This window comes from Carassius auratus, chromosome 22 (assembly GCF_003368295.1).
Source record: "Carassius auratus strain Wakin chromosome 22, ASM336829v1, whole genome shotgun sequence".
NCBI lineage: Eukaryota > Metazoa > Chordata > Actinopteri > Cypriniformes > Cyprinidae > Carassius > Carassius auratus.
Window position 1 is genome coordinate 21,126,882 of NC_039264.1, and position 72,089 is coordinate 21,198,970.

Here is a 72,089-nt window from a genome sequence, read left to right on the forward strand (position 1 = left end):
ATCACAATAATGATTTGAATATGAAGATTCTAAGTATACATATTTGGTCTACAGCGCTTATGTTTACATAAACAAATGATCTTGCAGAGCCGCGGGTCTTCCGCGCGATCGTCTAATCTTATACATAAACATCTCAACAAATGATCTTAATCAGCGTTAACAACACCATCCAAGATAAGCAAACACTTACTTTTGGTCATTAACGCACACGACTTTGACAGGAATCAGGAGAAAACGACACAAACCATCTCTTTCTGACCATGCAAAACGAAGCTTAAAGGTTCTATTTTAACAGTCATCCGATAACACAGTGATTTGATTGGCTGTCCTGTCGCGTGATCAGTGCATGATAACTACGGTGGCCTGGATGCTTGTTAACCTGGATACCCAAGAGTGTCCAGCAGAAATGTGGCTGAAGGGAGATACTGACTTAGGTGAACTCATGAAAGAAGCTCATGAAATACTCATGAAAGAAGCTCATGAAATACATTAATATGCCTTTTTCAGAATATATTTCACCAAATTTAAGAAGTCCCTGACATCAAAACGTAAGTCACACTCATCCTAAAATTAAAAATATAGATTCTGTTATTTTAAGATTATATTATTAGTAGTAGAATTTGTATATTACATATGTTATTATTGTTGTTATATATATTATTCTGTCTTTTATCTGCATTTTACCTCTGCTATCTTGTTTCCTTCTAATGAACCTGGAACTGCAGAGTAAATATTGTTGTCTCTGTGTCAGATGGCTTATTTTGTTCCTGGACTCTTCAGTGATGACGATCAGAGTCTGAGTGAACCTGCTGTCAGACAGTAAGTACCCTGAGTACTCTGGGGTTTCAGTCAGGGCCTTCAGTAAACAACTGAATCAAACAAAATCCTTAATGGTTAATAGTTACTAGTTAATATATTATTAATCACTTATAAATCATTGAAATGTCAACATTGTACTATTATCTCAATAAACATTATAAATAATTTACAAAGCTTTTTACACCCCCTAATCTAAAGTGTAAACTACTCATCAGTTGTACTCATCGGCTTTCATTTGCTTTTGGATGTTTGCGTCGCAAGTGATACAGCATTGTACTTGCACAACTATTGTACTTCATTTTAATACCCAAACCCTGACCTCTGACACGCTTGGCAAAAGTTCTACCACTGAAACATTTGAGCTGACAAACAGATATATTGTAGCTTGATATTCACTATAGGAAGAAAGTGCAGCATAAAAAATAGCATATTTTAGCATTAAAATCCCTTTAACATTTATGGTGATCTGAGAGGCCGGGGGAGTCCAGTTAATGGGGCGTAATTCATTAGCTTTAATGAGAATTGTATATTTTATAGGCCTACATTAAAGTGTATTTCGTTTTTTATATTTTACATTTATTTCTTGAATGCTACTATTACATCAACTGTAGCTGAAAAGAATAAACCACTGTATATTTAATTTGTATATTATGTTGTTTATATTCTTTGTTTTTATATTTTTAATAACAGATTGGTTACCTGAGTGCATATGTATAAAGTACAGTCACACTGTATGATTGTGAATTTTAATTGCTGTTTTTAACAGAGATTTTTGTCTTTTCTGTTCTTTTACAGATCACTATTGCACACCAAGTAAGCAAAACAACATTTTTGATTTCATTTTATTTTATTTCTGCAAACAACTTGCACCACTTGCAATTGGTTTTCCAGCCCAAAACCTCATCAAAAACTGAATGCAACGGTTTTTGTCTATGATTATTTTGTCAAAACATCTTTTGTCTATGGTAACTCTAATCTACATTAACTATTTAATTAGTATCCAGTTATTTATATTAAATTTGTGGAGTTAACAACTACTTCTGAACCAATGAAATAATAAACATAAAAATTTTTGAGTCATTTGGCCTCATACATTTTCCTTATGAAAGAGGTCACTGCAAGCTAATCTTTTTTGCCTCCCTTTAATTCGAATACATCCATGAACAGGCAGTTTTGAAAAGTGCTTTGAATATAGGGGAAATATGATCTAGCCTACAACACGAGGACTTATTGCCTTATCCGATCATTGAAAAATCATAGGCCTAGGCTACTGAATTTGTTCAAATATATGTTCTGTTTAACTTAAATGCTATATTTGTTTTGCTTTGTGATTTTATTTTCTGTTTTAGATGCTCTTACTCAGCAGATGGGGACAGCTACCATCACCCAATTTTCACCCAAAAGTGGCTGCGCTATTCGCCAGACCGGGCAGGAGGGACTGGACGACAACTTATGCAGGCATCAGATGACAATGAAGTGTAAATAAAGAGTAGAGAGGCTAATAAACATATATTTGATTTTAAATAGTGTGGTGTGTTCTGTGTTTTATACAAGATTTTAAATGTTCCATTAATTTTTTACATCCTGGCTGTAGATAAAGCAGGCTATTTAATTTATGGCATTACATTTAAAATTAACATTTTAAAACGATTGAAATTCCATTGAAATCACGTTGATCCTTCGTTCAGTTGAAATTTCAACATTGTTTCAATATTCCTGATAATTGAAATAGCATTGAAATTCCGTTGATCTATGGACAGAATTTCAACATTGTTTCAATATTAAATCAGGGTGCAAAATGATGTTGAATCAACATCAGAGTTCGATGTTGATTCAATGACTTAATGTTGACAACGGGATGTTGATTCAGCATAGTTTCAATGACTGTTTGCTATCTGGGCTGTTCATAGCTGTATATGGATTGCCATTTTGAAATGAATTTAGTAGCAGAGCTACTGCGAGCGATTTTTAGTGCTGCAAATCCATTTATCCTTTGCTGAAATTTCCGCGTTTTCATTGAGAGAGAGCGTGTCATGGATGCTTAGCAACGACAGACGCCCCAGGAGCACTTCTGCCTGAGCGCTTTGGAAAGAAGTAGAAAGCGGCGCGACTAGCGTTTTCCACGCGTTTTTAGGCGCGAACTATTGAAGACAAAAGCGATGACCCTCGGTACCTCTCAGGCTGACATGTTGATGTGATGTGATATCTGATTTAAGTGGGCGTGGTGTGTGTAAGGTAGAGGGCATGACTGATGATAGTGTCCTGATCCAGTCACGACGCTATTCTCAGCCTGCGCTCCAGCTGAGTAATCAACTTTATTTAAAAAAATAATTTATATATTTTATATTCAAACTGAAAACATGATGTAATTAACACTCAAGTCATTCAAGTCATCGTGTCTCAAGTCAAGTCAAGTCCCGAGTCTTTAACTTCCAAGTCCGAGTCAAGTCTCAAGTCCTAAAAATAGCGACTCGAGTCGACTCGAGTCCAAGTCACCAAGTCACAAGTCCCCATGTCTGTTATCAACAACCCCTTCCCAATTTTTCTGAAGGAATGTTTCATCTCCCAAGTACACTCCCAAATACGTAAAACCACCTGTTCCCCAATTCAGGCCATCAGGCAATTTTGGTTTCCCTTTTGACCAGTTTCCAATTAAAATCGCCTCACTCTTATTCCAATTAATTTTTGCTGATGATAAAGCTTTAAAATCCTCTAAAACTTCCATTAACACATGTATATCATTTTGGCCATCAATTAAAACCACCACATCATCAGCATAAGCAGATAAAATTATATTGTTTTTACAAACAGGTAAATTCAAACCACAAACTTTTTCTCTTAGTTGTTGCAACAAGGGTTCTATAGCAAGTGAATATAACATTCCAGACAATGAGCAACCTTGTCTTATACCCCTACAAACCTTGAAGGGAGTGCATAAGCCACCGTTTATTTTTAGTACACTTTCAACATCACCATAAAGTACTTTCACTTTATCAATAAAATCCTGACAAATTCCAAAAGCTTCTAAGGTTCTCCACAAATAAGGATGTTCAATCCTATCAAAAACCTTTTCTTGATCCAGTGAAACAAGTCCAATATTAAAACCGAGCTACTTGGAGACATCAAAAATATCCCGCATAAGGGTAATATTATCAAAAATAGACCTACCCGGAACACAATAAGTCTGATCTGAATGCACCACCTGATCTATTACCTTCCTTAACCTATTAGCTAAAACCTTAGAAAGCAATTTATAATCGGAGCATAAAAGCGAAACAGGACGCCAGTTTTTGATTTCTAAAAGATCCCCTTTTTTAGGGAGGAGTGTAATGACAGCTCTACTGCTACTCACAGGCAACCTGCCTGAGGCCAAACTATCATTAAGCACAAACAATAGATCCTCCCCTATTTCGGTCCAAAAAAATTTATAAAATTCAACTGGAAGTCCATCAATTCCTGGCACTTTTCCAGAATCCATACTATTCAGGGCACTAAACAATTCCCCCATGTTTAAAGCACCTGAGAGATCTGCATTGCCCCCCTCTGACACTTGACTCAGACCTACAAAAAATGGACTCTCAGAATCCCACCCTGCTCCCAACTCATTCTTATACAAATTTTCATAAAAATTACAAGCTCTTTCACGTATTCCTGCATGACTAGTTAAAATATTTCCTGTCTCAGAGCGTAAAGCATGCAAAAAACGTTTTTGCCCGTTTTTTTTTTCAAGACTAAAAAAATATTTAGATGGTGCATCCATCTGTTCAAGACTTAAAAAACGAGAACGAATCAGAGCTCCTTGTGTTTTCAACCCCAGCAGGTCTGCTAAATGTGTTTTTCTATTCGAAATCATCTCTGTATAATTTTGATTACTCGATGCATCAGCTAAGTTCTGCAATTTAATTATCTCTGTCTCCAAGGCTTTCATAGAATTATCTAACTCTTTGGTGACATTGCAAGTGTACTGTTGACAAAACTGTCTTATTTGTACTTTTCCAAAATCCCACCACTGCTTTAAATCTTGAAACGAACCTTTTTCCTTTTTAAAATCTTCCCAAAATACCTTAAAGACCTCCTTAAATTCTTTATTATACAAAAGATTTGTATTAAAATGCCAATAGGCACTCCGAGACTTAATCTGATTTAGAAAGAAGGAGCACACAACCATATGGTGGTCAGAAAAACTTACTGGACAAATAACACAGTTTTTAAAAATACCCAAATGATGTTTAAAACTATAAAAACGATCTAATCTTGCAAGAGACAGAAAACTATCACGAGCATGAGCCCATGTATACTGTCTCTGACCATCATGAAAATGCCTCCAAATATCACACAGATCATTCATGTTTATAAACTTAACAAGACATTCACGAGAAGCCATGTGAGGCTCAATATGATTCCTGTCAATATGACTCTCTGTGCAGTTAAAGTCACCACCTAAAAACAGATACTCTTCAGTATTACAGTTTTGTAACGTGGAACCTAGTGTACCTAGGAACAACAATCTTTGCATTGGTGATGTAGGAGCATAAACACAGATACAAATTAAAACGTATTTTTCAAAAATTGCTCTTATTTTTAAGAGTCTTCCTTTCACAATCTCATCAACTTGATATGAAACTGGACAAAAACTTTTTGAAAATAAAATTCCTACACCACCACTAAGTGTGGTGTTGTGACTCAGAACAGAAAACCCATCCCATTCCTGCATCCAGTCTGCCGCATTTTTAATATCACTGTGTGTCTCTTGAATAAAAGCAACATCAATTTTTTTTTGCTTAATAACTTCAAACAATTCAGTTCTTTTTTTGCTATTTCTTGCACCATTCACATTTAAGGATGCAATACACACTTCAGTCATGCTCAAAAATAAAAAGCAAAAAGACAGACAGCTTTGAATCATATTCATAGCATTAAACTTTTTCACTGCCATCATTCAAATCCACGTTGAGTTTCCTCACTATTTTCTTTAACCGATACACTTCTTTATTTGAAAAACGCCCTTCAGCCATAAAACATTTAGTTTTTTCCACAAACTGTCCTACATCTGGGAAATACTCATTAACTAAAACTCCTCTCTTATTTTTCGTTGACTTAAGGAACATTTTTATGTCATCTACATCATAATCGCGGCTGGAAAACTCACTTTGTGACAGAATAACACTCGAGTCAGATGACTCACTATCACTCTCTGAGTCGACATGATCAGAGGCACCTTCAACGTCCAATTTCTTCAAATGCCGAAAATCACAAAACTTGTCTGACTTCTTCCTTTTCAATGGCACCTTAAACACTGTTTGTTCCATACCAGTTTCATTAGGCCCACCATCAACCTCCCGAACATCCCCCATATCAGTTTCAACAACTCTTTTATCGCTTGACTCACCTTGGTCTCCCTCGTTTTCAACTTCTTTTGAACTTTGGATTTCCTCCTGCACTGAAACCACTGTGTTCTCCGCAGTCCCAGCACCACGAGCGCCAACACGGTCGCTCACCTGTGCCACCGCTGCTTCCACCGCGGCTGCTTCATCGGCTGGCGGCTCACCGCCGTTAGCTGCGCCTTCCACGCTAGCTGTTCCTTGTTTGTTGGGACAGGCTCGGGCCAGATGGCCGGCCATGCCGCAGCCGTAACATTTAATCCTGTCGGTGGTTATAAACACCACATAGTCAAAATCATCCACTCGGAAATTCAGCGCAAGGTCTAGGTCAGCGTCATTGTTCACAATCATGTAAACTGAGCGTCTGAACGACACAACATGTTTCAGTAGAGGAGAAATGCCACCAATTGGAATTTTTTTAAACGAAGAGACCACTTTTCCATGGCGAGACAAAACTTGTGTTAATACCTCATCACTAATAAATGGCGGTACGTTCGAGAGAGTGACTCTTTTTGACGATAATGAAAGTGGTAAAACAGGGGTAAGAACGCCATCAATTACAATTCCTCTCTGAACTAACTCATTAGCTTTTTCTACTGTACTTAAAAAGATAACGATAGCACTATTCATCCTTGAGGCAGACAATACGTTCTTTCCCACAACTTCACCCACAGCTAAACAACAGCTCTCCACGCTCACAGCAGACGCCACCTTTACACCGTGACGACGCGTGAGTGAGCTCAAAACCCGCACACCTGCATCCGCCATGCTCCCCCACGCCCCAAACCACCCCCTACAAAAAACAAACAAAAAAGAAAAATCTCAAAAAATAGACACACACACAAACAAAAAATAAAAATAAAGAAAAAGGAAAAAAAAAAGAAGAAGAGGAAAAAGCAACTCAAACACGAGAGCCACCAAGCACGCTCCCTCGCCACGCTCATTCACTCCCAGAATGCAATGCAGAGAGAGAGAGAGAGAGAGAGAGAGAGATGACCAAGCAAGGAAGTGGTATATTGCAAATATATACTGAAATATTTGCAGTAAGTGGACATTTCTAACTTTACATCAAAAGGAAAGAAAGTGCAACACTTTGTAATACCAATTTTTCTTTTACACACGACAGCGAAGAAACCCTCTCAGATGACAGTCCTCTGGAGGAAGTACTTGTAAGTGCACAAATAACTTTAATTTATAGGTGTGTACATTATTTCTGACTGCAATATGAGTTACAGGAGGAAACACCTACAGATAGGCCTACAGCACAAAGTGATACAAGAGGTGGGCAGTCTACTTTTTCTGTTGCATGAGGCTTGTGTTGATTTTATTTTTTTATGGCACAAGAGGCTATCCGTACCCTATATAAATGGAATCTTCAACAGAAAAATTTGTATTTTGATCTTGAAAAAACAAATATTAAGGGAGCAGTTGAACTTGACAACTTAAAGAAGAAAAAATGGCACTAGAGATGGAGTTGCTTCAAAAGGAGCTTCAGGGTAAGTGCTAAAACACAATTTTTCACAAAGAGCAGTATTGCTGCCCTTGGATAACAATATATCTTATTGCAGGCAAAAGATGTGTCACGGTTCATAGATACATGGTGTCATCTTGTTGTCTGTGTGTAGGTTGCGGGGTGTATCACCTGATTGTTCTGTGTAATTACTGATCAGCGGCAGCTGCGGCTTATTACATCTTGCCTATATTAACGCCTTGTCTTTCGTTTCATGTTTGTCAGATCGTTGTTTGGAGTCCTGGTGTTGTTGTGTCCCTCATGTAGTTGTTCCTGCTCTGGATTTCTCGTCGCTGTTTCCTGTTGCCTGTTAGTTCCTGTGGATATTCGTTCTGGATTACCTCGTTCATCACTTCAGCCATGGTCACTTCACGGACTCCAATCACCATGAACACCAGCGCCCATCAAGGTCCCTGTGTTGCCATCTCTCCTGCTGCTTTTTTGTCTTGTCTATTCCTGAACATCTGACTCTATCTGTGGAAAGCTCTTATTAAAGAGATATTAACTTGCATTTGTATCCAGTCTTCTTTTCCGTGACAGAATGATCTGACCATCATCATGGATGCAGCGAGTTCAGCGGCTTTCACCGAGTTCATCAGCCACAGCATAACTCATATGGATCAGCAGCAGGAGAGCATCTCTTCCACCGGACGCGCCGTCCAGGCGCTGGTAACACAGGTGTCCGAGCTCTCCCAACAGATGCAACAACTTCGCGCTCCCACTGCGCCAGCCCAGCCGACCGTTTCCCCACCGCCTTCAGAACAACAGGACATCTCGGAGCCTGTATTATCAGAAATATGGTGTGAATTAAGCTATATTTTACAACTTAAAAAAAAAAAAACAAACAGACAGAGATAGTAAGATAAAGATTTTAGAGAAAAAATAAAATAAAAACAGCTACACAGAGCTATCAAGTAAGTCCCGGGCTGCTTCTCTCCCTCCACATCGTCCCTACGATTGTGCTATAGACCTAGTGCCGGGTAAGTCTCCGCCTAAGGGCAAATTATACTCTTTGTCTGTTCCCGAGAGGGAGGCCATGGAGAAATACATTTCTGATTCTCTGGCAGCCAAGATCATTCGCCCTTCCTCTTCTCCAGCGGGGGCGGGGTTCTTTTTTGTGGGGAAGAAGGATGGTTCCTTGCGACCTTGTATTGATTACCGGGGGCTGAACAACATCACGGTTAAGAATACCTATCCTTTGCCGTTGATGTCTTCGGCTTTTGAGAGGTTGCAAGGAGCATCCGTCTTCACTAAATTGGACTTGCGTAATGCTTATCATTTGGTCCGCATCAGGGAGGGAGATGAGTGGAAGACCGCTTTTAACACCCCCAGAGGGCACTTTGAATACTTAGTTATGCCCTTCGGGCTTTCCAACTCGCCTGTGGTCTTCCAGGCACTCGTTAATGATGTGTTGAGAGACATGGTTGATCAGTTCATATATGTCTACCTGGATGACATATTGATATTTTCTTAGTCTTTCCAGGAACATGTTCAACACGTCAGACGAGTGCTTCAGCGGCTGTTAGAGAATGGTCTTTTTGTCAAGGCGGAGAAATGCGAATTTCATGCACAATCTGTTTCCTTCCTAGGGTACATCGTCTCGTCTGAGGGAATTCGCATGGATCCTGACAAGGTTAAGGCTGTGGTGGATTGGCCAAGTCCAGATTCCCGTAAGGCCCTACAGCGGTTTCTGGGGTTTGCCAATTTCTACCGCCGTTTTATTCGCAACTTCAGCCAACTAGCCACACCTCTGACTGCCTTGACCTCTCCCAGAACGGCCTTCAGGTGGTCAGATGCAGCCGAAGCTGCATTTGCTAAACTGAAGAGTCACTTCATTTCGGCTCCCATTCTGATTGCCCCTGATTCCTCACGTCAGTTCGTGGTGGAGGTCGATGCGTCAGAGGTGGGGGTAGGAGCAGTTCTTTCCCAGCGGTCTCCCTCAGATAACGTTTTACTCTCACCGGTTGTCTCCCGCAGAAAGTAATTATAATATTGGTAACAGAGAGTTGTTGGCAGTCAAATTATCATTAGAGGAGTGGCGTCACTGGTTAGAGGGTTCGGGGGTGCCCTTTATTGTTTGTACTGATCACAAGAACTTAGAGTATATACGATCAGCTAAAAGGCTCAATTCCAGGTAGGCTCGGTGGGCACTTTTTTTCGGTCGTTTTGATTTTACTCTATCGTACCGCCCGGGCTCCAAAAACATCAAGCCCGATGCCCTTTCTCGTATTTTTTTTAGATACATGGTGTCATCTTGTCTGTGTGTAGGTTGCGGGGTGTATCACCTGATTGTTCTGTGTGATTACTGATCAGCGGCAGCTGCGGCTTATTACATCTTGCCTATATTAACGCCTTGTCTTTCGTCTCATGTTTGTCAGATCGTTGTTTGGAGTCCTGGTGTTGTTGTGTCCCTCGTGTAGTTGTTCCTGCTCTGGATTTCTCGTCGCTGTTTCCTGTTGCCTGTTAGTTCCTGTGGATATTCGTTCTGGATTACCTCGTTCATCACTTCAGCCATGGTCACTTCACGGACTCCACTCACCACGAACACCAGCGCCCATCAAGGTCCCTGTGTTGCCATCTCTCCTGCTGCTTTTTTGTCTTGTCTATTCCTGAACATCTGACTCTATCTGTGGAAAGCTCTTATTAAAAAGATATTAACTTGCATTTGCATCCAGTCTTCTTTTCCGTGACAAGATGACCATCACTAGCTTTTCTTGAGAAACCATAATTGAAAAACTCCATGAACTAAGCTGTTGTCTTGTCTTCTATTATTAATTTAATGAAGGTTTGTGTGTAAAATAAAATCAAAAATGGTTTTCCACAATTCTGTCCCGTGCAGCTCATCATCAGGCTGCACCTCCACCACAGGGGTCCTCTCCTTTCTGATGGTGGCAATATTGTGGAGGATGGCACATGCAACAGTAATGTCACAGGCCCTGTCAGGTGCAACCCTCAGACCCTTAAGACACAAAAATCTTCCCTTTAGTGTCCCTTGTCCTGGCTAGAGCTGCATTGTAACGGGATTGGGTCAGGGAATGGCGTCATGAAGTACTGCCTGCAGGCATAACCCCTGTCACCAAGCAGGATCACATCGTAAGCACCTGGAAAAATGCAGTTTTGTTAGGCTCAGAATAAAATCATGTAATACAGTGAGTTTACATTTTTTTCCTTACCACGTTCAAATAATGTGCATAGAATCCTAGAGTCATGCACAGAACCAGGCCATGTGTGTTCCACATTTGTGATGTGGAACATGGAGTCACACACATCATGCTGCAACCATTTACTTTGCGAATGGCACGACATACAGCACTTTTACCCAAGTTTTCTGCATCTCCAATAGTGTAAAGGAAAGTGCCACTCGCAAAGAATTGCAAAACTATACAAACTGTTTGTGCACTTGTTAAAGCCAGACTCGAACACTGAGTCGAACACTTAAAGTTTGGCTTCAACAAGTTGATAATGTAGATTAAACTCTACCCAGATCTCCTCCGCTTACAAAGCTGGGATCTAATCCTGTTAACATGAAATAAACCTGCTCGTGAGCAGGTTTAAGATTGTGCACCTGTTGCTATGACACCAAGTAACCAAACAATCCAAGATCATGCTAAATCATCAACAATCAAATCCAGCTAAGTGAGTTAGCGACGTACGAAGAACGGGCCCCAGGATACAGACCCTAGATGATCCCTAATCCCTAATTAATCCCTAGATGATAATCCCTAGATGATTGAATATTTTGATATTCAATCAAAATGTATATTCAATTGCCTCCTCTCATGTGATCCTTGGGTAAACTCAAGGCACTCTTAAGGGGGTCTGTTAAAACACAGTGGGCTCAGGGGAGGAGAGAGATGTGGTCTCCCACTGTAACTTTACCTGCTTATAGTTGGATACTTTTACTTTAGAAGAACAAGTGATTTATATACTTTTACTGCCAATTTTGCAATATTGATGTTCTATCAGTTTTTAATCTTTAGCTACATTTAGCTACACTGTCTCTTTTGCCATGTCTCTGATATTTTAGCTGTGCGTATGTGTGTGTAGATAGATATTTTTAGGGAGGTTTTGATGATACATTGATCCATGAAATTGATGTATGATGTAACAGTTTGTGTATTTAATGAGATTTGTTTGGATATGATCTCATTACCTGTTTGGTAGACATGACACAGTACTATGTGGCAGAGTTTAAAATGTAACTTCCTGGTAAGAAAGAACATTAATGCAAAGCTAAAGGGGAGAGTGTCTCTGAGTGTCTTTGAAGAGTTGTTTGAACCTTTGGAGATGGCGAGATTGTCTGCACCAGGACCCTTAGTTTTGATCTTATGCTTGGTCTTATGTAAGTACAAAAATTTAACCTAAAAAAAGATTAACAGATTTGTTTTGTATTATTATTATTATTATTATTATTATTATTATTATTCTTTATGTATGCATTTGCTTTTTAAAGGGGAATTTGTGACTGTGAAATATTGCAAACAAGTGTTTTAATAGGCCTTTTTTATAAAATGTTTTATTAAAAAATGTAAAAAGGTTTTGTGGTGGGACTCTTGTAATTAAAAACTACTGAAGATTACAAATTTAGAGATTTTTATAAATTAATTTTATTTGGTAACTTTTTCAACATTTGCTGGTCGTAGTGTTAACATTATTTTGGTGTAAGTTTATCCGCCATTTAATATGGTAATACTAATGCAATAGTTAATAAATTTGATATTGACTTAAATTCTTCCACCTTTTACCATCCAAGACATCAGCTTCATCAAATTAGCTTTAGTTTGAAAGGGCACAACTTGCTAGAAGAAAGCTTCTTGGGTAATTTGTAAAAGTTTGTATTTTATTGTATTTGTAGTTTCCTTTACTGCGCTACTTAAAATGAACTTGTTTATAACCACAAGCCCCTCACCCACACTAACTTCTAAGCCAGACACAAACCCAGAAAAAAAAGGGTTTTGACAAGCTCTTTTGCAGCAGTCTAAAGCACTGTAAAGATGTTCGAGATGATGAAAATTACAAATCTTTACAAAATGTTAATTCAAAATGTGTGAAAATTCTTAGATATTTGTTAATAATGTTTGCAGTATTTATTTACCTATGAATATAAACATTTTACAATAACATTCTACACAGTAAAAACAGAAGTGTTAATTTAACTCCTAGAGAGTTGAATTTGACTCTGTTTCAGATAACATTTGGTCCCACTCGAAATAAGTGTAAAATTTACTCTTTGGTCAGTGTCAAGTTTTTAGAGTTAATTCTACTCAATATTGTGTAAAAAATAACAATGAAATGTTTAAAAGTATTTAACACTGTAGTTTAATCACACTGTTAAGAGTAATATAATTACACAGTATAGAGTTAATTTATCTACAATTTTACTTTAAAAAAAATGACACTGTAATCTTTACTTTTCATTTCTCTGCAGTGTTTTAAAAAATATATATAAAACATAATATGCAGTGTTACTGAATTAAAGATCAACTACTATCCAATTGAAAACAAGCACAATAACACTAGATCACAGAACTCCCAATTTATTGTAAAAAAAATAAAGCATTTCAATGTCATTGAATTTACATTGCAAACACATTGCCTTGTCTCTGACAGAAACATGTATGACATAAAAATGTTTACCAGAGGAAGCAATATGGCACGACATGGAGAGTTGTGTAATTTCCCTCCATATGACATTTGTATGTCATATGGAGGGAATGGAGAACTGTATGACGTACCAAAGACGTAATGGGCTTCAAAGAGTTTATCAAAAGCTCCAACTGAGCCTGTTGCCTTGCAGGAAAGTACATGCTTGCAAGTAGGAGTGAATTGTGCTCTGTGTGGATTCTTGGGCGAGAGGGTAAGGCTGACTGCTTTTGGTGATGTTGTCTAGATGCTGCTGCACACTGGTTCCAACCTACAACAAAACACATTCAACAGAACTGTTTTGGTGACTAACTTCTGACAATAGATCACCTCTAACTGTACACAAGATTGAGGTGATGGAAGATGTATTTTAAACAACCGTTAAAGAATTAGTTCACTTTGAAAAAATTGCTGATAATTTACTCACCCTCACGTCATCCAAGATGTTCATGTCTTTCTTTCTTCAGTCAAAAATAAATTAAGGTTTTTGAGGAGAACATTCCAGGATTTTTCTCCTTTAATTAACATCCATGGTGACCAACAGTTTGAGGGTTCAAATGAAGGGTCAAATGTCTGTCTCAATGTAGCTTAAAAGACTCAAAATCCCCGCAGAGAAATAAGGGTCTTATATAGAGAAACGATCGGCTGTTTTCAAAATAAAAATAATATACTTTTTAACCACAATTCGACCTTTCCGACGTTATGACGGCATATGTGGCACATCTTGAGATTCTACAACACGTGCAGTTGTGGTATTTTTATTTTGAAAACGACCAATCATTTTGCTAGATAAGAACCTTATTTCTCTGCTGGGATCACATCGAGACTTTGAAGTTACACAGAGACAGACTTTGAACCCTCATTTGAACCATCAAACTGTTGGTCACCATTGAAGTCCATTACATGGAGAAAAATCCTAGAATGTTTCCCTCAAAAACCTTAAATTATTGTCGACTGAAGAAAGAAATACATGTACATCTTGGATGACATGGGGGTTAGTAAATAATCACCAAAATATATATATATAAGTGAACTAACCCTTTAAGCATACCTTTTGAAATCTGATGAGCTGATCTAAAGCTTGATACGCAGAAAGCTTTCCCAGCCTCTTTCTACCTTGTGCCGATGGTGGTAGCAGACGTAGAAGCAGCAAGAAGGCAGACATGTCACTGTCCCAGCCTACAAATATGTAAATAAAAACCTGGTTAACCCTTCTCCAAAAATTTTTGGCCTCACCAAACAGAAATCTGAAATCTTGTTCTATCTGCAATGTAACACACAGAAGTGATGTTCTCATTCCGGCCTTTAAACTAAACAAACTAATTTGTGAATTGTCTGAATGAGTACGAAGTCCTCTATTGCCCAGCATGATTCTCAGAGTTCCAGGTGACTCCTTCACTATTTCTTCAAAAACCTCTGTGTCTGACCGGTCATAGACCTTAATGTTTGGCTGCGTGCTTTCTGGTATGTTGAATTTAAGACACGCTGTTTAAATTTGTAAAAAAAAAAATTTTATACAAAAAACATGCATTCCCTTCTCACAAGAATCAAAGTTCATTTAAGTTTGCCTCATGTATTCACTAAATGATTAAATTCAAGTATCTGAAGCCGATTTTATGTAACTGAAAATATAAAGCACAACAGAAATTATTATTGACCTAACTAGATATCATAACATAATAGTTTAACGGTATATTATTGTGTCATTGCGTGATGCATAGGCTATAGCTTTAACCTAATGTACCTTCTTTCAAGAAAGCATCGAATGTCAGCTCAGACAGCTTGACGTATTTCTGCTCTTCCCCAAATTGAACACGCAACATTATTTTGCCCGTTAACAAATAAAATACATCAACTAAGAATTACATATCCATTTCTCTCATGCACTATGCATTGTTTAGATGTTACACTTAAATAACAAAGGGTGGCTGAATAAGACAAAGTTGTGCTGGTTGAATATAACTGCTATTTTCTGCATCAAATTAGGCTAGTTAAAGTTAAGAGGCACGGTATCCAATTAGCTACCAAATAACTGTGCCAAAGTTAGCTAGCTCATTAGCTATTTTAGATTAACCTTGCCTGGGAAGCATGAAAATATGTTAGCTAAGAATAGCTATTAACCGGATTACTATAACTTGTAATATGACCTCAACTAATATCAGCACACATTTACAATTATGTAAAGTTAAAAAATACAGTTTTGGTGTGGACAACACAGGATGTTACTCACCTAGCAATATCAGTGGCCTAGCATTGCTCCTTCGCAATCTTCCTTCACCGAAATGCAGCACGTTTGACAAGCACAACAGAGTGGCAGGTTTTCATCACTGCTGTAGAGTTGAAATTGTCACTGCGTTTCTACAGATTTTTACACTCACTTTTAACTCCACTTATAGAGCAACTTTACTCTCAAAAATGTTGAAAATACTCTATCTGGGTTAAAATAACTTTACTCTAGAATATTAACACCCCATTTTTTACTGTGTATTAATGTTAGCTAATGCATTAAATGAAAACTAACAATGAGCATTACATTTCTTGGTACTATTCTTCATACAACTTGGTTCATCTTAATAAAAGATTATCACTTCATGTTAGTTCAGGTCCATTAAAAAATATTAACAGTAATCATCATCAGCAATCTTTAAATAATATTAACATCGTCTTTGATAGTGATGAGGGAAATTTATACCTTGGGGCCAGATTAATAATCCACGTTCACACACCTTTAACATAACATAACATAATCAATTTACTTTTTATTGAGGAAAATTAAAGTGTGCTATATTTAATGTAATATTGCAATTCTTGTCTTTCTGTGCCCAAATTTAAGACCTCTTATAATTAAGACTTTTAATATTAGTAGTAGTTTACATAGCCTTAAATTCTAACTATGTAACTCTTATTTTTTTAAGGACTCAGGAAACCCTTAGAACATAGTTCAGTGCAAACAGTTGTGTCATGCATTTGTCAAAAAGCTTTTGTTGACAATGCATTGTACCTTTGAAATTTGAGGCAAGTACAACTTTGGCGTCCCTGATGTTTGTTGGTAGTAATGTGATGGCAACTTAAATAACAGATTCCCAAACATATAAGTATCCCCTTGAACTTGAGCAAACAAACACACACACATACAAAATAAAATAAAAAATAAAAAACAAATCTGTTTACCATCTTGCCTGCAAAATGCAGTTCCCTTTCAGTCGGTCACTCTCGATGCCACATCGGTGACCGACGAATATGGGATATTGCTTTGATAGACCAATCTACTTGTGAATCTACTAGTGTAAACTAAACGAGCCAATGCACATTGGCATGCAATTATTGCATTCAGCTGCCGCTGATCACTGCGTGAGTATAAGAGGGCAGCAGGTGCAATGCATACCAGCTTTTCGCTTCAAAGCCGAGCGACAGTGTCGTTCTGCTAACCTTGAACTGTGTCTATGGTGAACTGCGAGTTCAGCATGCTCTGGGAAGCTTCCTGTGTTGGCAAGACAGTGCTACAGCGGCGGTCGTTCCAGTGTCGAGTGGGTTGCACACTTCAGGCTGCACTATCCCCTGTCGTGTAGCAAGCGGCCATCTCCCCTGTGCGCCTCAGCACTGAAAGAGCATTTCCTAAAAGAGCAAATTCTCTCTAAAAGAGCTTCACGGGTGCGTCTTTTTAAAGACGATGGATCGTCCTTTTAAGGATGCCGTTTCACCCGTGCGTTTCTGGGTGCGGTCGTTACCTGGCACCGGGTAATGGTCACGATCGCTGCCTCACGTGTCTGGGCGTCAAGCACGCTGAGGTGGCTTTCGTGGATGCGTCATGTTCCCATTGCGGGAAGATGACCATCTCGGAGCTGCGAACCAGGCTCCGCTACCTTCAGGGGGGCGGAGTCCCGCTGCCTCTGCCGCAATCTGGGGCTCGTTCTGGCGGACAGACGAGGTCCACTTCCGGTAGTGGCTTGGGCAGTTTGACCCCACTCATCCTCCTCCTTTGCCAGATGGCAGCAGCGGGCGGTTCGAGAGCGTCAGCAAAGGCCCTACTCACGCACCCTATGCCAACCCGTGGAACCAGATGAGCCCTGCACCCCACACCACACTCCGGCCTGCTCACAAGCTGTGTTCCACCTCGCTGCCCCACTGTGGGTATGGCTGTGGTTCCGCTGGTCCCACTTGTACGGTTTTTAAGCGCCTGGTCAGCGCTACCCAGCCCGTCTCGCTAGCTTCTGCGGACCATCAGCCTCGGCTATGCAATTCAGTATACCCTGCGTCCCCCCAAGTTTCGCGGTATCCACTTCACTGCAGTGAAAGCGTCCGATGCCCCCGTCTTGTGGGAAGAGATCGCAGTCCTACTGGCGAAGGACGCGATAGAGCCGGTCCCTCCAGTCGATATGAGGACGGGGTTTTACAGCCCCTACTTCATTGTACCCAAGAAAGGCGGTGGATTACGGCCAATCTTGGATCTGCAAGTTTTGAATCGGGCTCTCCATCGGCTACCATTCAATATGTTGACACAGAAATGCATTTTCGGGTGCGTCCGTCCCCAAGATTGGTTTGCAGCGATCGACCTGAAGGACGCGTACTTTCATGTGTCCATCCTTCCGCGCCACAAACCTTTTCTGTGGTTTGCGTTCGAAGGACGGGCATATCAGTACAAGGTCCTGCCCTTCGGGCTGTCCCTGTCTCGCCGTGTCTTTACGAAGATCAAGGAGGCAGCTCTTGTTCCCCTCAGAGAGCAAGGTGTTCGCATACTCAACTACTTAGACGATTGGCTGATACTAGCACAGTCTCGGGATCAGTTGTGCGAGCAAAGGGATGTGGTGCTCCGGCACCTGAGCCTGCTTGGCCTTCGGGTCAACTGGGAGAAGAGCAAACTTCCGCCGAGGCAGAGGATCTCTTTTCTTGGTATGGAATTGGATTCAGTCGAACAGACAGCACGCCTCACAGAGGAACGTGCGCGGTCGGTGCTAGCCTGCTTGAATACGATCAAAGGCAGGGATTTACACGGATGCCTCCACCACCAGCTGGGGGGCCATGTACAATGGGCATGCAGTCTCAGGGGTTTGGACAGGCCCGCAGCTGCAGTGGCACATCAATTGCCTAGAGTTGCTAGCATTACACCTTGCCTTGAACCATCTCAAAGGTCTCCTATGAGGCAAGCATGTGCTGGTCTGAACGGACAACACTGCGACCGTTGCGTACATCAACCGACAAGGTGGTCTGCGCTCCCGTCGCATGTCGCAACTCGCTCGCCACCTCCTCCTTTGGAGTCAGAAGGTTCTGAGGTCAAGCTTCAGGACCTCAGACCAGCTCTTTGTCTGTTATGGATGCTGGCAGAAGGGGAGTGCCGTCTCTAAGCAGAGGATGGCCCACTGGATTGTGGATGCCATAACCTTGGCTTATCAGGCTCAGGGTGTGCCCTGCCCATTCAGGTTACGAGCTCACTCAACTAGAAGTGTTGCATCCTCCTGGGCACTGGCTCGTGGCGCCTCGCTGACAGATATTTGTAGAGCTGCGGGTTGGGCGACCCCTAACACGTTCGCTAGGTTCTATAGCCTTCGTGTAGAGCCGGTATCCTCCTGTGTTCTCACCTCAAACGGGTAGTGGCACTGAGAGGCCCCGGTTAGGGCCGGCTTGCTTAAACTACTCCAGAGTGTCTGTACTGGAGACCCTGTTGAGATCCTCCATCACCCTAAGCTGCTGGACGCGGCGGAATGTCCGGCGCCAGACCTTCATGATGAATCCGTGAGAACCATGGAAGGGTGGGTTCCATATTGAGACCTAAGTGGTACTCGTATGTGTATAGTCCACGGGATAGCCTTAGAGCCCGTGTTTCCCCGGCAGACTTCTTCCTTCCCAAGAGGGTTTTAATCACCTCAAATTTCTCTGTATACTCCTAAACGGATGCTATATGTGTATTTGCCTCCGAGACCTCCTTCGGGAAGGATGGGGCTTCCGCAGCATCCCGGCTCCAAGCGGACCGGGTACGTTTTCCCAGTGTTATCCAATCTCACCCAGTGAGGTAGTGCTTTGACAACGGTGAGTGGAGCTACTTGTTCTGAGCCCCGGCCTACACCTAATAGGGGCGCAGGCGGCTCGCACAGGGCACTGGAAGGGGCAGCACCCAAGGCGCTTTGATAGGGATCCCATATTCGTCGGTCACTGACGTGGCATCGAGAGCAGTTTTTCCTCAACGAAAAACTGGTATGCATTGCACCTGCTCCCCTCTTATACTCACGCAGTGATCAGCGGCAGCTTGATGCAATAATTGCATGCCAATGTGCATTGGTTCGTTTAGTTTACACTCAAAGTAGATTGGTCTATCGAAGCGATATCCCATATTTGTTGGTCACCGACGTGGCGTCTCCGTTCCCTCCTTCAGGGAACGAGGGTTACCATACGTAACCGAGACGTTTTTATGGTCAGTTTCACCCGTGCGTTTCTGGGTGCGTTGCCGCTCTGTGTCTGCGCTCAATGCGGCTGCCTCTTCTACCCCTCCCTCTCAAACATGACACCGGCTTTGAGTGTGACCGGAGGGACCGGAGGGAACTTATGGTTAGGGTTACATACCTGTTGAATAACTAGTTTTTTTTCTTCTTCTATGAAGTCTGCTGAAGACATGAATCATAAATAGTAATGCTAACAGATGATTTGTGTTTGGTGAGGTAATGTGGGTAAAGTACGTTAGCTGTACTTTGTAGGGGTTGAATGACTTCTGATTTTTTAATGTCGAATTTTAGGTGATGAAAGTCGATTCAAAGTTGACTAGTTGCTGATAATGTCATTAATGAACAAATAAGTCTGGAGCTGTGAAAAACACCTTGTGCACAGCTTTGCCATATGACACAGCACTGCGTACATGGCTATTTCTCCTATAACAGCTAATTTTTATCAGTTCTTTTGCCTTTGGGTTGTTTTATTTCTCACAGATTTCTGCTCATTCTGAATCAGATACAGATAAAGTAGCACAGTAAAGATTACATTTACATGAATGCATTAGTGAGAGCAATTACGTGTGTGAATTATTGAGAAGGGTCTGGCTGCAGACTTGCACTTGCACTCTCAGACTTGCACTCTCAGACACTTGTGCTTCCGCTAGCGACGTCACTTGCAGTCTTTATTTGTTTTATTTTGTTCTATTTATTGATAACTTTTTGTTTAAATCTTTCAACATTTTACAACAGTAGCCAGGTGGTGAAGACAAGAAAAAAGAAACTAAATTACAATGTCACTAGCAATCGCTACTTGCATTTTCAGACTTGTACTCTCAGACACTTGTGCTTCCGCTAGCAATGTAACTTGCAGTCTTTATTTTATTTTATTTATTTTTTTCTATTTATTTATAACTTTTTGTTTGAATCTATCAACATTTTACAACAGGAGGCGGGTGGTGAAGAAAAGAAAAAAGAAAAATAATTACAATGTCACTTGCAATGGCTACTTGCACTCTCCACTACCTGTGACGTCACTTGCAATCAACACTAATCGTGCATGTTGCCAATGGAGACAAGACGCTGTGGTGGTGATTAAAGGAACACTCCACCGTTTTTTGAAATAGGGCTTATTCACATTATTTCCTACATTTAGATAGGTGGGCAAATGCATTTTTGTGTCAGTGCATGCATTGTTTTAGTTTGACTGGGTCAACGTTAGCTTAGCTTAGCACAATGAATGGAATCCTTTGTTGCCAGCTAGCATGGCCTGAGTAAAAGTGATCAAAAAAATAATTACTTCTTGTGGCCTGCGTATTCACAATGAGTACAAATAGCGATCCAGATTAACACTAGGCGATTTCCTAGGCAGATATTGGCTTGGGACTATATTATGGGGAAGCACAGGCGAAGCACTGCTGCTTAGGCGAAGCACTGCTACTTCGGCGCAGAGATATCACGCAACACATGAAATCCCACGACTTCCGTCAACATACCGGCGTGAATAGTAGCTGCCTGGCTATTTTCCTTACAGTACACGAATGGCGATGAACATGGCTGATTTTGAGAGAGACGAAGAGGGTGACTTCTCAGACAGTCAAGAACCAGAACCATACCTATTTGAACCAGAGTTTACAGAAGACAAGCTGCGTGCTTTGGAAATAGAACGACAGGAGGAGGAGGTGGCGATCGCTCAACAGCCTGAGGACGTGAGGATGAGAGCCAACATGAACTGGTGGTGTGAATGTGGGGGAATATGCCAATCTATGCCGACGGAAATAGAGTGTCTGTGCTGTAGAGAGTGGGACATGTTTTTGCCATTGATGACCAGGCTCAACACGTCAGATCAAGATGAGCGTGCCCGAAGTTGTGTCACATCTACAGAGGATTACACGCCGCTGATCCATTCTGCAGTACTCGATTTTTTTTCCGGTGTGACAAAGTGAACTGGAAAAAACGCCCCACGCCTGTGCTTCCCCATAATATAGTCCCAAGTCAATATCTGCCTAGGAAATCGCCTAGTGTTAATCTGGATCGCTATTTGTACTCGTTGTGAATACGCAGGCCACAAGAAGTAATTAGGTGGGTTTTTAAAAAAATTTTGATCACTTTTACTCAGGCCATGCTAGCTGGCAACAAAGGATTCCATTCATTGTGCTAAGCTAAGCTAACGCCGACCCAGTCAAACTAAAACAATGCATGCACTGACACAAAAATGCATTTGCCCACCTATCTAAATGTAGGAAATAATGTGAATAAGCCCTATTTCAAAAAACGGTGGAGTGTTCCTTTAAACGGTTAAAACTAAATTAGTACTATAACGTACAGGGTCCTGCAAGAAAAAGACAAGCCTGGACCATGGCCACAGAACAGCAGAATATGAACACAATGCACAAAGTTTTTTCGTTAAGCGTTTTCCTCCTGTAGAAAAAAACAAACACTTAATATGGCATAATGTATTAGGATACGTTAAGTTCAAATAAAAGACCCAATTCGATATAGTTATTATTTAATATACTACAAGTCTAGCAGATGGCTATGAACACAATGCAAACGCTTAATGTGGCCTAATAACAGACTAAGATGATAAAGACAATTCAGTAAGTCTAGCCTATATGTTTTGTTGTTGACTCAAGGTATATACAGACCAGCAAATATGAACGTGCATTATGAAATGCATTAAGTGATTTTAAAAGGATCAGCTCTGTACAGGCAAGCAGACGAGTACAGAACACTGTGAGTTAAATTGTACATTAAACTTTTTCCTCCTATTGAGAATGAGGAGTTGTCGTCATAGCACATAGCCCCTCCCTTGAAATCACAGTCTCCGCCATGTTAGCAGGATACCGGCGGCGAAACAGGATTGTTTACATGTGTTGTTAACTCGGTAGTAGAGGAGGTTCTCGCAATTCTGCACTGTTTTACCATGCATGGAAGTTCCTGCTGCGTTAAAAACTACTCCAGTACCTCTAACGACACATATGGAAAACATAGGAACAATGGAATACAGTTTTTTTTATGTTACACCAAGCGCAAAACAGCAGGATTTGGAGAATCTCTCAAGCATCCAAAATATCGACCCATACGAGCTCCCTGCAGCAGCACAGAGACCTGGAGCATTTACCTCATGCACGCATATGGACATTGGGAATTATATTGTTTTTGGTTTAAGTTACTACACAATGCAGGAGTTTAAAAGCCACAAGTTACGAGGCTTTCTGCTGTGGCTGGGTCCATCTACAGCAGGTGATGAAAACAGTGTTGTACTGGCCAAAGTAAGTTTATTCACATGCGTTTTAGCGTATTGTAATTACATTGCATTTAGAATGCACTTCTTGACCAAAATGACAAAGTAATTAACTGCGATTGTTTCGTAAACACTAGATTGTAACAAGATGTTCAATGTATACGAATGTTTCCAACATGTTTTGATGTAGGCTAAAGCTGTGTATGTTTAGTTATGATTTGATACTATACTATAGTACCATACTATACCAGGTTTTTGTGTTGGGGGCTGCAAAGTGGACAAACCAGTTCTGGGTTGGCTAGGGTAGTTAAATGTGTGATTGCAAGATGTAAATGTCCTGGTTAGATTAAAGCCATTAACAGTGTGAATGCAAGGTGACTTACATCGTAAACAATATAAACACCAATGTCCATATGTGTGCACAGAGGTAAATTTTTCAGGTCTCTGCTGCAGGGAGCTCGTATGGGTCGATATTTTGGATGCCTGAGAGCTTCTCCAAACACCACTCTTTTGCGCTTGGTGTGAGCTTGTTCCTGTAAGGTCCCCTTTCTTTCGCCTTATGTTTTTGCATTGCTTTATTTTCTTGTGTCAATTGCAAGTGTCACAGGTAGCAGAGAGTGCAAGTAGCGATTGCAAGTGCCATTGTAATTTAGTTTATTTTTTCTTGTCTTCGCCACCTGGCTACTGTTATAAAATGTTGGGAAATTCAAACAAAAAGTAAAAAAAAAAAATCAATAAAATAAAGACTGCAAGTGACGTCACTAGCAGAAGCGCAAGTGTTATGAGAGTGCAAGTCTGAGAATGCAAGTCTGCAGCCAGACCCTCTTGCGGAATTATTTCTACATGGCAGTGTCACTCTAGTAGTAGTGACACTGTGGGATTTAGTTATTAACAAATATATGCTTGAACTTTTCAATTTCTAAGCTATTTTTATTGAGAAATAAAGAAAAGCGTTGATAGTACATTTCCGCACTGAATGATTCTGTGCACGAGCGATCTGCGCGTGACGTACAAGCTTCTGTCTGTAGCCTATGTGTGTGTGTACAGTGCAGCAGCGCATTAAATTAGAACAGTTCTAACATTAAATTTTGAGCATCCAGTAATATAATCACACATGTCTTGTGGAAATTTCGGAGTATACATTTATTTATCATCTTAACTGTTTGGAAACAGAGCATAAATGTGGAAATCTGCCCACCACTGTCTACACATTCCTCTGCAGTAGTGGAGTAGTCTGAGAGCAAAAAAAATAAATAAGTCCCAATAATTACATTAATTTAGCCACATAATCATGTAGGAGAGCTGAGTAAATACCGTCTTTTAGCACATTCAAGATATTCAGTCTATTGAGATGATTTAAAGTTGCATAATGTCATCCTGGTGAAGGTAATTAATATGTTTTTTTATCTCACACTTCCCCCAGATGAAGTGAAAAGTGAAGCAGGTGAGTGTTGCTCTGTTTCTGTTATGTTGTTCCTGATTTAAACATATGGCTCAAATATATATATATATTTCCATCATTACAGTCCCTCAGTCAGACTCCTCCACTTCCAACACTTCACCAATCACATCTGCAGACATCACCAAAGGTAAAGCTGACATCAAACCACACTCCTGCATTATTACTCTCACACACGCTGACTTCCAGTTTCCCATAATGCCATGCAGCAAGCACATGTTACTGAGCAAGAGGTGTTATTTATTTATTTATTTGTATGTTTGTTGAGACCCAAGCAAACCATTTTAGGCAACACCAGGTGTCACATTTAAAATCCTGCAACATAGATATATAGTTACTAATATAAAATATGTATTTTTGTTCATCAGTAAATCCAGTTGTTGTGCTGCAATATCATCCTCCCATCATGCTACACTGTGAACTCTCCTTCAGAATCACATCTTCAGTTCTGCGCTCATGAGCAGTGTTATACTTGTATAATGTTACTAATCTTTGTATATTACTTTTTTCCCCCCTATGAAGTCTGTTGAAGACATGAATCATAAATAGTGATGCTAACAGATGTTTTGTGTTTGGTGAGGTAATTTCAGTCTAATCATCACCAAAGCTGTTGACCGTTTTATTCCTGGAAATAATTAAACTAAATAATTAAAAGTTTGATTGCAAAACATTATTTTGATGAAGTGAATGATGTTTTATCTCACACCATCCCCTTTCACACTGAGATTCCGGATAATTCATGGGTAATGCAAACCGGCAATTATTCCTTTTTTTGGTTCATCTACACTGTCAGTGATTTCCCAGAATCTGTGCATGCGATTACCATAGACTGTGTTTCACACCATAGACAAACCCGTAAAGGTCCAGTAATGTCACAAAACATCAGGGTGTGACGTGTAATGTATGGGTAATGTATGGGTCAACTTTCAGTTAAGCTGGCAAACGATCTCAGCTTTAGCGCAGATAGTGAGAAGCTAACTGATCTCTGCTTCATTACAGTTTGCACATATGGGTGCTGGTCATATAATTAAAATATCATCAAAAAGTTGATTTATTTCACCAATTCCATTCAAAATGTATATTATATGAATTCATTACACACAGACTTATGTATTTCAAATGTTTATTTCTTTTCATTTTGATGTTTATAACTGACCGTCCGGGCATTGAGATGCTACGTTAGAGCCCGTGTTTCCCCGGCAGACTTCTGCTTTCACAAGAAGGTTTAAATCTCCTCAAATTTCTCCATATACACCTAACCAGATGCTATATGTGTATTTGCTCCCGCAAACTCCTTCAGGAAGGATGGGGCTTCCGCAGCGTCCCTGTTCCAAGTGGAACGGGTACGTTTTCCCAGTGTTATCCAATCTCACCCAGTGAGGTAGTGCTTTGACAACAGTGAGTGGAACTACTTGTTCTGAGGCCGGCCTAAAACTAGTCGGAGTGCAGGCGGCTCGCAGAGGGCACTGGAAGGGGCAGAACCCATGGCACTGAATGAATTTTCTCTTCTTTAATGTCACAACTTAAAAAAAAAAAATTAGCACCTGTCCCTTCTTATTCCAAACAAAGGCAACATCTCTATGACAAAAGAACTCTTTTGTCTCATGTGACTGAATTACATTTTTTCAAGTATGTATAGTTTTTCTCCAGGATGTCCTTCAAACTTCAGTCTAGCTTGGAGGTGTCTATTCTTCAGAAGAGATGTTTTTCTTGGTCTGCAGCCACACAGTTTATTCCTGTCCGAGCCTCTAGTGTCCGTCTTCATTGAGACTTGACTGATTCATTCACTAGAGTCTCCACAGTTGTTCTTCGGTCTTTAGAAACCTCTCTCAATAGTATTCGTTACAATTTTTTTTAAAATCCTTCCATTCCTCCCGCTGTTCTCTTCACTGTGTGGGTCTCTTCAAACTTCCTAATAATACTTCTCAACACTTTGTTAAATGTGTATATGCTTCTCCTCCTGTGAGCATTAAAAATTATTTTAAAACATTTTTAATTTTAATTTTTTTTTTTACTTTTTTTTTCGTATTTGCCATGATGATAATACATATTATTTTACGTCATCATCAGTTTACAGTGTAATTTAATTTAAAGGTTATTAATTTAAATTAATTCGGTTAATAAGGCAAGTTATGTTAGTTACACAAGTCATTGAACAACAGTTTGTTCCGTAGCCAGTCAAACACATAATTTCTTAAGAGGGCTAATCAGACAGCACTTAAATGGCATAAACTTTAAAATATGTTAATAGTATATATAATATTACACAGTTAAAAGGTTTTTTATCAATATATTATAACAACATATTTGGTTTCGTACTTTTAATTTGTCACAAAAATGCATCAAAATGCTGTGTTTTATTTAAATTCCCCTGAATTTCAACTTTTTCATTAGGAAACTTATTGTATCATTATTTTACCTTGTAAAGAGGCTTTTTTTTTTTTTTTTTTTTTTTAATTGATATTGATATTTAATGTTATCAAGTATGCTGACAAGTGTAACCGAGTAATCCAAATAGGACCACTGTATTTTTTTTGTTTTGTTTTGTTTTTCATTATTTATTTTTATTTTTTTGGAGTCATGGAGAAACTTAAATTGTCTATTGTGAAGATTTGTTTTGAATTGTTTGTGATTTCTTTTTTTCTTTGTTACAGATTGCTAAAAGAATGGGTGATTTCAGCCCCTATACAGCAGATCATTGGAAATCTCCTGGACTTCACTCGAGGGAGATCGATGCTCAGGGATTGAATGGGACAGTTATTCAGCCAGCTGCAAAACACCTGGCAGACATGGAAACAATCATCGTAAGAGCTTCAACATTCCTGTTGTTTTACCAATACACCATCACTGAAATTATCATCAGCACATTATCTGTAATAATACTCCAGGGTCTTTATGATATTAGTAGAGGTAATAGATGTTCAATGTCTTATTCAGGTTTATTTTGTCTTTTCAGCTGGGAGCTGTACACCAGACAAAGACACTAGTACAGTCTGTAGTATTAATGGATTATTGCCATATACAGACTATACATGCAGAATTACTGGAACAGTCAACCAAAAACATTGTCATTTACACTGGTTACTTGAAAACACTTTCTGACAGTAAGTTTTTTTCTTTTTTTTTTCTTTTCCTTCAGATCTCTTTCCTCTGTCATTCTTCATTTTGCAGTTATTTAATGGATATTAAGATTTACCCCATGCATTTTCTATCGATAATGTGTATTGTTAATAATTTAATTTTTACAAACAATTAACAATTTACTGCTGAATAGAATTGTCATAAATGTTGCAATTAAATGCTAACTGTATGTAAATGAAAAGTCACAATTGAGTGTCTAAAATATGTTTTGTTTCATTCTGTTTGATAGAGCCCATTTTCAGATCACAAGTTGAAGTAACTCACCCTTCTCACAATTCTCTTGAAATAAAATGTGAAAACAAGGGACCAAAGATAGTCTGGAATGGAGGAGAGGGAACATTTGAAGCTGAAATCACATACAATGGAGAGCCTCTAATCATCAAACCCAAAACTAAATGTTCATTTCATTTTCAAGATCTTTACCACCTTACAACATATAACATTCAGGTACCTAAATCTCACTTCATTTCTTTCAACATCTGTCATTCAGCATGCCAAAGAGTTAGTGTTGGAATTGCTGTTTATGCAATGTTTTTATGTTTGTTTCACAGTTAATATTTATTATTTTCAGATTACAGCCAAGAATAAAGAAGGACATTTAGCTTTCATTACTTCTGAAGCTAAAACTGATTGTAAGAAAAAACTTTTCTCTTTTCAGCCTAACTAGAGATTTATTAGGGTTTACCATTTCAACTCAGATCTTTCATTGTTATCTTTCCATGTATCATCTTTCCCAAAGTGCTTTAAAGTTGCACTTTGTATTAGTTTTTAAGATGGTCTATATATATATATATATATATATATATATATATATATATATATATATATATATATATATATATAGACAAAAGTGTTCAAAAACACGGTGGATGCTAAGATAAAGATAAACTGATTATTTGGCTGGTCATGGGATCTCAGCATGATCTCAACAACTTTGGCAAATAAACACTTTTATTAGGCTGCTGATATGGCAGTTATTTATTTTTCCCAAAACCTTTTTTAATGAAGAAAACAACTGAAGATTGCCCGTTTAAATGTTCCAATATACTGGAAGCAGTTTATTCAGCCTAGTTTCATGTGTTTCTTCCTCAGATAACGTTAAGGCTGTCTTTGGATTCCGAGTTTTCCTGGGTGTTGTGACATCAATTGCGCTGCTCTTTCTGCTCTTCAAAAAGTACCTTCACAAAAGAAAGCAGTCAGTCCCTCTTAAGACACAATGTTTTCTCTGAACATTCATCAAATGTTCATCAATGTTTCTAATGGAATTTCTCTCCACAGTGATGGAGAAGTTGGAGATTGTGTGTATGTGAATGCTCCTATGCATGTACACAGAATGGACACAAAACAACAGACGAGGGAGTGAATATGAATGGCTGCAGTTTTATGGACAAATACTGTGTTAAAATCAGTAGCGTAGCCAGAAAAGAGACTCTGAGTGTATGAAAATCTGGCTGTGCCACATTTATTGTCAGATTACTGTGCAAAATTATGGATAGTATTTTTGTCGCACTGCTTACGTCCAACCATACTCCTAGTGGTAATTTGCAGGTCGTGTCAAAATTTAGTTAATTGTTAAATGTAATAATTTTATTCCAAATACGATAATTTTTAATTTCTGGTACGAAACTTGGACATTTCCAATCTGGTAACACTGTCTGTTGATGTTGGGCCCAGGGAGGGAGAAACATCCTCATCAGGTGTAACGTTAAGGCCTTGTGTCCGGCTGTCCATCAAGCCAAGTTTTTTTGCTTAAAAAAATTAAGAAAGGAGCTCTGCGACATATTGCTAGCTAGAAATGTGCAATCAAAAATGATCTGTTTATATCATAGACTGCTGGGGTCACAGTCAGCTGCTGTTTGCTGATTGGTTGGCAGTCCGAATGTCGTCAGATATATTTTAACAAAAACAATTTAAAATGTAAATTACATTTTAACATTTTTATCATTTTTGCACCATATATTGGATTCTTATTTCTGTGGCCCTGAGAGTTTGATTTAGAATGTTCAGTGGCATTACAGAACTGCCAGATTCAAACAGCTTTTGCGCGTTGGCTGGCACTGAGCCAGAGACGGACCCGCTCAGCGCTCATCATATATCACAATTAATATGCAGTGTTTTCAACCACATAATGTTTATTTTAGGTTTCATACATTTAAATATACATAATCACAGTAAAACAATACATTGGTAGTTTGTAAAATACACACTGATGTGTGCAGCAAAAACTATCTAATCAAATGTAATTTGCCGACGTGTTTTATTCATATATCAGACACACATAGCAGAACAATCAAGTTTAATCTATTCTTCGTCCAGTTCAACAGCCACTTACTTTCATGTATTTCGGGAGAAACTGGGGAATTCAAGTGCTGTACGTTAAATCCGGCTGACAGGACTCTGAACTGCAGCGCTCATCTCGATCAAGATCAATTATAAAGGTTTTTAAACGAATAATCTGAATATCAGATAGTTGACATGGTAAGCAAGTTTGTGTATATTTTAATAAAAAATGAAAAACTAAAAACGAATACCAATACATCTGTTAGTGGCTGCTGCGTGTCACTTGACAATCATGACGCGTCGCCATGGAAACAAGGGGTCAGTTAAAATATTTGTAATTTATGCGTGAAAGGATTGATTTAAAAATATATATATTTTCTAAGTAAACAACAATAGCCCAAGTTTAGTAAACATTTTTTATTGAGACTATAAAAAATAATTCTGCATCTATTTTTAGGTGTGCCAGCTGCCACTGTGGGTGGCACCGGCACACCCTGGCACACCCTGGCACACCCGTGGCTACACCACTGGTTAAAATTAAAACCAGTATAATATCAGAATAGATGGCTGCATATCCAGAGGAAGCACAACTTTTGGACATTCTTTACAGTGACTGCAAAAAGTATTTTTATGCTTAAGTCACAGTTAAATTTTTTTTTGTTAATGCTTAAAAATAAAAAAAACAAATATTTTGTTGCATTATGTAATGATAGTCAACTTTAAATGTGATAAAATACATCTAAATACTCTTTGGGTTCACAAGAGAGAAAGCCTGTAAATTTATTACCTTTTCTGTCAGCATTTAATGTTAAAGTTTTGTTGAAATTAATTGTTTGCCAAAAGCTTGCTTTACAGTATTATGTTAACAAATGATGGGACCATAAATGCAGTGCAATACATGGATAAGTCACATGCCTTTGGTGTGAGAAACCCGGGTTTGAATCCACTGTGTCCCTGAGCAAGACACTTAACCTCTAGTTGCTCCAGAGGCGTGCGACCACTGACATAGCAATTGTAAGTCGCTTTGGATAAAAGCGTCAGCTAAATGAATAAATGTAAATGTAAAGAAGTGTTATGGACTGACACAAGTACACAAATTTAAGATCCTCTGGATGCAGACAAGACTTTACTAAGCCTAAGTTTAAAATCAGTAGGCTACTGTATATGCTGTATTTTGCACTTTCACTCTGTTTGCCTTGTGTATGTCTTATTTTTTTTTTCCTTGTCCATGTGCTTCCTTAGCCCCTCCTCCATGTTTCCCCTTTACCAAGCCCTCTTTTTAGCCTTATTTGTCTAATTGTGTTCAACTGTTCCTCATGTGTTTTCCTCCCCACCCTTACCCTCTTGTTTGCTGGTTCGTGGTCATTTTCACCCCCTCTGTCTTGGTGTCCGTGGCTGAATATGTGTCTGTGTCTCCCTCCTTGCCTGGTTGGGCTCGTGCCCTTGTTTAGTCTAGTCCTTGTAGTTCCATGTTCTCGTCTTGCTCCTTGTTTTATTAACTTGTCTTTAATATGCCTATTGGTATTGCTTTACATTCCTTATTATAATCCCTTAATAAACTTTGTATATTACATTTTGTTTTAAATCCGTAAACTTAAGAAAATTACCTTGTTCATCTAATATATCTGTGATGAAAATTATTTCATTTTCAATTTATTGTTATCCCTCTGTTGTTCCACAAAGTGGAGCCATGTGGGGTAAAATTATGAGTGAATACCATCTTCCAGTTATGAAGGACTTGTTTATGATATTCAGACAGTTTTACTGGCAATTTGGATACCTCGAAATCACACTTTAAAAGAAACTCTAAGCCTCCCAGTTTATCACAAATATTTTTGGGGATATAATACCATAAACAGTCAGGTTTAAGGCTTTTACCCAGTTAACTCTAAAAACTCCAACCATGGATTTAAAATCAATTGTTTTTAACCCCCCTTTATTATAGTCCTTTACAAGTTGATTTTTTTATGTAGTGCGTTTTATTATGACAGATGAATTGGTAAATTATAGTATTTGCTTTTCTTATGTTTTGTGAACTTATATAGAGATAATAACTTGGGTTATTAATTTAGAAATCCCTTCCGATTTTGACAATAGGTTATGTCCTAAAATAGTTAAGTCTTCTTTTTATTTCTTAAAATTTCTCTGTTATATTTTTGGATTCTCTTATTGCCAAGTTTATAGATGAATTCCCAAGTATTTAACATCATTCTTAATTGGAATCATCTCCAAGTCTGTTTCAGTGCAATTATACAAGGGTTATATTTCACATTTTTTTAGATTATGGCAAAGGCCTGATGCCCTTGAAAAAAATAAAATAAATCACATTTAAAGCCTTCTGAAGAAATTATTTGTCCTTATCAAATAAATATCACTGTATCTTCAGCAAATTGGCTTATTTTCAATTCTGTGTCACAAACTTTTATCCCTTCAAGGTCTTTATTATTTACTACAAAATAGGCCAAAAGCTGCGTACAGAGAATGAATAATTTTGGTGAAATTGGGCACCCTTGTCTTATTCCACAAGAGACATTGATTTTTGCAGTAATTTCTGATTGAAGTGAAATATAATGATATGTTTGGTCATAAAACATTCTGATTACCTTGTAATTTGTTGTTGCCAAACCCAAAAAGTTGGAGCGATTTCAGTAAAAAAGTCATGTTCAATCAAATGCCTTGAAAAAAATCAATAAACAATATTAGGCTTTCTGTGTTAATAAGGCTCTGGTAATATAACATGTCCATAATTAGTCTAATTGTTATGAATGTGTCTACCTTTAATAAAAGCTGACTGAAATTTGTCTATTAAAATGGTTCAAGACATTTTCTTTTCTTTTGCCTTCTCCAAGTATATATCATCTAATTCTTTCTGAAGCATGTGTAACCATTGTGTCTCTTCTACAGTTTTGTTAGGTTTTCCACATAATAAACATATCTTTTCAACTATTGTGCTTTTGTTTACGTTTACGGTTGTCAGCAATTTTCTTCCCAGTTTCAATTGCTTCACTGGAAATTTAAACCACTCCCATTTATTATATCTGACAAATCCATGTCATTAGTTTCAATACATATTATTCTAATCTGGCTACAGAAATCTTCATTCAGCAACAAGGTATTGTTGAATTTCCAAATATTGTTTGAATTTTTTTTATTTATTTATTTTTTTGACTATTGAGTTGAGTGACAACCCAGTAAGACAATGGTCTGTAAGAGAAGATGATTGAATATCACATTTTGGTGTAAGATTTGGAGACACAATCCAATAATCTAACCTTGAACATAGGCTAGCATCTGCTGGGCTGATCCATGTAAATTCCATGCTGTTAGGGTGTGTCACTCTCCAATAATCTACCAGGTTATTGGATAAACAAATATTATTGAACATGTCATCATATTCTGGTTGTAACCCCTTGGGAAGTTTTCTGTCAAGCCAGGAATTAGGTGCTATATTAAAGTCAGCTCCTATTATTATGCTATCCATACCATAAATTTCACATCATTCCCTGATAGATTGAGTTAACTTTAACATCATATTCTATTGAGAGACCTATTGTTGTGCCCATATACATTAATCAAAATCATTTTAAATAAATCATTTTCAAATACTTCCATCACAACCATTAGCCAGTGACCTGCTTCATCACTTTTATAATCAATAATTTTCCCTACAAACCTAAAAAACAAAATCATCACCCCTGCATAATGAGAAGTTCCGTGTGAATACAAAATATTGTCTCCCCATTGTTGCTTCCAGAATTTTTCATCGATTTTGTTAGAATGTGTCTCTTGTATCAAAATAAGGTTTGCTTTGACTTCCTTACAAAATAAAAAAAAAAATGGCCTTACACTTAATGTTATTTTTTAAACCTTGAATATTTAAAGAACTAAAAACAATAGACATACAAATGAAACAAAATACACACTCTTAAATGCACTTAAACAAATAGGATAAGGCAGGAATGAACAATCTGTCATAGATTACAATTTTGACATTAACAGTAACAGTCCCCTTAATCAAATTTTCTGACACTATACTTAACCTGTGAAAGGTGCCTCCACTCTTTTTCCGTCTATAATAGCATACCCTTCCTTCAAGTAAGCTTTCTTCCCGTTGTGTCTGGCCTCCTGTACCGTCGGATACAGCTTTGCCCGGGCTTCATGATCCTCTTTTGACCAGTCCTGTCTGAATTGGACATGCAGCTCCTTGCAGACTCTGGCCTCCCTGGACTTCCTCCAGATCTCGTCCCTCATCGTCCTCATTCCAAACTGCATGATGATCGGTCGTGGTCTCATATTGAAGGTGGGATCATCCTTCTTTCCCAGACAATGGACAGTATCAACCTTGTCTTTCTGTCACCTCTTTTTTGTTATTTTGGATGCGCTGTTCAAATTTTTCAAACTTTCTTTCAAATGCATCCAGTCTTTCCTCAAATCTTTGTTACAGAGTGTGAATAGCATCGTATATGCTTTCCATGCTTACTTCTTTTGATTCATCTCTCATATTCTTTTTTTTACTCTGTAACGGAGTGTGGTCACTCAGAGGTTTTGCCATCTGCATCTCTTCTTCAACACATTCATCAAAACATGCCTCATGTATCCCGTCCATGCTTTAGTCATGTTCATTGAGGCTAGCTTGGTCCTGAGTGTTAGCCATTTTTTTTTCGAGTGTATTATTTGGTTGTAAAATGTTGTTCCAGGGTAAACAAAATATGTTGACCTAGGAACACATCTAACTTAGCAAAATCAGGACGTGCGTTCAGAGATTGTTTGTATAGTTATCTTAAATACATAGAACACTATTATAACTCCTCGATCTCTCCCTAGTTTTACTTACTGAGACTCGATAAACCTTTTCCCTCATGCTGGCCCTTACAATACCGGTAGGTAAACCAGCATCTAAGCTGCACTGTTCTACATGTCCAGATTTATACAGTAGTTCTCTCCTCGATCTATGTTTTTTTTATTCTCTATAAGAAAAAGATATAAGATTGGAAATTGATATGGCCATAGCTAATGTTAGTGCTTCTGAGATGGTAAAAGCACGTTTTTTTTTTTTTTTTTCTGGCGAATTAGCAAATGGTATGCAAATATGCAATCAAACATAATACAGTGAAATATATTATTTCAAATTATTTGGGGCACAATGATCAGGCATAATAATCTTAATCACAAAGAAAATAATATAAAGGTTTATATAAACTAACAAAATAATAAAAAAATAAGTAAAACATTAACATTAAATCTCAGAGAGGCACGCATAAATAAATTAGTTTCTAACATTTTTGGAAAAAGCGAATGGGCAATATTTTTCATGAAAAAAGTGGATAAGTGTTCATACACAGCGTAGATCATAATGAGCGAGGGTGTTTTTTTTTAATAAAGTTTGAGGAAGCTTGATAATGATGTTGATCCGCGACCATGGTGTGCTGTAGTCAGGGGGGCAAGGTTTCATATTTTTTTGAAGCACCCCTGGGCGCCGCCATTGGCTAGCGGACCTCCAGCTGCTGTTAGCATTCCATTGACTCCCATTCATTTTGGCGTCATTTTGTCAGTGAATAACTTTACATCTGAGGCGTTTTAAGACTCCATTTGTCCATTCATTATTTCTAAAGAAACACGAAAATGTATAAAAAGCCCCATTACCTTGTATCTTATGCTGTGGCCCCGTAGAAGCCGTTTTTGTAAAAATAGGCTAACGATTGCATCATAACCTGCGACTCTCTGTCGCACAGTAAAGCAATTACCATATGGACAGGAGGAGAGGCTCGCAGGCAATCTTTTACTGTCTATGAGGCAATCGGGGGGACTTGGAGGCATGAAATCAAGGGAGAAGCCCATAGAGAGTCCATAAAAGCAACTGGACAAAATTATTCAACAACGTCTGCAAGATTTGGTGGGAGATTGAGATTTCTCTTGGCACAGCGATAAGAAGACTTACAATTGTCAGACAGGTTGCTCACGTGACATCTACGTCATCAAGCTCAGTTTGAGTCTGTGCGGTCTGTGCAGTACACTTGGAAGTGAGTGCTTCTAATTGACTTCACTTGTCTCCGTTGAATCCAATGGGGATTAATAGTTAGGCCTACCTGAAAGACCTGAAAAAGCATGGTTTATTTCAGTTTTATCTTTGAACAATTGTACCATTTGTGCAAAATGGCTATTATTTATTACAATATAATGTTACAGTCAACAATATAAAAAAAAATAAGTATTATTGACTGATTGCTTGATTGTGGCAAGTCCTGTGAAACTTTTGCCAGGGCAAGTAAAAAAAAATTAAACCACTGGCCGAACCGGACCAGTAGAAAATGTATTTAGCGTTAAGTCCTGTTAATACGATCAGAACTTGTACACAGATCTGCAGAACATGTAGGTTAAATAATGATATGTTAAAAATAAGTAAGTAAATAAATAAGGAGAATTTATTTGTATAAAGCAAGAATATATGTATGTGAAAAAGAATGTAAGTGTCAGAGAGAGAGTAGAAATGTATGTATGTGTAAGGAGAATGTATGTGTGTAAAGCAAGAATATATGTGAAAAAAGAATGTAACTGCGTGAAAGCAATAATATATGTATGTGAAAGGAGAATGTATGTGTGTGAGAGTAGGAATGTATGTATGTGAAAGGAGAATGTATGTGTGTGAGAGTGCCAGAATGAATTATGGCTTTTATGGTCCCCCATATACATAAGAAACTCTCTACACACACATATTATTTTAACAATTTTTTTTATTTTGGATGCAATTAATCACAATTAATCGCAATTAATCTTTTAACGGCACTAGTGTGCACTTAAATATATTCTTGTACGTCATATTATTTTCATAATACATACTCTTTTGAAAAGTATTTTAGCATGTATTTCTGTGTGTCAATTTGTTTTCAGCATACTATGATTGTATTAACCTCAATCTTGTCATATAGCACAGAATTGGGATGCAGCCATCATTAGCACACAGCGATGAGATGTTTATGTAAGCAGACGGTGTACCACCATGTGGACCAGTGCCAGACAGCCACAAAACATGAGAAATACAGATGCAAGTACAACAAAGATTTCCTCTATGTCAGAGGGCTGGTTTTGTCCTGTAACAGTCTCTCGAAAACAGGAGTTAAAAAGGTTGTAGAAAAAACATGCAATGTAACCAGCATGATTAACTGATACATGTGTAGTTATTCTCCACTCAAACAAAGGTAACAGCTTTTAGACCAAATACACTCATCAAATCTGCAAATTGAACAAATGGAACTTAGTTTAGTGTAATTTAAGTGTGCTAAATTGTAGCCTAGAATGAGAAAAGAGTTCTTCTCTTTTATGAATGTAGCCAAGTGAAGAAATTTAACAAAACTTAACGTTGAACATAAATTGGTTGCGGGTCCTTTAAGAAACTGTGTTTGCAACACTTGCTTTGCGGCACTCCCGCATGTATCGCATGTGAACGTTTTTCAGAGGGAGCAGAGCAACATAAGCAAACGGGTGCTCAGGTTTGGTGCCATTATTTTGATTTTGGCAAGGTAAATGTACATTCTTGCAGGAGCTTTGAACAAATTGCATAAAGTGTGTATATGAACATAGTATGCTACTCATGAATGTTTCATGGATCGCATTTTAGGACGTTTATGGATTTGCATGTGTGAGGTGGATCGGGTTTGATCACATTTTGGGACACGTGCAAAGACTGGGTATGTACAGTGAATGTTACTGAAGTTTTATTTTCCTTATTTAAAGCCAGTGTATTTTCCTGTCGTTGAATCTGTTTACATGGAATGTTGGAATTCATGTTAGCAACAATTATGAGTGTACTTAAAACATATCATACTTTGATAAAATTATTAGAATGTATTAAAAGATTTAGTTTTTTGGTACTCATGCATTTCATGAAAACGGTGGAGTTTACTGGTAGGCTAATGTGCTGTTATTGTTATTCAATATTAGGCTCTACCGTATTTCATTTTATTTAATTTTACTCCATTTCATTTCACTCAAGGGTGATTCAGAAATACAAAAATTACCCATATTTGTACTCTGAACTTTTAAAGTTTGAGACTATTTCTGGATTGTATTTCTCACATTTTGAAATCAGTGCTTGATCTTTTGTTTTTGTCAAATAAGCACAACAGAGTCCTAAGATTTACTTTATTTTATGATTGTTTTTCATCAGTACTTAATCCCATCGATCGCTGTCCTTCTGAGAGACAGCTGTCAGAATAAAACCCATAAAATATACTTTTTCTGTATTGTGTGGCGTCTCCTTATAATCCATAGGCCACATTTTGGTACCAGGAGTGGGGTATCTGACTGTTGGGAGTCTATAGTTTTTTTTTATGTCTTGAAATACGGTAGAGCTGAAGATAGGTGCTTGTGGAACACGGAGTGAAGGCAAACTTTCTCGGTGCGGTTGTCCAGCGAACAGACGTCGACCGGCTGGAGGTGACAATACTGCTAAGCGAGAGGAAGAAGAGTGCCTTATCCATTGTGGTCTGCATCGTGCTTTCCGAGGAGACACCTATCAAGAGACTGTCTAAAAAGGAAGAGGGGTGTATTCTATGAGGAGCTGAGAACATATCCTTTAACTCCCAAATAATAACGAACTGATTAAGAGACTATTTTTGTCCAAAGCAACTGTTTCCATTTTGTTAAACTGAAGAAAATTGTATACTGCAACAATGTCACAATCAGATGATGTTGCTCCACTTTTACCAGTTGATGAGTATGGTGATGAACAGGGTGCAAGTAGTGGTAGGCATGACATGTACGTACAAATTCAAGAACTTAATAGAAAGCATGAGGAAACTATGGCAGCAATTGCTAACTTAAGTAGAGAGCCAACCAGGTCTTACATTTATGTACCAAGAGAACGTCACATACAACCATTCAGTGGTGATTTGAACAATGATGGGAGATATGTTGACGAGTTTATTGAAGAGGTAGAGAGGGTGATGCATGCTAGAAGTCAGACTATGGAAGACCAGTTAGACTTTGTCCTCTCACTTCTTAAAGGGGCAGCTTTAGAGGAGGTAAGATTGCGAATAGGGAATGATGCAAAACATCCATGTGACATTTTTGAATATCTGAGAGAAGCTTTCAGAGAAAAGCGCAGTGTATCTCAGCTATTGCAAACATTCTATAGCCATAAACAATTAGAAGGGGAGGATATTCGTGCCTACTCCCATGCACTGTCCCAGATTCTGAACTTTATCCAGAAACAATCAGCAAATGCTGTTGCAAATGCGAGCATGGCAATTTGAGATCAATTTATTGAGGGCATTAGAGACGCTAGCCTTAGGAGAGACCTTCGAAAGCTGGTTAGAGACAAGCCAGAGTCAACACTTATTGAAGTGCGAGATGAAGCTCTCACGTGGTCTTTAGAAGATCCCAAGCCTCGTGTCCCAAAAGTAATCAGCAATCATAGTGTTGTATCTGAGACTGTTGAAGCCCAATGTGCTGCCGTTGCACCTGAAACAAAAACAGTTAGTCTTGAAGAAGTTTTGAAAATTGTAGCAGAGCAAGGAAGAGCTATAGGAGAGCTAACCCAAGCTGTGGAGAAACTCACCACAAAGTGCTTCAAGTCAGAGCCTGTAACCCAAAGCAACCCCAATGTGCAGCCAAGGTTTACAGATGATGGGCAGCCAATTTGTTTCCGGTGTAATGGTGTAGGACACATCGCTAAGAGGTGCATGAGAAGAAACAAACAGGCTGTTACAGACCAAGCTACTAGCTCTGGGCCCCAGGGAAACACCCGCCCTCGGTTGCTGTGAGCCAGGCAATGCGAGGGCAGTCAGTTGGCTCAACTAGTGTAGATACTAGTCGTGATAGACTACTTGAACGTGCTGTTGGAAAATGTCCTATTGCTAATCTCAAAATAAATGGGGTGAGTGCCACTTGTCTGCTGGATACAGGAAGTCAAGTCAGCACTATTTCTGAGAGTTTTTTCAGGGAACACCTGTGTGGTGAGGATAAAGATATGCTCTCAACATCAGGATGGCTGAAAATAACTGCGGCCAATGGTTTGGACATACCTTATCTCGGTTACCTTGAGTTGAAAGTTGAAACCATGGGTATTGTCCTCTCTGAATGCGGCTTCCTTGTAGTCAGAGACACACTGAACTCCCCTCTTGTACCAGCACTAATTGGCATGAATATTATCAGCAGATGCAGACAACTGGTACATGCAGAGTTTGACACCACCCTTGGTGGGAAATTGCAGTCTAATTGGAGAGAGGCATTTCAACAACTGCACCATGCAAGTAGCCAAGAGAGAAGGACAGCCGTTTGTTTAGCTGGAAAAGACATGGTACACATACCTGCTTCTTCAGTTGCGACTGTGCTGGCTAAACGCACAAAACATATGTCACATGATGACTCATTTGACTACCTACTAGAGCCACTGAATATACCATTACCAGGTGGATTAATTGTTGTTCCCTGTCTGGTGGCCGCAGGGAAACAGTTTTTTCCTGTGCAAGTGGTGAATCTTTCCCCAGAAGACATCTGGTTGCGGGCCCGAACCAGGCTTGGGACTGTAACTCACATTGAGAGTTTGAAATTGAATGAGACATGTGAGGTTAAGTTCCAACGTATTTCAGCTGATACTGAGGAAATAACTGTTAACACCAAAAGTGATCAGGTATTGGAGAACAGCTCAAAAGAGTTCCTCAGTAAGCTCCATATCGGTGGTACCCTTGAGCAGCAAACAGAGCTGAGTAATTTGTTGATGCAGTATTCTGATGTGTTCGCACTCGATGAAGATCTTGGTTTCACTGATAAGGTGCAACATGAGATCCATGTAACTGATGATATTCCAGTGACACAGCCTTACAGGCGTATACCACCCACACAGTACAAGGAAGTTAGAGAACATATCAGTAAGCTTCTCAAGAAAGGAGTGATCCGAGAAGTAACAGTGCTTTTGCTTCACCTATTGTATTGGTAAGAAAAACGGATGGTAGCCTCAGGCTATGCGTTGACTATAGACAGCTCAACTCCAAGACACAACGAGATGCATTCCCTTTACCTAGGATCGATGAGAGTTTTGATGCACTTCAGGGAGCAACATTTTTCTCTTCGATTGACCTGGCGAGTGGATATCATCAGGTTGCCGTTCATGAGCGTGACCGACATAAGACAGCCTTTACAACTCCATTTGGAATTTTTGAGTACTGCCGTATGCCTTTTGGGGTTTGTAATGGCCCATCAACATTTCAACGTCTTATGCAGACTACAATGGGTGATCTTATTTTCCAAATCATGTTAGTGTATTTGGATGACATACTAGTGTATGCACCCACTTTCGCAGAGCACTTACAGAGGTTGGAAACAGTCTTTAAGAGGTTAAAGGAAACGGGTCTCAAAGTCAAGCCTGGGAAATGCCACTTCCTGCAGCAGGAAGTAATCTTTTTAGGTCATCAAGTGTCAGCTCAAGGAATTGCTAAAGATCCAGGGAAAATTGAGGCAGTAAAGGAATGGAAAGTCCCCAACACAGTAAAGGAACTGCGCTCATTTTTAGGATTCTGTAGTTACTACAGAAAGTTCATAGAGAGTTTTTCGAGAATTGCTGGTCCCCTTCATGATTTAGTGAGTCTGTGTATTAGCCAGTTCGGCCAAGGGAAGAAGAATTTCTGTGCTTTGTGGTCATCTGAGTGCCAGTCAGCATTTGAGCTACTGAAAGAGAAACTTACCACGGCTCCTGTATTAGGGTATGCAGATTTTAGTCTCCCATTCATCTTGGAGACTGATGCAAGTCATGAAGGCTTAGGGGCAATACTGTATCAGCAGCAGGGTGGTTGTAAGAGGGTCATTGCATTTGCAAGCAGAAGGCTTCGGAAAGCAGAAAGAAATGACCGTTACTATAGCAGCATGAAACTTGAGTTGCTGGCTCTCAAATGGGCAATCTCTGAAAAGTTTCGTGGTTATCTGCTAGGTTCTAAGTTCATGGTTATCACAGATAACAACCCTCTGTGCCATCTTAAAACAGCCAAACTCGGTGCAGTTGAGCAAAGGTGGGTTGCTCAATTATCTGTGTTTGACTTTGAAGTTAAATACCGCCCAGGCCGACATAATACTGCTGCTGATGCCCTCTCTAGGCAGCCTCTAGCAGGGGAGCCTACCACTCCGGACGAGTATGATGACTGTGTTGCCATCTGTAACATAATCAGTAAAGGGACATTCCTGGAACCTGACTTAGTAATTGCCAGTGAAAGGTGTTACAGAGTCCGCCAGATTCGTGCGTGGGAATCTGGTGGAGAGGCAGACAATGATAATCAGGGAAGCATACCTACCCTGCCAAGCTACACGACTGCAGAACTGGCAGATTTACAGAAGAACGATCCTACCATCAGTTCTTTCAGACCCTTCTGGGAGAGGAGGAGACAGCCTTCTCATTGTGAAAGATCTCATCTATCAAAGTCTACATTATCATTGATAAAGCAGTGGAAAAGTATCTGTGAACGAGATGGTTTGCTTTATCGTGTTGTAAACGATCAGCGTCATGGTGAATGTCAACAGCTGCTCTTACCCGCATGCCTAAAAAAATCTGTCCTTGAAAGTGTTCATGAAAATATGGGACATCAAGGGATAGAGCGCACAATCAGCTTGTTGAGGAAACGTTGTTTCTGGGTTGGCATGTATAATGATGTAGACCAATGGATCAAAAAGTGTCAGAGGTGCATCTTAACAAAGATGCCACAGCCAAGGATACATGCCCCTATGAAGTCCTTTCTTGCATCAAGACCCCTTGAAGTAGTGGCAGTTGATTTTACTGTGCTTGAGCCATCATCTGATGGTCGAGAAAATGTATTAATCGTGACCGATGTTTTTACCAAATTCACACAGGCTTTTCCAACCAGGGATCAGAGAGCTGACACTACAGCAAAAATCTTGTTAAAGGAATGGTTCATGAAATACGGTGTACCTGAAAGACTGCATTCTGATCAGGGAAGGAATTTTGAGAGCGAAGTCGTTGCTGAGCTGTGCAAAATGTATGGAGTGAAGAAAACCCGCACTGCACCATACCGGCCTCAGGGTAATGCCCAATGTGAGCGCTTTAATCGAACGCTCCATGATCTGCTGCGCACACTACCCCCTGAAAAGAAAAGGCGGTGGCCGGAACACCTAGCGGAGTTGGTTTATGCCTACAATGTCACACCCCATGCAACCACTGGATACTCACCATACTACTTACTGTTCGGAGTCCATCCACACCTTCCAATTGATGCCCTGCTGGGTCATGAGCAACCTGTAGACAGAAAACAAGACTGGTTAGTGATTCATCAAGAGAGATTGAGAGAGGCTCACGAACAGGCAAGAAAATATGCTGAACACAAGGCTGCTGAGAGGTTGGCCCCTTTGAATGAAAAGGTCTATTGTCCCATTATCAATGTTGGTCAACAGGTATATCTGCGTCACCGGCCTTTGGGTAGGAACAAGATACAAGATTCATGGGGTCCTACGGTATACAAGGTTCTAGATGTGCAAGGTACTACATATACTGTTGAGCCCCTTGAGGGTGGTCCTATCAAGAGACTTCATCGAGCTGACTTGAGACCCTGTGTCAATTCTGTACCTGAGCTGGAATTCACTGAGAACTATCATCCTAAAACACAGCAAGAGAGAACAGCAGAGTCTGAGCAAGTTGAAGTTCAGTCTGATCCTGATTTTGTTATGCTAGAAGAAGTCACTTACCCTAGTCTGCAAGAGAGAAAAGCGATTGGAAGCTCTTCGGCAGAAGGTGAAGTGCTTGTAGGTCAGCCCAAAATTATTCTAGAGGATACTGACCCGAGGTATACTGAACCTGAGCAATTTATGCCTGACACCAGTGCCACTCTCAGTGTAGAGGAAACCCTGCTGAAAAAGCCTGTACCGACCCCTAGGAGAACAAAAAGAGCCAATGCGGGTGTGCATTCAAACCCTTTCAATGAACCGAAGTCTGCATGTAATACAGTCTCACTCAGTCCTGAAGTCTTTTCACAAGTGTTGGCAAGCTTAGGGAGTGTGTTCTTTAGGGAGGCTGTTAAAGAAGTAAAAAATTTATTTGATCATTGAGGACAATGAGGTTTAGCAGGGGAGAATGTAGCCAAGTGAAGAAATTTAACAAAACTTAACGTTGAGCATAAATTGGTTGCGGCTCCTTTAAGAAACTGTGTTTGCAACACTTGCTTTGCGGCACTCCTGCATGTATCGCATGTGAACGTTTTTCAGAGTGAGCAGAGCAACATAAGCAAACGGGTGCTCAGGTTTGGTGCCATTATCTTGATTTTGGCAAGGTAAATGTACATTCTTGCAGGAGTTTTGAACAAATTGCATAAAGTGTGTATATGAACATAGTATGCTACTCATGAATGTTTCATGGATCGCATTTTAGGACGTTTATGGATTTGCATGTGTGAGGTGGATCGGGTTTGATCACATTTTGGGACACGTGCAAAGACTGGGTATGTACAGTGAATGTTACTGAAGTTTTATTTTCCTTATTTAAAGCCAGTGTATTTTCCTGTCGTTGAATCTGTTTACATGGAATGTTGGAATTCATGTTAGCAACAATTATGAGTGTACTTAAAACATATCATACTTTGATAAAATTATTAGAATGTATTAAAAGATTTAGTTTTTTGGTACTCATGCATTTCATGAAAACGGTGGAGTTTACTGGTAGGCTAATGTGCTGTTATTGTTATTCAATATTAGGCTCTACCGTATTTCATTTTATTTAATTTTACTCCATTTCATTTCACTCAAGGGTGATTCAGAAATACAAAAATTACCCATATTTGTACTCTGAACTTTTAAAGTTTGAGACTATTTCTGGATTGTATTTCTCACATTTTGAAATCAGTGCTTGATCTTTTGTTTTTGTCAAATAAGCACAACAGAGTCCTAAGATTTACTTTATTTTATGATTGTTTTTCATCAGTACTTAATCCCATCGATCGCTGTCCTTCTGAGAGACAGCTGTCAGAATAAAACCCATAAAATATACTTTTTCTTTATCTGAAAAGCAATCTGCTGTGTATAAACATCTGATAAACATCTTTAAGATGTCAGTTTTACCTACATACTAAATCATAAACATCTTAGATATTTTCTAAATGTCTATTTGGTATCTAACAGGAAATGTCCATGAGACGTATTTCTGATGAGTAAACACTCAAATAAATAAATAAATAAATAAAAAATATGCGTGTTCCAGATTTCAAATGATTGTGTCTTTTAAATTGAATTGTGTACAACCAGAACTGTAATCTGTGAAATAAACTATTTCTCATTCTTTATTTAGATAGCTTGTGCTTTGCATTCGAACCACTTAGCAAATCGCTAGTTGATTAGTCTGGGTGTTTTGCATGTGCAAAATTGCAAATGTGCTTTTGTGAGAGAACAGACCCCGGGAAGTGGTTAATCACTATTTGAGATGGCTAGCTTCCCACCATCTACTATTTGTTGAACTATAGGTCCCATGTCTGTTTGACCTTTATAAAACGTTAATATAAATAAAGCGTTATATAAATGCATCATTCATTCATTCATTCATTTTATACTTTTGTGGGACTTGAAATCTGTGATCCTATATCCTCACACAACAGCATATGTAAAACTTAGGTGAACTACATCGTAATAAGCATTTAAGTTGAATGTGATGGCATAATTTTATTAATTAGATTCAATATAATTTGCAGTTATGGGGTTCTGCCTGTCTGTGATCTTCCTACTTCGTTAACTTTTGTGAATATTTGCATGTATCTAGTTTTTGTGACCAGGTGCTGCTTAAAACATGTGGTGATAGAGATTCTAGGCAATCTGTGCATTATGTTCACAAGTCTTTAGGTCATTTGATGTATATCAGGTCTATTTGAGGATCCATTTGGAGGTCCATTTATTCACCTCTTTTTAACCCTGAGTGTAAGGCCAATATAGATAATGATGGCCTACTTAAAGCCTGTAAATTGCAATGTATGCTTACCTTAGTCAGACTGTGAGGACTGCAGCACCGCACATTACATTCACAATAAAGAATCTTCTGAGGACACACTAAAATCTCCTGGTATTTGCTTCTGAGTTTTTTTACAATTTCATGATATTAATTTTCTTACATTTGGATAGCTGTAATGTGTGCTTTAGTTTTTAAAAGCAAATGGAATGTTATAAAAAGATTTTAAAACCTAAACCTCATTAAAGCAGATATATTTAACCTGAGAGCATTCACTCTAATAATTGGTTTCATCACCACAAGTTTCCGCAGGAAGTTGACTTCGTAGTTTGCATGCATCTTTGAATATTAAATGAAGTGACAGACTAAAAAAAAGTGCTAAAGAAAAATAAAGTGATATTCACATATGAGTAGTGGCATGCAATTGTTACTGTATAGAGCTAGTTTTATCTGATTTGTCCTTTAACAATTATGTATTTTGGTATTAATTAATTTATATAACATAATTCAGTGATGTTAAATCAGGGATATGTTGCACGTTCTGTAAATTAAATCCCAAATGGATTAACCATCCGTTCTGCTACAAAAATCACATATCGAAGGATGTATGAACATGATGTGTCATTCCCCACAAACATTAATCTTTTTTGTGACAAAATCTAAGGACATCATTATTGTAAGGACATTCATACAAACCGTGTACCGGTCCAAATGCGCCGCCTGTTGGAAATTTGATGATTTGTATAGAACAATGAAATTGCTAATGCGCCTTAAAATCCAAATGTTTTACAAGTAAGGGTGTCCATGGGGTATCTGTGTATGTGCTTAACTGAGGTAAGAGTATTCATGCAAAAAAGGTCATTTACCCAGTCTAAAGTGCTGGAAAATTAAATGTCTTTGGAAGTGGTTGATTCAGCCTGCAGTTTCTCCAGAGTGACTGCTGGAGCACTGATGATGACAAGGCTGTCACGATTGGCCAGATTCACCACATGACAGTGATCACGTGTGTTTCGGAGTTTATTCAACATTTCAGTTCCAATAATGGCCACAAATCTGCTTTTTAGAACGGTAAAAGCTTTTATAGTAGTCACGTCATCATCCTACGCTGATCAAAGCATATATATACCCCTCTGTATTAGCATTTAAAAAAACATATATCATGTGAACTTATTCTTGAAATATATTGTGCCGTATTAAGCAGTGTAGAGTATCTGTGCTCACAAAATATTCTGAAACGCCTGCTTATTTGACAAATATGGATTTTATTTACTTCATAGTAATTAGTATGCGAGCACTGCGTGAGTGCCATTAACAGGAGCAGAGTGTCCGGCTGACATGTCTGTTTCTCCTCATGAACAGATTTTGGACAGGCTTCTGAAGCAGAGTAGTGGTCTACAGCATGATCTACAGCTAAATATAGAAGCATTGGTTATAACCAGTGGATATTTCGTACTATGTACATTTAATAATAAATAAAATATGACACTGACCGCAAGGGAAAGAGGAGAATGAAGAGGAGGATGAGAAGAATGAGGAGGAGGATGAGAAGGAAAAAGAGACGGAGATGAAGAATAATGAGGAGGATGAGAAGAAGGAGATGAGGAATGAGGAAGAGGATAAGAAGAATGAGTACGAAAAGAAGAATGAGGAGGAGGATAAGAAGGATGAGGAGGAGGATGAGAAGAAGGAAATGGAGAAGGAGATTGAGAATGAGAAGAATGAAGAGGACGATGAGAATAATGAGGAGAAGAATGAGAAGGAAATGTAGAAGGAGATTGAGAATGAGAAGAACAAGGAAGGAAGTGAAGTTTTCTCCAGCTGGAGAGAAAACCCTCACTGCTATGTATTAAAAAAAAAGGGGGGGGGGGGGGGGGCTGCTGTTTTCTCTTGCTGGGAGATCACCCCTTGCCGCGATACCTGAGGGGCCGCTGTTTATCCCTCAAGCGAGGGACGAACTCCACCTCAGAAGAAAGTGACTGCTGTTAAATATGACACTGACCGCAAGGGAAAGAGGAGAATGAAGAGGAGGATGAGAAGAATGAGGAGGAGGATGAGAAGGAAAAAGAGACGGAGATGAAGAATAATGAGTGAGAAGAAGGAAATGAGGAGGATGAGAAGAAGGAGATGAGGAATGAGGAAGAGGATAAGAAGAATGAGTACGAAAAGAAGAATGAGGAGGAGGATAAGAAGGATGAGGAGGAGGATGAGAAGAAGGAAATGGAGAAGGAGATTGATAATGAGAAGAATGAAGAGGACGATGAGAAGAATGAGGAGAAAAATGAGAAGGAAATGTAGAAGGAGATGGAGAATGAGAAGAACAAGGAAGGAAATAGAGACGGAGTTGAGGAATGAAGAGGAGGATGAGAAGAAGGAGATGAAGAATGAGGAGGAGGATAATAAGAATGAGAAGGAGGATAAGAAGGATATAGAGAAGGAGATGGAGAATGAGGAGGAAGATGAGAAGAATGAGAAGGACAATGAAAAGAATGAAGAGGACGATGAGAAGAATGAGGAGGAGAATGAGAAGGAAATGAGGAAGGAGATGGAAAATGAGAAGAACAAGGAAGGAACTGCTTTTTTCTCCAGCTGGAGAGAAAACCCTTGCTGCTATGTAAAAAAACAAACAAAACAAACAAACTAACAAAAAAAACAAAAAAAAAAAAAAACCCTTAAATGTAGAAGGAGAATAAGGAGACAAAAAAAAAATGAACCCCTGCTACTTAAATGGAGATGGAGAAGGCAAAGTTGAATGAGAAGGAGATGAGCAAAAAAATTATAAAGGAAAAGGGACAGCTGTTCTCTTTGTTGCTATGGCTGCAGGGGACTGCTGTTCATCCTTCAGCAGGGGATGAACACCCCTGCTCTTAAAATAAGAGGGGACTAGCTATTCTCTCCCTCGCATTTTAGAGGGGAGAGAGGCCCGCTATTTTCTGCCTCATTAGAGAGGAAAATGCCCCTTTCGCTAGCCAGTAAGCTACATTAAGGATATCTCAGTAGCAGTTTTCTTTTGTCTTTGCAGGATTGGAACAAGGTTGTTTGTTTTTTTGTAGTTTTTTTTTTGGGGGGGGGGGGGTCTCCTTTAGGCAGTAGTACCTCTCATTATGTTTTGGGTTTTGATTGTAAAAGCTCTAGCTCTAGGGCCATGAGGAGTGTAAAATGATGGATGGATCAGTGCTTTATCATGAATATGTTCCAAATTTACTGCTGTGGCCTTATCTGCAGTCATCATGGCTCTGCAGCAGGACAATGGCATGTTCACAGGTGATCAGGAACCCTTGGCATCTTTCTATAGTTCAGTCAGGACCACTCTGTTTGAGTAATATTATTGTAGAGATCCCAAACTTTATGTCTGGCAGAAGGCTTCACTCTGAAGGGATCTTTACAGGCAAACCCCAAGACCTAAGCAATTGCCAGATATTGTATATGCACAGTTGTATATTCCACGTAGAGTAATAAAGTAATATAGTAAAAAAAGTGTAATAGAGTAAAATAATAATAATAATAATAATAATAATAACAATAACAACAACAACAACAACAACAACAATAATAATAATAATTCATATATTAAGTAAGTCTGGCAGAAGGCTTCACTCTGAAGGGATCTTTACAGGCAAACCCCAAGACCTAAGCAATTGCCAGATATTTTATATGCACAGTTGTATATTCCAAGTAATTAGAGTAATAAAGTAATATAGTAAAAAAAGTGTAATAGAGTAAAATAATAATAATAACAATAACAATAACAACAACAACAACAACAACAATAATAATAATAATAATAATTCATATATTAAGTAAGTAAAAATTTAAACTATATTTTATTTGTGAACTTATGTTCAGGTATTCTTTTTAATAGCTGACTTTTTACTATATATTTTTTATTAATTAATTTATTAAATTATCATCAAAGTTTGGTCCAGAGATCTACTTTAATTTCACCAAGCTGATTACTCACTAAAAACTCAGATCTTGTTTTTATGCCATTTCAAATCTTATTTTGATGTAACAAAGTGGTTATATTTAAGTGTGTGAGATATCTTTATAAAATTAGTATGCAATTAACACCATTATTGTCACGATGTGGTGCTTGAGAGAATCACATAACCAACTGTCCAATATGTAAAACTGTCCAATACGTATGTGCCTTTACGTATTTACAGTGTCATTTCCGTATTATCTGTACGTAATTACAGGTTTGATGCGTATCGAAATTTACGTAAAAACAACCTCAAAAACGTACAGATAGAACGTGTTCTCTGACCAGTCAGTTATCCATAGAAATTTGCTCATTAAGCTGCTTTTCAATGCGTATATGATTATTTTTTTTATATTTATGTATATTTTCCCTTTTTATAATTTTTTTTTTGATAAATGTAAGATCCCTATACCTCACCCGAACCTAAACCTACCCATTTTATACAGAATGTTAAAAGAATAAAACATAATAAAACACAATTTAAGTAAAAATATAACATTAAAACGTTATTTTGAGCCACTAACGTTAATGTTAACGTTAACGTTAACGTCCAGTCTTCTCTGGAGGTAAAAGTTTCTATAGGGTACAGAGCAGAATTTAACTTATTAATCCGTGAAATTATGAATCTGTCTCTCCGTTAAGTCACATTGGTGCAGTACTGATTTCAAATGTCTATCAACTGAAACACGACATGTCGCAATCTGTGACGAATTATGTGTGAACCAATGAGAGTTCGATATCAGTGCCGTAAACCATGTCGTAACGATCCTGTGGCGCACTGGCGCTATTTTCAAATTCGAATCATAACGAGCGTGGGCTTTGACTGTGACGGACGCTGTTGCTGAGAATGAAGATGAAGATCGATTGATATGGATATGTTCCATGCAAATATCTGGATTCTAAAGATATGGAGTACAGCAAACAAATAAAATGGATGTGATTTGTAATTTTATGCTGTGCTTTTGTGTATCTATGGTTTGCAGCATGCACAGAAATGTTATTTCCTATTAAGTTGATGAGTAAACTGCTTTCAATACATTCAATAAAAACATTTATTGATATGACAATTAAATACAACAGATTTAAATCATTAAAGCCAAGATTTTAATATTAATACATGGGAATTAATATAAATTCACACTTTACGTTAGATTATTGTTCTGTATCGTTTTTTTAGCTGCAAACACGTAAGTATTTGTACGTTTTACTGCTATAAATACGTCTAAGTTGTACGTTTTTATGTGCATGAAAACGTAAGTAAATGTACGTGTGGTAGAACCACATTTAACGTAAAAATACACACGTATTCTCATGAGATCACGTTGGTATTTAATACTTCACAGAGGGGTGATCCACAGCAGGTTCACAGCAAACACACACACACACACACACACACCAGGATAATACAGACGTAATCCATAGATGATACCGGCCAACCAAACACTGAACAAACCGCAACTTATATGGGGAATGTGAATGAGGATAATTGACAAGACACACCTGAACCTAATGATACAATTAACATGAGACAGAAAGTAAGTCACACAGAGAACATGAGGAATAAAAACTTAATATAATCAGTCCAGGGGGCGTGACATCACTCCCCCCTCCCGGAAGGTGTGATCTCGCATCATGGAACAACAGAGGGGGGGGACTGGGTGGGAACCAAGGAGGAGGTTGCTGTGGAGGATGGAGGGGACCAACAGACAGAGACCATTGAGGAAGGATCCAGGGAGGAGACTGGAGGAACACAGAACAGGAGGAGCCAGAAGGGACTCAGGCCACAGCCATGATGGCGACCCAAGGTGGAGCCAACGGATGGAGCTGCCATGGCGGTGTAAGGGAAGACGACTCCAGGGGCTGACTGATGGTGGTAGAGCAGGTGGAAGAGGAGCCCCAGATGGATAGCTGATGAGCCAGGGCAATACAGTGGATCCGAAGGGTCAAGGCGGAGCTGATGGTGCTGGTGACCGAGGCGGTGGCGAGGATACAGAATGCCGCGGTGGAACCGGAGCAACTGAATACTGAGGTGGAGACGGAGTGCAGGAGGAGCCTGACACAGCCAGAGGGATCGAAGGAGGAGGTGAAACTGGAGAAGTGTAGCCCAGAGGTGGAGGATGGTTGATGATAAACCAAGACAGAGCTGGAGGGATGAGGAAGCCCGCCAGAGCTGGTGGACTGATGGGCCACTGTGGAGAGGAGGGAGCTAGAAACAATGGTGGAGCTTCTGGGTCAAAGGGCAGAGGCAGAGTCTGGGACTCAGAGGTTGGAGGCGGAGACAAGGGATCCTCCAGTCATGACACCGATGGAGAGTGGCAGACCCACGGCTTTCCAGCACACAAATGGTGGGCTGAGGGTGAGCAAAGGGGCTGAGAAGTAACAGCGGTTGCAATGTAGAACCAGAGAAGACAGTTGGATAGTTTTACTTTAGAAGAACAAGTGATTTATATATTTTTACTGTCATATTTGGCAATATTGCTGTTTTTTCAGTTTTGAATCTTTAAGTACATTTTTGTTCCCCTCATCCAATATTTGTAGGAGATAATTTGACTGTGTATAAATAGATAGATAGATAGATAGATAGATAGATAGATAGATAGATAGTAACAGTTTGTGTCTTTGATGAGATTTGACTTGAAATGTTCACACTTTTAACCCTTAGGGGACTAAGCCCTTTTTGGTCCGTTTTCTCTATTTTTACATTTCTGCTTATAAACCATATGTATGAAGACCCTAAGCTACCATAAGCATGCATGCAATATGTCTATAAAGGAAGTATGAGTGAAAAATTGTACAATAAACTAGAGAATTTCAAAAATGAAAATTAGATTTTTGTCATTTATTACTGAAAAACACACAATATAGAACAGTTTTTGAACAAAGAAAATATATTTTTTCAACCTCTTTGCTTGACAGAAATGTGTTATTGTTTAATCAAATGTGTAAAGAACAATTAAATAATTAACTTTTTTAAAAAAACAGTCCTAGGCATGCCAGTGAGCAAAGAATGGCCTCTCCAGGCCTTTCCAGTAATTGTTCCAGAGCTTGTTCTGCCGTAAATCTTTTACTGCTTGCCATTTTGATAAAACAATTCTGTAATAATGCTGTATCTCTCTCGAATTTATCTCTTTATGCTCGCTAACACTCCGATCGCTTTCTGCTTTCTCCACGTGATGCTGATTCTCCGATCGCTCGAATTTAGCCCTCTGTGCTCGCTAATACTCCGATCGCTCTCTGTAACACTCCGATCGCTTTCTCCACCCCGATGCTGATTCTCTGAACGCTTATTGATTACATGTCTTTTACTATAGTCCAGCCAGCTTTTACAAGGCTACAGCAGAGCTACAGAGTCCTCTGAATGGCTAGAAGACATAACCTTCCTCTGATTGGGTTAGAAAAAGACTCCTCCCAGCGGCAATTTTTCCATTGGCTGTTGCGTGTTAAATCTGCCTAACACAATCGTTTTCATTGGCCTGTTTACGCAGTGGTATTGCGCAATAAGGGAAGTGTTCTAGCATTAATAGTTTTTGAGATAACATCTCGGTTACATGGTTCCCTGAATAGGGAACGAGATGCTGCAGTGATGTCACCACGTATGGGAACACCTTCGGTGTGACGAATGTCTGAAGCCCTATACCATCCCGCCAATCCTATTGGCCAAATGGCGCATGGCACCACCCTACGCATGCGCACGCATGATATACCTGGGTGCAGCGCGCCATTTCGCTCAGATTTCATGACTGAAGATGAAGAACATTATCAAGGTACGGAACGGCCAGAACCGCAGCATCTCGTTCCCTATTCAGGGAACCATTGTTACATATGTAACCGAGATGTTCCCTTTCATAGGTCACTTCGATGCTGCGGTGACGTCACCACGTATGGGAACGATATACCAAAACGCCTGACGTACCTGATAACTGAGATCCGAGGAAGCATCTGCTCAAGCGGAGAGAACCCGGGAGCCAGGAGCCATCCTCACATCTAGACTGTAGGACTTGATAAAAGTGCTCGGTGAGGACCATCCTGCCGCAGCACAGATATCATCCATAGAAGATCCACTGAGAAAAGCTTGAGAAGAAGCCACAGCTCGAGTGGAATGAGCTTTAACTTCCAAGGGCGAAGCGAGTCCGCGCGCTTCATAGGCCAAAGAAATTGCCTCCACCAGCCAATGGGACATGCGCTGCTTTGTAACCGCATGGCCCTTACTTTTATGTCCAAAACAGACAAACAGCTGGTCAGATTCACGCCAAGGGGCTGTACGATCCACATAAGTCTTTAAAGCTCTCACAGGGCAAAGACTTAGATCTCCTGACCCAGCCTCAGCAGGTGAAAAAGCTTCCAGGACCACTTGCTGAAAGCGAAGGGGTTAGATGCGACCTTAGGAACATAGTTAGGCCTGGGCCGCAGCAGCACCTTCACAGAGCCCGGTGCAAATTCCATGCATGAGGGTGAAACAGAAAGAGCCTGTAAATCCCCAACTCTCTTGAGGGAGGATAAAGCCATGAGAAGAAGTGTCTTCAGTGTCAGGAATTTATCCGATACAGTCTCCAAGGGCTCAAACGGATGCCCTGATAAACCTAGCAACACAATGGATAAATCCCATGAAGGAACTCGCAGAGGGCGGAAAGGCCTCAGCCGTCGCGCACCCTGTATGAAACGAGAAACTAGTGGATGACGCCCCACAGAGGCACCGCCTATGTATTCGTGGTAAGCTGAAATGGCTGCCACGTAAACCTTTAAAGTGGCTGGTGTTACGCCATCCGAAAAACGATCCTGGAGGAACTCCAGCACTGAAGCCACTGGGCAGTAAACTGGATCCACATACGATTGCCACACCAGGCTGTAAACAGTCTCCACTTGAAAGCCTATAAGGGTCTCGTAGAAGCTGCTCTAGAATTCAATATAGTCTCAGTGGTTTCAACAGAATGACCGGGACATACTAATGCACTCCACTCAGTGGCCACGCCCACAGTTTCCACAGATCTGGCCTCGGGTGCCAAATCAGCCCCTGTGCTTGTGATAATAAATCCTGTCTAAGGGGAATCTCCCACGGAGAGCCCGCTAGCAGACTGATCAGATCCGCAAACCACGGCTGCGTGTGCCATCGCGGAGCCACCAGCAGCAGCTGTTCCACTCTGTCCCGCCGTATTCTGCATAATACCGCTGGGATCAAACGAATCGGAGGAAAAGCATACAGACTGGTCCTGGGCCAGCTGTGAGCTAATGCATCCACGCCCAGGGGCGATGGGGGGCATAGGGAGAACCATAGTGGGCAATGCGTAGTCATGTTCGACGCGAATAAATCCACTTTCGCTTTGCTGAATATCCGCCATAAAAGATTCACCGTCTGGGGGTGTAATCTCCATTCTCCCTGTTCCAGAGCCTGTCTGGATAGCATATCCGCTCCGAAGTTCAAACGTCCGGGGACATGAACAACTCGGATCGACAGAAATTTGTTCTGAGACCAAAGAAGAACATGTCTCGCCAGCCTGCACAGGGGGCAAGAGCGTAATCCTTCCTAATGATTCAGGTATGAGACAAACGCTGTGTTGTCTGATCTGAGCAGCACAAGACGGCCGATCAGCAGATTCGCGAATTACTGGAGAGCCAGAAAACTGCCAGTAATTCCAACCGGTTTATATACCAACTGCGTTGTGCAGCTGTCCACACTCCATGGGCTGGTAGCCCTTGACAAACAGCTCCCCAACCGGTCAAAGACGCATCCATCGTGACGGTCTCTGGGAAAGCTCAAATCCCCAGCCGAACCCCGGTAGGAGAAATTTGGTTGGCATCCATAGTTTTAACGACATCACACAACTCCGTGTCACCGAAATCGTCCGATGCGGAAGACAACGGGGTGAAATATTTCGTCTTTCCGCCCATTTTTCCACTGAAAAGGGCGCATGTGAAGTAACCCCAGACAAATTACGGGGAATGCCGCTGCCAATCGTCTAAGTGGTTCACAGACGGACGCCCTGGAGCTGCAACGGGGGGGGGGGGGGGGGGGGGGGCACTCAAATGATAGCTCAATCCAATGATGCTCGAGGTGGCTTTGCTGCGAGACAGTCAATGTTAGAGCATGGGGACTTCAGTGAGAGGGTTGGATGTGCATTAGCAGTCCAACAGCACTCTCTAGTGGAGGGCACAGACCCTGGCAAACATAGAAGGAAAGCGCATGCGTCAAACTCGCTGCGTTTCGTTGTGTATAATCCTGAAGCGTGTCCACGGCAGGATTTAATCCTACAAGATAACATTAGGCCACGCCGCTAGCGAGAACGCGGCAGCTGTGTGAGCCGTCATAAACTGGCCATATTTGCCAGCCTCTTGTGGCGTCCCTCAGACTCTGAAGGCTGGATAGTGCAGAGTGTCTGAGGGGGCACTCAAATGATAGCTCAATCCAATGATGCTCGAGGTGGCTTTGCTGCGAGACAGTCAATGTTAGAGCATGGGGACTGCAGTGAGAGGGTTGGATGTGCATTAGCAGTCCAACAGCACTCTCTAGTGGAGGGCACAGACCCTGGCAAACATAGAAGGAAAGCGCATGCGTCAAACTCGCTGCGTTTCGTTGTGTATAATCCTGAAGCGTGTCCACGGCAGGATTTAATCCTACAAGATAACATTAGGCCACGCCGCTAGCGAGAACGCGGCAGCTGTGTGAGCCGTCATAAACTGGCCATATTTGTCAGCCTCTTGTGGCATCCCTCAGACTCTGAAGGCTGGATAGTGCAGAGTGTCTGAGGGGGCGCTCAAATGATAGCTCAATCCAATGATGCTCGAGGTGCCTTTGCTGCGAGACAGTCAATGTTAGAGCGTGGGGACTGCAGTGAGAGGGTTGGATGTGCATTAGCAGTCCAACAGCACTCTCTAGTGGAGGGCACAGACCCTGGCAAACATAGAAGGAAAGCGCATGCGTCAAACTCGCTGCGTTTCGTTGTGTATAATCCTGAAGCGTGTCCACGGCAGGATTTAATCCTACAAGATAACATTAGGCCACGCCGCTAGCGAGAACGCGGCAGCTGTGTGAGCCGTCATAAACTGGCCATATTTGTCAGCCTCTTGTGGCATCCCTCAGACTCTGAAGGCTGGATAGTGCAGAGTGTCTGAGGGGGCGCTCAAATGATAGCTCAATCCAATGATGCTCGAGGTGCCTTTGCTGCGAGACAGTCAATGTTAGAGCGTGGGGACTGCAGTGAGAGGGTTGGATGTGCATTAGCAGTCCAACAGCACTCTCTAGTGGAGGGCAAAGTCCCTGGCAAACATAGAAGGAAAGCGCATGCGTCAAACTCGCTGCGTTTCGTTGTGTATAATCCTGAAGCGTGTCCACGGCAGGATTTAATCCAACAAGATAACATTAGGCCACGCCGCTAGCGAGAACGCGGCAGCTGTGTGGGCCGTCATAAACTGGCCATATTTGCCAGCCTCTTGTGGCGTCCCTCAGACTCTGAAGGCTGGATAGTGCAGAGTGTCTGAGGGGGTGCTCAAATGATAGCTCAATCCAATGATGCTTGAGGTGCCTTTGCTGCGAGACAGTCAATGTTAGAGCGTGGGGACTGCAGTGAGAGGGTTGGATGTGCATTAGCAGTCCAACAGCACTCTTTAGTGGAGGGCACAGACCCCGGCGAACATTGAAGGAAAGCGCATGCGTCAAACTCGCTGCGTTTCGTTGTGTATAATCCTGAAGCGTGTCCACGGCAGGATTTAATCCAACAAGATAAACATAGGGCCACGCTGCTAGCGAGAACGCGGCAGCTGTGTGAGCCGTCATAAACTGGCCATATTCGCCAGTCTCTATGCCGTTCCTCAAACTCTGAAGACTGAATTGTGCAGTGTCTGAGGGGGCGCTCAAATAACAGCTCAGTTCAGTGACGCTCGAAGTGCTTGTGCTGCGAGACAGTCAATGTTAGAGTGAGAAGGGTAGTTTATCCACCGCGCGGATAGCCACATAATAGCACACTGAGGAAGGGGAAGCGCGTTTCTCCTGTCCGCTCGGAGGGAGAGAACCGCTTATGCCGGCCAGAGCCTACTCTGAGTTCGAAGCTGCGGTTAGACAACATAGTATAAAAGCAAAACTGCTCTGATTAACGCGCTCGAGTAGGGAAGAGCGAGCAAGTGGAAAAACTCCAGTGCATCACTGTATTCATAGTCAAGCCGCACATATCGCCCCTAAACCAACACCTCGTGCGGGGCCTCGGCGACCGCAGAAGCGAACGGTGGGGGTTAGACGCGAGGCGACTGAAGAAATAGACTCCAGAGCGCGGATACTTTTCTTTATTTTACCATAGCCCTAGGCTATCACAGAAAGAACATGTAGAGAGGCTGCAAACGAATCTCTCATGAGTGCCTCCCTGTGATAAACCCATTATACGGCTCTTACCTTTCGTTGACTCATCGCGTCCGCGAAAGAGGAGTTAAACACTGCTCGAAGAAAATCACTGGAGAACGCGAGATGATAGGGCACAGATGATTCGCTATTCCTGAAGGAATGAAATCTGAGCGAAATGGCGCGCTGCACCCAGGTATATCATGCGTGCACATGCGTAGGGTGGTGCCATGCGCCATTTGGCCAATAGGATTGGCGGGATGGTATAGGGCTTCAGACATTCGTCACACCGAAGGTGGTCCCATACGTGGTGACGTCACCGCAGCATCGAAGTGACCTATGAAAGGGAACTACACATTTGTAAAAGTATCCCATTTTGGGCGGTACCGCCCAATCCGTCCCCAGAGGGTTAAGTGGATATGATCTCATTAACAATTTAAGGATATGACACACTACTATGTGGCAGAGTTTAAAATGCAACTTCCTGGTAAGAAAGAACATTAATGCAAAGCTAAAGGGGAGAGTGTCTCCGAGTGTCTTTGAAGAGGTGTTTGAATCTTTGGATATGGCAACATTGTCTGCACCAGGACCCTTAGTTTTGATCCTATGCTTTGTCTTATGTAAGTACAAAAATATAACCTAAAAAAAAAAGATAAAAATATTTTTTTCTATTATATATATATATACTGCTGTATTTTGTATTATGTGGCATTTGGTGACTATTTTATTTTTAAGGGGATTTCTCTTTAGATGGCCAAAATGGTAAGTTGTTGGTGCGTGGTAGTGAATTCAGAGCTTGTGAAATATTGCAGAATAGTGTTTCACTTAAAGCCTAATATGATTTATTTATTTCTTTTTAAGGTTTTGTGGCGGGACTCTTGTAAGAGTATTAACTAAAGTCAAAAAATGGAAAACCATTGTGTAAATGTATATTCTTCTTGTATTTTAACTGAAAATAAAAATTAAAATAATAATTGGTAACTTTTTCAACATTTGCTGCTCGTATTGTTAACATTACTTTGGTGTTGTTGATGTTTTGGTGTAAATTTATCTGCCATTCAATATGGTAATACTAATGCAATAGTAAATTTGAGATTGGCTTCAATATTTCTACCTTTTATCATCCAAGACATCGGCTTCATCTAAAAAGCTTTAATTTGAAGTGTCCAACTTTCTAGAAGAAAGCATCTTGGGTCATTTTTATAAGTTTGTATTTGTATTGTATTTGTAGTTTCCTGTGCTGGGCTACTTAAAATGAACTTGTTTATAACCACAAGCCCCTCACCCACACTCACTTCTAACCCAGACACAAACCCAGAAAAAAAAAAAGGGTTTTGACAAGCTCTTTTGAAGCAGTCTAAAGCACTGTAAAGATGTTCGAGATGATGAAAAGGAGAAATCAAAAAAGAAAAAAAGAAAATTCTTAGATATTAACAAAAGATTATCACTTTAGCTCAGTTATGTTATGTTAGCTCAGTTCCATTAAATAATATTAACAGTAATATTATTTAACAATAATCTTATTGTTATACAAAATTATACTATTATACTATATGTTATTTCTTATACAAGAAAATTAGAACATAACTTAAGACCAATACAAAGAAAGGATTTTTTGAAAGGATTTTTTGAAATCTTGGCCAAGTGAAAAGTATGAACATGAAAAGTATGATACCCATAACATACCCCCCCCCCCCCCCCCCCCCCCCACACACACACCCCGCCCCCAATATATTTACTTGAAGCCCATCTGACATTTTTAAGTAATCAAGAAAGTCAATAATTAACCAGCACATTTGGATGTTCACAGTTTTTTGACTTTGGTTGATTGTCACATAACATGCTGGTAAACAAATAAATAAGTGTTTTATGTTCGTTGTTGTTCTAAAAATATATATTTTTTATGATTTATTTAATTATTCAGTTTTCATTTGTAGTTTGTTTTCAGATGACAGTTTGAGAAAAATAGACATAATTTAATGTTTATTGAACTTCATGATTTTAATAACAACGAATGGAATATATTTTCATTCTCTTTGTAATTATTTATCAATATGGTGCAGTATTATTCTATTTAAATCAATAGGATAAAAGGTTAAAAAAAATACTAATAATTTCCATGCAATTTGGAATCAGTAATGGGCTTAAATTTGTAAGTAAACTGCCGATAAATGTGTATACATTCCTCTGCAATAGTGGTTTTCAATTAAATGATTCCATATCTGTCGAGAGAATTAAAAAAAAAAAAAAAAAAAAAAAAAAAAACATTGCTAAGTCCCAATAATAAAATTAATTTAGTCACATAATCATGTAGGAGAGCTGAGTAAATATCTTCTTTTAGCACATACAAGCTATTCAGTCTATTGAGTCTGAGAAATACCTCAATGATTTAAAGTTGCATAATGTAATCCTGATGAAGGTAATTCATATGTTTTTTATCTCACACTTTCCACAGATCAAGGAAAAGGTAAAGCAGGTGAGTGTTGCTTTGTTTCCGTTATGCTGCTCCTGATTTGAACATATGGCTCATAATATACATACATACATACATATATATGTATGTTTGTTGAGACCCAAGCAAGCCATTTTAGGCAACATATTCAATACTCCTGCAATATAGATACTAATATCAAACATTTATTTTTGTTCATCAAAAAATCCAGTTCCTGTGCTGCATTATCATCATTTTGTGTTTGGTGAGGTAATGTGGGTAAAGTACAGTAGCTGGGCATCAAGCAGTAATTTCAATCTAATAATCACTAAAACTGTTGACCCTTTAATTCCTAGAAATAATTATACTAATTTATTAAAGGTTTGGCTGTAAAACATTATTTTAATGAAATTTAGAACGCTTTATTTCTAAGCATCAAACTCATCTGCAGATACCACTGAACATAAAGATGACATCAAACTCACACTCCTGCATTACTATACTTTCACACACAACCCTCACAGGAAACTTTGTGCATTTTTACTTTCTCAAAAAACTCATTCTGAATGGTTTATAAGCGTTTTGAAAATGGGGACATGGGTTATGTCCTCATAAATCACCCTCTCCTTGTAATACCTGTGTCATACCCATGTCATTATACAGAGTTGTGTCCTGATATGTCACAAAAACAAGAACAAACACACACACACACACACACACACACACAAACACACACACACACAGACACTGTCCTTCATCCACCACATATCTGACCATCCCATCATGCAGTGCACACAAACATAATATCACTGAACAAGAGGTATTGATTGATTGATTGCCCCAAGCAAGCACTTTTAGGCTACACCAGGTCTTTTAGTCGAGTTAATGATGATAAACATCTGTTTAATTATTAAACCATTATTTACGTTGATTAGCCCCATAAAACCTACCTGAGGGTGTACCGGAGAATCTGGTGATTAACAGTGTCAAAAGCAGGTCAGGACAGGTCCAGTAAGATGAGTACTGAGGATTTTGAAGCTGCTCTTGCTAGTCACAGGGCTTCAGTAACTGAGAGCAGAGCAGTCTCAGTTGAGTGACCACTTTTGAAGGCAGATTGGTTGCTGTCCAGGAGCATGTTCTGTACAAGGAACATAAGAAGCTGGTTGAACACAGCTCGCTCAAGTGTCTTTGCAATGAATGGCAGATGTAGTTAGTTTTCTAGAAGCGCTGGATTTAGAGATTGTTTCTTTTTTTATAAATATAAGTTATTTAATGTTTTAAAGTTGCATTAACAAACACAGAAACATAAATAAACAACCAACAGTAGACAACAAGGATACACACAAAAAAAAACATCTGGATTGCCTCAGTCAGCAAATATATATACATAATTATTATTGAGAGTAGGCATAACTGACAATATTCACAGTTGTGTTGTAAATCAGTAATATCACCATTGGAGAAGTAAATAAAACTGGTACGAATTTAAAAAAATAAAATAAAAGGATATGATTACAGAGTATATTATTTTTGAACTTCCAAAAGACTCAAGAGAGGTCCCCAAGTGGCTTCAAATCTTTTCAGTGCGCCAAGCTCACCAAAACGTAGCTGTTCCATTTGAATGATATGAAGCATCTCATTTAACCATCTCTGAAAATAAGGAGCTTGTGAGGTTTTCCAGTTGAGGAGTTTAATCTTTTTGGCTGCGATTAAGCCTACCATTAGCGCATGCTGATGAGTACGAGGGATAGTATCCATAACATCAGAATAGCCCAAAATGGCCGGGCTGAATGTTAACTCCATATACGCATGAAAACAATTAAAAAATGTTAGACCAAAAATCATAAAGAATAGGGCAAAACCAAAATAAATGTGCCAATGTCCCATATGCCATCTTGCACCTATCACATTGAGAAGAAATTGAGGGAAATATTTTGTTCAATCTAGTTTTGGAGTAATGAATACGATGCATAACTTTGAACTAGATTAGTTTATATCTTGAATTTACAGAACAACTCTTTATTCTCGACAGACCTTCCTCCCAGATCTCATCAGACACGTCGTTGCTTAATTCAGTAGACCATGCTGTTTTAAGGTGCTTGGTGCTTATAGGTGTTGTAAAAGCATGAACAAAACGAGATACCAAATGTCTAGTTTCAGGATTAGAAGAGAAAAGCGTGTGAATAACATTGCTTTCAGGTTTATTTATAAATTGTGGAATATTTTTCTTTACATAATTTCTAATTTGCAGATAACAGAAGAAGTGAGACTGCGGGAGTACAAATGTATTTTTAAGCTGCAAAAAGGATGCAAATTGATCTGCTATATAAAGATCTCCTATACAGCATAAACCTTTTTTTCTCCTTCCTGAAAAAGCTCCATCAATCCGAGAAGGCTCAAACGAAGGATTGCATGATATTGGTGTATTGACTGAGACTTTTGGTAGTTTATAGATTTTTTTGATCTGATTCAAAATCTTGAGGGAATTTCTTAATACAAAATTATTGCTAGCTAATTTATGTATAGATTTACACTCTGTAAAAAGTAAAGCTGGGAGAGAAGACTCTGGCTCTGACATCGCCTCTGCACGTACCCATAAAGGAGAAGTCTCAGGTAGCATATCATCCAGAATACCCCTTTGCCAGAAAGTGAGAGCCCTGGCATTTGCTGCCCAATAATAATGCTTAAGGTTGGGAAGGCCCACGCCTCCACAATCAGAAGGTTTTTGCAAGTGGGCTTTTGCTATGTGAGGTGTATTACCATTCCATACAAATGAAATAATTATTGAATCAAGTTGCTTAAAAAAAGGTGCCGGCAAAAAAATTGGGAGATTTTAAAAAAAGATATAGAAACTTAGGATGAGTAATCATCTTTATCACATTCACACGGCCAATTAGCGATAAAGGGAGCAGTTTCCAGCTTTCAATGCTTCGTTTAAGTTTATTAATCATGTCTAAAAAATTTAAATTAAACAGCTGCTTAGGGTTCTTTGAAATTTTCAGTCCGAGATATGTAAAGTGATCATCCACTATTTTAAATGGTATACTGCTCAAAAAAGTATCACTTAATTTATTTGTTAGGGGCAAAAATTCACTTTTACTCCAATTTATGGTGTATCCTTAAATGGTGTTTACTAAAAGTGTCAATGTAATCTAAGATTTTTCGGGACAGAAACCACAGGATCTGTGATATACAGTAAGAGATCATCTGCATATAAGCTTATCATACTTTCAGCATTGCCCAAAGAGATTCCATGGATATGTGGATGAGTTCTAATTCCTACCGCTAATGGCTCGAGCGCAATGTTAAGAAGTAGAGGTGAAAGAGGATCACCTTGTCGTACACCCCGGTTCAGTTCAAAAGAGCTGGATCTAATACCATTGGTCAATACAGATGAGGACGGATGGAAGTAAACTATTTTGATCCAGTTGATAAATTTGTCGCCAAATCCGAACTGTTTCAAAGTCTCAAACATAATCTGATCGAAGGCTTTTTGGGCATCTAGTGAAATAACGGCTGCAGAATTGTCGGCCATCTGATGATCAGAATATAAAATATTAAGTAGTAGGCGGACATTACAGAATGAAAACCTTCCTGGAATAAACCCAGTTTGGTCAGGATGAATAATTGTTGAGATATGTTGTGCTAATCTGGAAGCCAATATTTTAGTCAAAACTTTTTGATCAAAATTTAAAAGAGCAATGGGTCTATAGTTAGCTGGATCTGTTTCAGCTTTTCCTTTTTTCAGAATTACACAAATATTTGCTTCATACAAAGAATCAGGAAGCCTTTTCCTTTGCATTGAATCTTGTAGCATTCTCAGCATATAAGGGGCCAGCTTCATACTAAAAGCTTTAAAAAATCACAGCCAAACCCATCAGGGGCCTGCTGCTTTCCCAGATGGAAAAGCATGAATTGCCTCTAACAAATCTTCAATTGAAAGTTCAGATTCTAGATCAGACCTAGAGGATTCACTAAGTTTTGGAAGATTAAGTTTAGAAAAAAAGCTATCATAATTAAGGTCAGTATCTGTAATTTTAGAAGTATATAGTTCAGAATAAAACTCCCTGAAACATTCATTTATCTTATTAGGATTAGTTATTAGAATGCCTGTTTTTGATTTAACCATGTGAATTGCCTTCTTGGCTTGTTCACCCCTCAATTGCCTAGCAAGCAACTTTCCAGGTTTATCCCCTAACTCAAAATTCTTCTGCTTGAGTTTGAGGAGGAGGTTACCTATTTGGCCATTTAGGATAGAATTATATTCATATTTTAGTTTTAATATTTTATTATAATCAGACTTTGAGAGTGACACTATATAAGCTTGTTCGAGTACCGGCAAAGTTTCCTCTATTTTCCGAAGCCTACTATTTAAAGCCTGTTTTTTAGACGACTCAAATGATATAATATGGCCTCGCATTACGACCTTAAAGGTATCCCACAAAATTGAATCTGAAACCTCGCCATTGTCGTTAGTCGCAAAAAACTCATCCATTTTTTCAGTTAAATGTAAAATAAAAGTTGAATCTATGATTAGCATTGGGTTGAAACGCCACGAGTAGTTTCCTTTTGGCAAAACTCTTTTAATTTGGAGTGTAACTGGGCTATGATCAGATATTAATATATTGTGATATTTAGTATTATTAATATTGGAAATCAATTCAGAGGTTACCAAAAAGTAATCAATTCTAGTGTATGATTTGTGAACATGGGAGTAAAAGGAATAATCCCTATCGGTCGGATGTTGAAGCCTCCAAATGTCAACTGATGTTTGATGATGTTTCTAGATTTGATTAAATTGTTAAGTGTTTGTATGGAGGTGGTTGTAGTTGGTGGTTTTGACGATAATCTATCCATATAAGGATCTAAATAACAGTTGAAATCTCCACCTATTATTACATTTGAAGAATTTGCATCAGGGATTACACTAAAGATTTTGTGGAAAAAGTCATCAAAATTGGGGCCATATATATTAAGCAAAGTTATTGGGAAAGCATTAATATGCCCATATACCATTATATATCTACCCTGGGGATCAGCAACCACGGATGAAAGTCGAAAAGGAACATTCTTACGAAAAAGAATAGCGACACCTCTTGCTTTGGCATTGAATGGGGCCTGATAGACTTGTGATATCCAGTTGGTCCTGAGTCTGCATTGATGAGTTATACTGAGGTGGGTTTCCTGGACAAATATTATATCAGCCTTGAGTGATTTCAAATGTGCAAACACTCTACTTCTTTTAATTATATGGCCAAGCCCTCCTACATTCCAGGAAGCCAATGTTAAGGCTTCTCCCGTAATGTTAGACATCAAATTCTACAACAAAAAAAATTGAGACATTGAAATGAGGCAGTCCAGAGAGAGAGAGAAAAAAAAAAAGAGAGAAGAAAAACAACAAGCACATAAGACAGAAACATGTAGACTTTTAGAACTTAGAACAAAGTCGACCCATCCCCTCCCACCCCTGGCTTCCCCGAAATGAAGCACATTGTCCCTAATTCGACCCGAGAACACTACTCGCATGTAAGTAGTATGAAAAACCATCACTACTCCACTTCCAAGTTACAAACATTTTAGTCTATAACTATTAACAGTGACGCCGTCTATAAAGATGCTGTTTTGGAAACACTCTTGATGAAAACAAAAAAATGATAACGTATCAACAGGCAGTATGAAGCATTTTAAGAGTAATACCAGTGTTGCGCATATGTCTCTACCCCGGTCTTAGCTTAGTCTCCACAAATTTCGCAGCCTCTACAGGGTCAGTGAAGGTCTGTAACTGTCCATTGTGCTAAACACGGAGACGTGCAGGAAAGCGGAGACTGTGTGTTGTCTTTAGCTCTCTTAAGTCTCGCATCGCGTCGCTGAACGCCCTTCACTGTTCCATAACTTCTGCGGTGTAGTCCGGAAAAATATAAACCCTGTGACCATTGTATTCCAGGGTGCGATCACGGCGAAGTCGAAGAATTAATTCCTTTTCCTGAAAGAAATGCACTCGAGCAATAATGAGGCGAGGCCTCTCCTCATCTGATGGCCTTGGCTTGAGCGCACTGTGAGCACGGTCAATGACCAGCGGTCTTTGAAAGTGAGTCTCTACCAGTAGTTTTGGAATTAGCGCCGCGACAAACTCAGTCGGTCTCCCTTTCTCCTCTCCGTCTGGGATACCAATTATTTGTATATTGTTGTGCCGAGATCGCCCTTCTAAGTCGTTGACCTTCATTTTAAGAGCTTTATTGGTCTTTTGCAAATCAGTCAAAGTCGCTTCGAGAGAGCACAGGCGGTCCTCGTGGTCTCGTGTTTGACCCTCAACAGTCTCCACTCTCTCCACGAAATCCCGTACCGATGTCAAACTTGTCAAATCTTTCATTTATTGTCGCAAGAATCCTGTTTGATGTCTTTTCCCACATCGATGGTGTATTGTCGTCGGCAGAGGCTTGGCTAGCGGCGGGATTAGCTTCGTCACAACTAGCAGACGGCTGAGGGCTGGAACTTTTCGAGGCTTTTGCCGATTTTAAAGGCATTTTGCGCATCCAGGTGTTTACTAATTGAGAGATACAAACTAAATAAAGTTCACAACACACGTATATGAAATAAAAATGAAGACGGCATTTAGTTTCACTCGTTGAAGAAACTTGGTGTGGAGGAGCTTGATAAAACACGTCTACTCCATGCGCACCTCAGCAGCGCCCCCCCTTAGAGATGGTTTCTTAAGCAGTAAGCTTACCCGAGCCTGCTTAAATGGTGAGGGAAATGTTCAAGAGTGAAGAGAGGAGCTGATAATGTGAGTAAGTGAAGGTATGACTGAAGAATAGATCGCTTGAAAGAGGTGAGTGGGGATCGGGTCAATATAGTAGTCTTCCAACAATAATTTATTCTGTACTGAACTAAATCCTTTTACAGTCTCGTTTAAATACACCTGGCATTTTTGTAGAAATGTAGTGTTTATAGTTTTTCACATTTAAAAAATAATAATGAAAGTGTATAATTCATTATGTTAACTATTATGTTAATAATTATATTGTTAATTTTAAAGTTAATTTGTAACATTTGTATATATTTGTATTTAAACATTAAAAATATTTCACAATCATTATAAATTTTTTCAGGTTATACCTCCTGGAAGTGTTATTGTTAATGTCAGCTTCAATTTAGTGTAAATTTTTAATTGTTTAATTTACTATGACTAATGCTAATACTAGTACAATATTTAATATATTTGTAAATTACATAAAGTGATGCTCAGTATCATGAACTTTAGAAACAGGCCCTCACCCTCATGCACTCATACACAAACCTCACTATCACCAGATCAATTTAACAATTTGCTTCTTGATATGAGTTATATATTCATTAAACAAACTTAGCAGTACATCTGCAGCCTGGTCAGACAATTTTAACTATTAACTTTTATCAACTAGACACTCAACCAAGTTCAAGTAATGACTCCATCACCTCACCTCCAATCACGACCATCACATCTCTCACCTCCACACAACCCACCTCAACCTTACACACATCCACCAGCATCACGGGTAACTCCACAACACTTGTGCTCTCTGATATAATTATTAATGTTTATTGAGACAAAATTGCTTGATTTATGATGTTTAACATTTAAATATGTGTTTTTCTCAGGTACAACAGAAAGCTCATGTGAGTATTTGTTTGTCTGTTGTGTGAAGTCAACTTTAATTGTGTTGTTCAAGACACAGTTTTCTTATGAATTTGTGACTGTTCAAACACTTACACACAGGTCAGTACAGCGTTTTGAAGAGTGTGAAAGAAAATGAAGCTCATGTGGTGAATAACACCGGCTCTAAGGACCAAAATTACACAATCAGGATAAAGGATAAGCACAATGAGACCCGTGCTGAGCAAATATCTCACCAAACTGCCTTTAAAATTCCTTTTGAATGGTTAAAACCATGCACTGTGTACACCGTCAGTGTGGATGACTGTAAACTCAGTGGAAACAACACCTTTACTTCCAGTAGTAAGTGTGAAAGAGAAGATTTCTGCATCAATTAAAACAAACTGAAATAGACTCAGATTGGACATAATTTACAGTGACCTCACACTTAAAAATATCCAGTTTGTTTACACTTAACACATTCATATTTTGTTACATAACACAATGATAGTCATTTTTAAATGTGATTTTTAAGTCTCCAAATACTCTTTATAATTTCTTTTAACATCATAGAGAGCAATAACAATTCTTATATGTCAGGGTTTTCAACTGTGATTGTATTATATTGCTGAATAGATATTGTGAAGTAATATGTATTTATATTTGTCTTTCATTTCTTGTACAGAAAATGGAGAAACTGTTCCAAAAACTGTTGTGACAAGCGTGACAGATAATGAAGTGTGTTTGAAAGGAGAATTGACTGGTATTCAATGGGATCTGACTGAATGTGTTGAAATAACGGAGCAAAACTCTTGTGCACACACACACACCGTTGTACTGGACACATGTAACTACACAATGAATGTTGATCTGCCCCCAGGTTGGTATTTAATAAACTCAACAGATGGATCATTATTCGGTTACATTTTTACTGCTGTTTAAACACAAATGAAATGTGTGTAGAATAATGATGAATGTTAAATCAATCTCACTCTCTCTCATGATGTAGAATTGACTGATTTTCAGTTCTGAATTGTTCACATTTTATTGTCATTAATTACAAAATGACTGAATGAAATATAATGATATACATTATACATTTCTGTAGATGCATTTTTAAAACACTAATTATTAATATATGTTTAATATGTGTTTCTTTGCATGTAAGTATCCAACATATGTTATATTTCATAAAATTAAATCAAACAAAGCAGTTTTACACGAATGTTATAATTTAAATTTTACTTGAATTCTAATTCCACATTTTGTTTGCTGCCTTAATTCAAATTCACTGTCATGTTTCCTGTTTGTTGCTGATGTGTTTGTGATGTGACTTGAAAAGTTTGATCTGTATTATTATTATTATTTTTTTAAATGAACTGAATGTTTGTGTTTCAGTCAAGCCGCAAATAAACTTCAAGGAAACTATTCCCTCTCAGTTTGAATGGATGAATAAACCAGAACGATGTAATGCTGCACTGCTTATCATCAACTGCATCAATAATGAGAACAGTAAGTACTGGACATGTTTTGATGGCACTGTGAATTCCTAATCACTTTTTATTTAATTGTAGTCATATATATTCGTTGATGATTTAACAGACAAGCAGATGATTAATTATTTTTCTCCTCTTTATTTATTAGAAAAGGGCACAATTTATGGTTTAAATACCCCAGTGTTATTATTACTAAACACACACTACAGCTGCACTGGAGAATATCCTCGTGAGAAACAACCCATCAAGAGTCATGAGCTCGACATTCAGATCAAATGTGGTGAGTTTATTTCAAACACAGATGGCACTGGTTCAGAGTTCTTCCTTTTTTTCTCTCCTACACACCTGAGAATATTTACCAGTAATGTCATGATAACCAAAAATAATATCATATATATTCTAAATATATTTAGTAATATATATTACTAAATACAGACAGATGAGATTCATCTTTGACCAGATTCCCAGTTCCAAACGCACTGAATCATCTCCACATCATTACACTCGCACCTCTATGTTTCACTCTGGAGACGGTGTTCTTTGGGTTGAGCTCCTGTCCCTTCTTACTCCAAACACAGGCAACATCTCCATGACAAAAGAGCTCTACTTTTGTTTCATCTGACCGAATGACATGTTTTCAGTATGTATAGTTTTTCTCCAGGATGTCCTTCAAAGTTCAGTCTAGCTTGGAGGTGTCTCTTCTTCAGAAGAAGTGTTTTTCTTGGTCTGCAGCCACACAGTCTATTCCTGTCCGAGCCTCTAGTGTCCGTCTTCATTGACGGGGAAGTTGTGGTCTAGTGGTTAGAGAGTTTGTCTCCTAACCCTAAGGTTGTGGGTTTGAATCTCGGGTCGGCAATACCATGACTTAGGTGAGCAAGGCACTGAACCTCCAACTGCTCCCCAGTCGCTGCAGCAGAAATGACTGCCCACTGCTGTGTTTGTGCACATTGGATGGGTTAAATGCAGAGCACGAATTCGGAGTATGGGTCACCATACTTGACTGAATGTCACGTCACTCTGATTGTTCCTAATAAACTGTTTAACTGCTCCCCCAAGTGGATATTAAATTATGTTGTGCGATAATTAAATATATTCCAAATAAACTACAAACATAAAATTATATAGATTTATTTTGTCCTCACATTCTTTCTTGTAACTCCTCACTCACAGTAGCACAGTTGACTGAGAGGCTCATTATGCAGCTCATTATGCAGGGCTTTGTCTTCTCAGGTGTAAAATGATATTCATGGTAGTTGACGCCTACTCGCATATGACTTTTACCAACAAAAAGTGTCTTAGAAAATTTAAATCAATATATTGTTTTCTGTGAGTGAGTAAGCAAGATGATTTTCACATAATTTAGAAAGAAAAATTCTAGGCTACAAGCTCCAGTTCTCAACAGTCCCGGGAAACAATGTTATGTATGTGTTTTATGGCCTTATTCAAGTGATTTAACATTTTTAATTTTTCACTAACCATGCTTAACATTTTTTTCTCAAAAATACAATCATGTACATACATGCATTTCACATATTATTATAGGCCAATTTGTGCTGATTACAGTGAGATTAGACTTTACTCATTTAGATATTTATAAGAAACTGAAAAAAAGCACAAATATCAGGGCATGACAAAACTTCTCCAGGCCCCAAAAATACCCTTAGACTCCAGAGGGTTAAGAAATATATGATTGAACTTTTTAGTTTCTAAGCTATTGAGAAATCACAGTAAAGTGTTGACAAGACATTTCTGTGCTGAATGATTCTGTGCTCGCGATCTGCGTGTGACGTACAAGCTTCTGTCTGGAGCTGTGTGTGTGTTACAGAGCAGCAGCGCATAAGATTAGATTACAACAGCGATTAACAGACCTGCACTTATGCGCACAACGGCACATCTGGGTACGTAACTGTCAATTTAATCACCGCCCCATTTTATGGAAAAATAAACCCAGATATCCCATAGACTTCCATACAAAATAGCGACACAAAGCAACATCCGTGCACATCCGGCAGACGTGAATAACTTAAGAAATCCCTAAGACTAAACATGTCAAGTAATTATATGTTCAACCTGCCTGCCACAGAGCATGAAATATACATCCACTAACTTAATTTGGTCAATTTAAAAAACACTTTCCTTCATTCTCCCAGTGTCAAACTGGTGTAACAACCCCACCTAGTGGCCAAAATCTTACCGGGACATTTACTCGAGTCACAGGGTAAGCCAGTGAATGATTTTACTTTGTATTTGAAAGTAAACATCTTTAATATTATGTCTATTATTTCACTGAGTGCACTTTTCTGTTCAGCCATACAACTAGACTGGTTTAGCTTTAGCAGCAAGATATTGATGATGATGACAGGTAACGTTAGCCATGAATTTCAAATTTGGGGTTTTACAAACATTATT

The 72,089-nt window shown here is 39.2% G+C and overlaps 1 protein-coding gene and 2 long non-coding RNA genes across 4 annotated transcripts in view; all 3 read left to right on the forward strand.

Annotated features, from left to right (window-relative positions):
- Positions 1–483: 483 nt before the first annotated feature.
- Positions 484–2,321, forward strand: LOC113040000 (uncharacterized). Of its 2 annotated transcripts, none has more exons than XR_003275126.1 (4): positions 484–548; positions 752–819; positions 1,615–1,632; positions 2,169–2,321. It is a non-coding gene; the product is annotated as an uncharacterized LOC113040000 (long non-coding RNA). The 2 variants fall into 2 exon arrangements; XR_003275127.1 differs by having other exon boundaries at positions 490–548; positions 726–819.
- Positions 2,322–27,149: 24,828 nt separating this feature from the next.
- LOC113040006 (uncharacterized) lies at positions 27,150–28,048 on the forward strand. Its single transcript, XR_003275133.1, has 3 exons — positions 27,150–27,279; positions 27,432–27,579; positions 27,846–28,048. It is a non-coding gene; the product is annotated as an uncharacterized LOC113040006 (long non-coding RNA).
- A 30,566-nt stretch (positions 28,049–58,614) lies between these two features.
- Positions 58,615–72,089, forward strand: part of LOC113040529 (receptor-type tyrosine-protein phosphatase C-like) — a 19,308-nt gene continuing 5,833 nt past the window's right edge. The window contains exons 1-7 of the mRNA XM_026198848.1: positions 58,615–58,740; positions 60,576–60,596; positions 68,190–68,207; positions 68,308–68,547; positions 68,870–69,064; positions 69,583–69,696; positions 69,829–69,960. Of these exons, the coding sequence (XP_026054633.1) occupies positions 58,686–58,740; positions 60,576–60,596; positions 68,190–68,207; positions 68,308–68,547; positions 68,870–69,064; positions 69,583–69,696; positions 69,829–69,960 (775 nt within the window). The 5' untranslated portion in view covers positions 58,615–58,685. The remainder of the gene's footprint in view (positions 58,741–60,575; positions 60,597–68,189; positions 68,208–68,307; positions 68,548–68,869; positions 69,065–69,582; positions 69,697–69,828; positions 69,961–72,089) is intronic.